The sequence below is a fragment of the Chanodichthys erythropterus genome, chromosome 12 (genome assembly GCF_024489055.1).
Source record: "Chanodichthys erythropterus isolate Z2021 chromosome 12, ASM2448905v1, whole genome shotgun sequence".
NCBI classification, from domain to species: domain Eukaryota; kingdom Metazoa; phylum Chordata; class Actinopteri; order Cypriniformes; family Xenocyprididae; genus Chanodichthys; species Chanodichthys erythropterus.
Window position 1 is genome coordinate 51,032,682 of NC_090232.1, and position 66,212 is coordinate 51,098,893.

The 66,212-nt window shown below is 39.4% G+C and overlaps 5 protein-coding genes across 5 annotated transcripts in view; all 5 read right to left on the reverse strand.

The window, feature by feature from the left end:
* The window catches only part of LOC137032449 (B-cell receptor CD22-like), a 12,698-nt gene extending 8,025 nt beyond the window's left edge, over positions 1–4,673 (reverse strand). Inside the window, exons 1-5 of the mRNA XM_067404212.1 lie at positions 4,513–4,673; positions 1,896–1,939; positions 1,187–1,534; positions 843–1,088; positions 298–552 (exon numbers count right to left, since the gene is read on the reverse strand). Coding sequence (XP_067260313.1) covers positions 298–552; positions 843–1,088; positions 1,187–1,534; positions 1,896–1,939; positions 4,513–4,673 — 1,054 coding nt within the window. The remainder of the gene's footprint in view (positions 1–297; positions 553–842; positions 1,089–1,186; positions 1,535–1,895; positions 1,940–4,512) is intronic.
* An 8,315-nt stretch (positions 4,674–12,988) lies between these two features.
* LOC137032450 (B-cell receptor CD22-like) lies at positions 12,989–23,011 on the reverse strand. Its single transcript, XM_067404213.1, has 8 exons — positions 22,918–23,011; positions 15,903–15,959; positions 15,196–15,555; positions 14,852–15,097; positions 14,145–14,399; positions 13,785–14,039; positions 13,427–13,681; positions 12,989–13,341 (listed from the first exon to the last, which is right to left on the reverse strand). The coding sequence occupies exons 1-8, from the start codon at positions 23,009–23,011 to the stop codon at positions 12,989–12,991; spliced, it is 1,875 nt and encodes a 624-aa protein (XP_067260314.1).
* Positions 23,012–23,323: 312 nt separating this feature from the next.
* On the reverse strand, positions 23,324–33,764 carry LOC137032843 (anthrax toxin receptor 2-like). Its single transcript, XM_067404810.1, has 10 exons — positions 33,481–33,764; positions 32,206–32,277; positions 31,728–31,799; positions 31,431–31,512; positions 29,912–30,016; positions 29,756–29,824; positions 29,566–29,646; positions 28,410–28,458; positions 27,077–27,217; positions 23,324–23,836 (listed from the first exon to the last, which is right to left on the reverse strand). Exons 1-10 carry the CDS (start codon positions 33,597–33,599, stop codon positions 23,796–23,798), a joined length of 831 nt encoding a protein of 276 aa, XP_067260911.1. The 5' UTR covers positions 33,600–33,764; the 3' UTR covers positions 23,324–23,795.
* Positions 33,765–35,812: 2,048 nt separating this feature from the next.
* LOC137032892 (B-cell receptor CD22-like) lies at positions 35,813–45,200 on the reverse strand. The gene is made up of 11 exons (XM_067404895.1): positions 45,172–45,200; positions 44,865–44,924; positions 44,271–44,612; positions 43,927–44,172; positions 43,119–43,373; positions 38,807–39,049; positions 38,633–38,723; positions 38,486–38,531; positions 37,312–37,389; positions 37,158–37,219; positions 35,813–36,922 (listed from the first exon to the last, which is right to left on the reverse strand). Exons 2-10 carry the CDS (start codon positions 44,920–44,922, stop codon positions 37,160–37,162), a joined length of 1,419 nt encoding a protein of 472 aa, XP_067260996.1. The 5' UTR covers positions 44,923–44,924; positions 45,172–45,200; the 3' UTR covers positions 35,813–36,922; positions 37,158–37,159.
* An 8,434-nt stretch (positions 45,201–53,634) lies between these two features.
* Positions 53,635–59,505, reverse strand: LOC137032653 (B-cell receptor CD22-like). Its single transcript, XM_067404508.1, has 10 exons — positions 59,475–59,505; positions 59,141–59,197; positions 58,401–58,757; positions 58,066–58,311; positions 56,864–57,115; positions 56,478–56,720; positions 56,315–56,405; positions 56,130–56,175; positions 54,242–54,492; positions 53,635–53,986 (listed from the first exon to the last, which is right to left on the reverse strand). The coding sequence occupies exons 2-10, from the start codon at positions 59,193–59,195 to the stop codon at positions 53,929–53,931; spliced, it is 1,599 nt and encodes a 532-aa protein (XP_067260609.1). The 5' UTR covers positions 59,196–59,197; positions 59,475–59,505; the 3' UTR covers positions 53,635–53,928.
* Positions 59,506–66,212: the final 6,707 nt, after the last annotated feature.

Sequence of the window (66,212 nt, forward strand, 5' to 3'; positions counted from 1 at the left end):
CCAGGAAACAAAATAGAAACACCATCAAACACAATTGTATAATACAGACAAGAACCAACAGAGACTGAGGAAGAACACAGGGAATATATACAAGTCAAACAAAGAGGCAATGAACAAGACACACCTGGGACCAATGAACTCAAATCAGGGAAACCATAGAAACAAACAAGTGGCGGGAAAACTGAGAATAAGGAACATGTGACAGAAAACATAAACACAGAACCCTGACAAAAGGTGACATCACAGAATATGTTTACGGGATTTCATGTCACAGTTACTAAACCAACATTAACTCACACATGACGTTTAAAGTCACAGCATCAGAGTATTTCTCTCCATGTTGATTTCTGGACTTGCACTTGTATTCTCCACTGTCATCAGAGCTGATCTTTGAGATCATGTACGTTTGTCCAATTTTCAAATATGTTCCTCCTCTAATCCAGCTGATTTCTGCAGGAGGGTTTGAATCACTGTTGCAGTTCAGAGTCACTGAATCTCCTTCCATAATTTCACCAGATGGACTGATGGAGATCACTGGATTCTCTGCAGGATCTACAGGAAAAAAATATTTGAAAGATTGGACATTAAAAATGTGAAGATGGTCATGGGTCACCTGATCATGGCTGCCACAGACATAAACAAAACATAAAATAGTCCAGGCCTGGTCCTCTCTCATGGCTTCTCCCTTTATGCTTCCGAAGCTGCTTCTTGAGAGATACAAGACTGGTGCTGCATGCATGTGACGCTCCTTAGCAAACACACCACCGGCCTCACGCAGTTCACTGATGGATCTTGCCCTGCCCTGCTTGTCATATACAAAAAGAATATAACTTTATACTTACATCTGACATTGAGATAAACATCAGGAGATCTGTAACTGTGTCCATATACACCACAGTTATATCTGCCTGTATCTTTTCTGTTGACTCTCCAGAGGTCGAGCTGGTTTTCAATAATTCCTGTAGTTACTAGCTGTGAGTTTCTGTACCAGATGAATGTTGCTCTGTCAGTCAGAGTGCAGCTGCTTTTACATGTCAGACGGACTGAATCTCCCTCTGTCACTCTCTCAGGAGACTCCACCTGAAGATCTGAACACAAAACACACATTATATCTAGTGCTGCTGTCATACACTGATTATTATTCAACATAATGCACAGAAGAAGAGAGAAACCTCATTAAAGTCACCTGTGACAGCAATAGTCACTCCTGGAACACCAAACGTAATTCCGATAGGTGTAATGAATCTGCAGTAGTACTCATTTTCATCGTTCAGTGTCACATGACTTAGTCCGATGGTGCAGCACAACTGGTAATAGCCACAAGAGTTAACCTTCTGACTGTACTTAGGATCCTCAGACAGATCTGGTGGATCTATGTTACATTTGCTATCTATTACATTTCTTTTGGTCCAAAACACTTTCGTAATCTGATATCCAGACGGGTAATCGCAGGTCATTGTCACTGTTGAGCCCTTTAGTGCACAGATGTATGAAGAACTATATCTCACATACCAACTATACTGGCCATGAGCTCCTGAAACACATCAAAGGGATAGTTCACCCAAAAAGTTCCTCATGTTGTCCTCAATATCGTTCATGCTGTCAATAACTTGTACGTTATTATTTTAATTTAACATGGCATGTTTAAGTGTGGGAGAGACAATTAAGAAAACTTTCCTATTTTTTTTTTTTTTTTAGTTTAGCTGTGACTAAAGTTTAGTTAATATTGCATTTTTTTAAAAAATCCCCCCCCCCCCCCCCCAAAAAAAAAAAAAAAGTGAAAAGTGATTCAACAGAGGTCCTCTGATTGGCAGACCCCCACTAAAGAAAGTCACAGTTAACAGGTTTATTTAATAAAAAAACTATATAACATTGTTAACTCTCCAATGACTCACTGTGAATCATGAGCAGAATCACCAGAGCAAGAGGAGGAGCCATTCTGATGCACATCACTATGAGAAAAAATAACATAACACACAGATCAAGAGAAAAACATAGTTTTTAGCTTTAAAACCATTTCCATAAATCAACATCTGTTCATTGTGGTTTGAGAATATTTCTCATTGTTCTCCACAACAGTATTAATCAGACTTTATTCACATATTAACCAGTGTAACTCTTACCGTGTTCTGGTCTGAGATCCGAGTCTGAGCTCCAGCAGGCGTTAAACTGATGAATTTCTCACAGTTACAGTTTATTTTAAAATGCTTATGACAAAAAGGTTTCTTCCCTTTTCTTGACTTCTACCCACACAAGCAGTGATGAAACAAACTATTCAGACAGAATTTTGAATGGTCAGAGAATTCAAATGTATTGACATACGGAAAGTGCACTAACACTTTGCGTAACACTTACTTAAATTTAGAGTAGATGAATGAAACTCCACTCTTTCTTTCTTTATACTTTTGAATCAACAACAAAACAATCTAAAATATTTCAAGACATTCATTAAATAAGAGTGAATGGTCACTTTGACAACAGACAAATGCACCATCCATAATGCATATATCTATCAATCATATCAAGGGCTCTTGAGTGTAGCAAATTAGCTCAAAATAAATATGAATAATTAATCATAACTAGTTATAATTAATAATTAATATTTTAATCAGTTAATAAAATTAACTGAATGTAATAAACTTAATATTACAATCAATTAACCTGTTGTTCAATGAACACACAGTGTTAATTGTTTATTAATTCTAAGAAATGTTCATTTCCAGGTTATGGGAAATAACAATCTTATTCTACTAAAAGCCTGTAGTCAGGACCGACATGAATAGGGACTCCCGTACATGAGCGCAAAACACGGACAACCTTACGTGTGACATGAACAAGACTTTATTAACTAGACTAAACACTTAAACTACTCTAACATTCACACACATACATGCATACAGTTTACCAAGAGAGAGAGAGAAAGCAGAGTACAGGAAGCAAGAAGTTACAGCATTGTTGGACATTCAGCAGATCAACAGCCTTGAGCAAACAATCAGTTTAGTTTTAACAGGCCCTTCTTTAAAAGGGGTAAGGATACTCAATGTATCCGATAATGAGACTAAATTTGATACTTGCATGTCTCTTCAAGTTGAATTAAAACTGTCCTGATGCAATTTGTGGAGGCTCCCGTTGAATCTTTGCTGATATTTTCTTGACGAAAGAGAACCGGCTGGATTCAGAGGATCTTTGGTGAATGGAAGGTCTAGGCCGAGGCCTGGCACAAGCTTGGGGTTCCTTAGAAGCTTCTAGCTTCTTAAAGCATCATCTTGACGTCAGCATTCATCAGTAAAAGAGAAGAAGAGGAGGAAGAGCAGGAAGAGAGGGGGTTCCTTGTGATCAGTGAATATAAGGGGTGAAGATGTCACACCCTCTTGAGGTGTCTGAGCCAATAAGGAGTTCCCCTTTCAGAGGGAAGTTTTACGAGTCTTTGTTCTGTAGCAAGATATTAGCATAAGACACTGGATTGGATGAATGAGAGAATAACCTTCTAGATTCTTATAATACTAATGTGTCACAGAGTTAGTAACATGTGACATAAATTACCAAATAGGAAATGAAAGTTGGAGTCCGTAGATACCAAGCATGCTGCCAATGTGATCTCAGTTAACTATACATTTGCAACTATGGAACATTAATACCAAAATAGTTCAAAAGAGAGAATTAATACATAGAATAAAGCCTATAAAAGGAAAGTCATGAGATGGGAAACTTGGATACATGTTTATACATTTCCCAAGTGGTTATATAGAGAATACATAGGATTAAGAGAGTTTATTTGTCCTTCTCAGGAAGAATGAGTCACTAGTCTCTCCAGAATTCTTCTGGATCATAAAAGTACCATATAACTGTAACAGGACACCTAGGTTGGCCTGTGTGCTAGCAACATTGGGATGCTGGTTACAGTTTTAGGGGGATGAGTTCAGAGAACTTTGATAGGGAGAGTGAGTTTATGGGTAATTCATTAAATACAATGAATAATTGTGTGGCTGATTGGTCCAGACGTTACATCCCCCCTTTCGGTCGTTGTTGTTCTTTCTATGGACACCAGCGAGCGACGTTGAAGGTGTAGAAAGATCAGACACACCACTGGCACACAAGGCTGGCAGGCTGTGATGGGCTCTGGTTGTATGTGTCTCCTGGAGTGGTGGTCGTTCCATTGCGGTTGATGTAGACAGTAGACAAGCTCAGGTCTCTGAGCTGGTGTTGTGTGAGTGGTCAGAAGCTTGTACTGCTGAGTACTCCTCAGGTAAGAACTGTTCAAGGAGCTATCTTACTAGCGTTAGAAGCTCCTGCAGGTCCGATGCAGGCGTGTCCAGTCGTCCTTGTGCTGCCTGCTGTTGGAGATCCTGCTGTGTCTGCAGGAAGAGGATGCTCCCATCCCTGGCTTCTCCCTGTGGTAGGTCTGGTACCTGGGTCTGTCTGAATTAATCCTTCTCCTTCTGCAGCTGCAGAGGATTTCAGGAAAATGGCTGATAAGGTGTCAAGCAGAAGGCTTTGGCCTCCCCTCTGTACCTCTGTGCTTGGCTGGGGGAGGTTCTTCTGCTGACTCCATGCGGTGAAGTGAGACGTTTCTCCTGCAATGGTTCTGTTTGCTGCAGGTAAGAGAGTCTCAGTTCTCTTTTCTTCTGTGTCTCTATTTTGTCAGGGTCCTTGCGTCTGTCCCAAGCCTCCATCTCTAGCTGGTCTATGTGGCTTTTAGCATGCATCAGCTCCTTGTGAGTCTCTGTGATCTGGAGTTTGAGGTTGTTCACCTCCTGTTTCAAAACAGCGAGGATGTGGGCCAGGAAGAAGTTGACTTCAGTCAGATCATTGTGATCACACCTCTGGTTTGAGTCGTCTGCCTTTACTTCTCTTCCATCTTTGTCCAGTTGCTTTTGGCTCTGGTGCCGTAATTGCTCAGCAGCACTGGTTAGGAGGGTGTTCCTCACGACACATAGCCAGTCCTTTTGGTCTGCCATCTGGGCAGTTAGGCTGAGCATCTGCAACATTTAGGCACGCTTGTGGTGAGAGTAAGGGCAAGAGACTACTGCAAGATCAAACAGAATTTAGGGCTAAAGGCACAGTGAGCAGCCAGGTGTATAAAATACAGCTAGCTTTAATAAATGACTTAAGATGGTTCTTGTGGTCAGATTATTTCTTAGTATTTCTTACTGATGGCTCACAACAGGCTTGACCTCCGAACAAATGGAAAAGAGAAAGAGAGAGGAAGAGGAGAGCTTTCCTATTAGATTGTGCTTATTAGTGGTGCTCAAAATTATGCCATAGCAATCATTCGGATTCCTTTGTAACTGGCTCATAAAATTGAAGCAACTGTTGTAAATAAACAAAATCAAGAAGAAGAGTATGTCTAGTTGCTTGTGGTTATATTGGGAAATTAAACCACACAAGACTAAACAGGAAAATGTAAATAAATCACATAGATGAAAGAAATACTAGTAAAAACAAATAGCTGACTGCTATTATAATTAAAATCAATAAAATATTTAAAGAAGTGATTAAAACAGCAGAATGACCTGGTATTGGGAATAGTCAATAGCACTAGTGATTAACAATTAGATTAGCTTTGGAAATCACTCTATAGTTGGTCACAGCTGCAGCGTGTTCAGGACCACACCATGTGTGTGTCCCTCCCAGAAGTTTAGTCAACGTGTTATTGAAATATCTCAATAAATCCTAGAATTCTTCTTTAGTTAAACACTTTACATGTAATTAAATTTAGATTTAATCACCCTAGTAACTGCAGATTTAGCTGAACAGTGTTCAGGGAGAAATGCACCTAAGTGCAGGTGAAATTAGCTGAGAAGAATTAAAGGTAAGGAAAGAAAGAAATCAGAAAACCAGGAATGTGGTTAAGGGAAATTGGTTTAGATCAGTTCACACTGCATACACACAAGCTATAGTTAAAGGCTTCACGTAAATGATGCTAACCACTAACTGTAGAAGCTATTAGTTAGCTTAGCCTGAGGTGCAGGGCTGCTAGGTGAGGTTAGCTTAGCCACCTAGCCTGGTTTGTTTACAATATGGCATCACAGGGTGATGAGTTAGCACTTCCTGTGACAAGTCGTTGTCATGGGAACCAATGCACATTTGGGCAATTCAAACAGTTTATAGAGACTGTCTGCTCATTTCAAACAAGTTACGTATAGAGTTAAAATGTGACGCTTATACTTTCAGATTTTCAAAAACTTGATATTACATTCAGTAAAATGCAAATATGTTTTGGCATTTGCAAATTTTACTCATGTAAACTCTTCTCTCTACTTTAAACAACGTCTTGTACTTGTTTAAAGGGTAATTACACAGTTTGCTGTAAGTCAAAGCTTGTTTAAGCATATATAGTTAAGTCCGTCTTGTGCATGAATACTGATATTCCTTTCAGCGAGTGAAACACAGTTTTGGTCAAAAGGTAGCTATGCTTGTAGGTGCAGGCAAAGTTTAGATGAATGACATCAATCTTAACTATAACAGGGGAGCATTACCCAAATCTACATTTATATAACACTGTACTGAGATTCATTCATCAGAAACAGGTTAAGCAATACTGCAATTGGTATTTCTCCAACCAAAGCAGAATAATCAATTCTGGTACAGTTTACATGCCGCTGAGCTGAGATTCCTTCATCAACACAGGCTTACGCTCTAATACTGAGATCAGGATTTCTTCGCTAAAATCAGATTAACTTTACACTGATACCATTTGAACATATGCTAAAATGTGTCAAGAGTAGACTCTTTCAGTTACAGTAGAGATGACAATTCAAGCCATCACTTTATCAGCATCTAACAAGCCAGCAATTAGTGACCAAAATGCGCATCGTCTGACATATTCTGACTGGAATTATCAAATGCACACTTTTAAGTTGACAGTGGTTTAAGCTCATAACATTTGTTTATTCATGCCCGCATTCTCCACCAAATAATATATAAACGAAATGTAGCGGTTATTAATCAATTTATGGATGAAATATGAATATAATAATTCATAAGGTTATGAATAAATTATGATTCATATATCGACCCAATGGGGAATTAAACATATATTGTGAATCAATTACAACGAATTATAATCAATTACATATATGATTAGTTCTGGTTTAATAATTATTTAGAGAAACTGCTCGTTTGTCCAGCAAACTAAGTCCCTCACAGAATATTATAAACGGAGTTATTCTCTGGCCATGAAAATAACTAAAGCATAAAGCGATCGAAAAAACGTTAAAGTGACTTGGGTTTTCCGCTGAAAGAACAAACAGAACAATCGAGCATGAATAACGTTTTAATATATGCAAACTACGAATACAGAGGTTCTAAATATATATACAAGAAAATACACACCTATGTACAAGAATAGAAGTAGAGAAGGAAAGAGAGAGAAGGCAAGTAGCAAACTCACAACCAGTCCTAAGCCAGCACGGAAATCAGTTTCATCATCTAAGATTGAGAAACGGCAGTATACTTGCATTGGTTGCGTGTGTCGAATTTCAGGTTAGCGCTGGTGCAGTTCGTTGGCTTCCTCCGTTCAGCGGGAAGGTTTGAACTGAGGACGAGAGTGAGTTTCGCTGGAAGATGGCGATCCCGAAGCTGAGCGCGGTGGCAGCGCGTGGTCACCGGAGGGGTCCGGGAAAAACGTGCACGAGATGCTCGTGAGACAATCGGGAGAGAGCACGGGAGAGAGGGCGTCCTTGCTTTTATGACAGATAAGCCGACACACCTCCTTGAGGTGGGGTAGCCAATAACATGGGTGCAAAGTTGGCGGGAAAGCTTTTCCTTTGCTTGGCCTCACGACTTAATCTGCATGAGTTATGACTATCAATTCAGATCTCCAAATGGAGTGTGTTCTTCACAGTATCATTAAACACATAGAAAAATGCATTTGTCAGCGGTGTGACATATCTCAGTAAATAGCTCGTGTCCGGAGCTTTACGGCGAGACCAAACTCGATAGGTCAGAAAGGCATAGGAGAGAAGTTATGGTTTACAGACAAAATTATATCGTTAAAATGCACACTAGCACAAATACACTCATTTAAACACTAGGAAACATGCATAGGCCCTAAAAATATATGAAATATATATTTCAGCATAGTGGTAGTTTACAAATACAGTTGAAAGTGTATGATTGTGTGTTTCTGTGTCTGTCTGTGTGTGTGTTTTTGTGTGTCCCTGTGTGTGTGGGGTGTTGGAATGTGGATCTGGTCAGTCTCTGGGGGGGTTTTACAACCCAGTCCAGCATGCTAAAAGCATTCTGAACATTCCAAAGTTTATTGATTATCCTGATACGTGTGCATACGCTACATGAGAAAACATAACCTTTTATTTTTAAAACAGTATCTCAGTGTTGTCCACACTGCTGAGAGTGGTATTTTGATAAATATGTAAATCTGATCATAGCAATGTTATGTTCCCTTTCGATACTTTCACTATGGGGGATAGCTCCTTTTTTCCTCCTTGCTGAAGCCTTTTTTCAATAGCGCAGTGTAACTGCACGTCTATTGGCTCAAAGGAATTAAACTCTTTGAAACAATGATGGCACGGCGTAGTCGCACGAGCCTATGGCGAAACAGTGCGCCAACGAGCCCACCAAAACGGGTGTGGCTTATAGCTATACAAGCAGGCATTTTGCCATGGGAATCAGTTCTCTCTCCTTCAGCAATGACTGCCCTTTGCTGGATTCCTGCTGAACTCCTTCGCCGCTGGAACGAGCTCTCTCTCCGCCATAGAAGAGGCTTCGCAGAGGACAGCTGAGATCGCTGCCACCTCGAGCGCCGCTCTCGATCCGCCTGCCGCAAGCTTCTGGTTTCGCTCTTAGCGAGTCTCCTGCCGCCATCCGGTGAGCTTTAAAAGCGCAAATTTCAGCTGTTTCACACTGCTTCTAAAAGAGCATATTCCAGCGGTCTATACCGCTCTAAAAGAGCGCACACAAGCGCCGTTTTCACAGTCGTGGCACCTGCAGAGCCCCTCTGCAGGATGATGACGGCCACGGTGAGTGTGTCGTATGTCTGGGCAAGCCACACGCAGAAGCCGCGCTCACAGAGACTTCATGTCCGCACTGCGAGTGTATGAGACTCGCCTTTTTGCGCTCGCGGATCATTTTCTTCAATGAAAGTGGTCCCGTCCCTCGCGCCTTCCCATCTTCTTCCTCCCACGAGCCGTCTAGGAAAAGACAGCGAGGTAGAGGGGCTCAGCGCCCCAATTTGGGAGAGCTTACGCCGGCCCATCGCCCGCCTGCCTCTCCCTCTCCTATGAGAGAGCCGTCCCCTGTCCTCTTCTCATGCCTGGAGCAGCATCCCTCGGCGGAAGTGAGCGACCTCGTCTCCTTCGGTGGTTCAGAGGACAAGCCGCTCGACGACTCCATGCCACTTGTGGCATCTGAAACGGAGGAATGGGTCGGCGACGAAGAGCCCGCCCCCCCTGCCGTCACTGGAGCCCATTGATTCCAGGCCTGGGATGGACACTGAGTTATTTTGCGTCCACTCAAAGGCCGTCGAGGAGCTCGACTTGGAATGGGCCACACCTGAGGAGGCGACTCGCAGCCGGCTGGATGAGTGGTATCTGCCGGGATGCCGCCAGACCTCCCGCCAGCGATCTGCACCCTTCTTCCCCGAGGTCCACATAGAGCTGACAAAGTCATTGGCACGCTCCTTACTCCGCCTACCTGCAAACATCTTCACCTGCGGCTCTCACCTCGGTTGACGGCTCACTTGAAAAGGGTTATGAGCAGATGCCGCTGCTGGACGAAGCCGTGGCAGTTCACCTCTGTCCTCCCGCGGCTGTGGGTTGAAAAAGCAAGAGGGCCCTTCCTTCCAAGCCCTGCCATATGACCTCTGCCATCGCTGGCCGAGCGTACTCCTCAGCTGGGCTTGCTGCATCAGCGCTTCACACTATGGCCATTCTCCAAGTGTTCCAGGCTAAACCCCTCTCTTCTCTGGACGAGTCTGGAATCAACACGCCAGCTTTCCGTGGCACTGACCTGGCCCTGCGCGCTACGAAAGCCACGGCTCAAGTCATCAGGAGATCCATGGCCAACCTAGTTGTGTTGGAGCACCATCTCTGGCTCAACCTAACAGAGATCAAAGAAGCAGACAAGATGGCCTTCCTGGATGCCCCAGTCTCGCCTTCCGGTCTCTTTGGGTCAGCTGTGGAAGGATTCACTGAGCGCTTCACCACCACGCAGAAATCGTCCCAAGCTATGCAACATTTCCTGCCCAAGCACTCCAGCTCTTCGTCTGCTGCAAGTCAGCCCAAGCCTGCACCGACCCAGCACCAGAGCTAACCTGTCCCTACTGCACCACAAGCAGCGCCACCTAAGGAGCAATGACAGCGGGCCCACCCTGCTAAGTGCTCCACGCTCCCGAGACGCCAGGGTCTCCGGCCCAAAATAGTGCTGGACCCGACGCCTCCAGCGTCTTCCTGATCAGAAGGGAAGAAAGAGAATGGAGTAAAGTCTCGCCGCGGCCGGACCACCCAAAAGCTCTCTCGCACAGTTCCCCTGCCAACTTGTTCAGTCCTGGGTGTTGGGGACCAATGGGTTATGTGTCCTGGGCCCACAGTTGCTGCACCCATGCAAAACGCTGTTCTAATGGCGAACTCAAAAAAGTTTTTATATTGTCAAAAAGAGAGCAAATGTCCTCTTCCTTTAACGTCAGTGCAAAGACCCCTGCACAGCGGTCTGTCACCAGACGCTATCCAGCCCCTTGCCACACAGGCCAAGGCCTGACAAGCCATCCCCGGTGTGTCAAAGTGGGTCATGGGGATCATAAATCACGGCTATTCACTGCAGTTGGCCCGAAGACCCCCACGCTTCACCGGCGTGGTTCCCACTTCAGTCAAACCGGACGACGCACATGTCCTCCGTGCAGAAGTGATGTCTCTGTTAAAGAAGGGAGCCATAGAAATCGTTCCCCCTGCAGAGAGTGAGTCGGGCTTCTATAGCCGCTACTTCATCAACCCCAAGAAAGATGGTGGTCTCAGACCCATCTTAGACCTCAGACTTCTAAACCGCTCTGTCATGAGACGGAAGTTCAGAATGATAATATTGAAACAGATCCTCGCACAGATACGTCCCGAGGACTGGTACTTCTTGCTGGATCTGAAATACGCCTACTTTCATATCCAGATAGCCCCATCACAGGCGATTCTTGAGATTCGCTTTTGAGGGTGTGGCTTATCAATACACGGTCCTTCCCTTCGGGCTGTCCCTAGCTCCCCACACTTTTACGAAGTGCATGGACTCGGCGCTTCTCCTTCTGAGACAGATGGGAAAACGAGTTCTGAACTATCTCCACGACTGGCTCATACTGGCCCAGTCTCATACAGAGCTAGAACACTACAGATCCATGCTCCTCAGCCAACTTCAGTGCCTGGGACTCAGGGTCAACTTTGCCAAGAGCCTGCTCCTCCCCAGCCAATGTATCACGTTCCTGGGCACAGATTTCGATTCAGTCCAAATAAGGGCTGTAGTCTCACCAGAGCGTGCTCTGATGATTCAGAAGTTCATGGCATCTGCCAGGAACAAAGCCTGTTACCCTCTGGGGATCTTCCAGAGGATGTTACACATTACATAATGTTACATACAACATAATGTTTACACATTCAGTAAGAGGAGAGTAGAATGAAATGAGATTTCTGTCCCTCCATTGGGAGCAACAAAACTTACACATTCAAGGTCCAGAGCAGTAGTAAAGACATCATTAAAGTAATCCATGTACCTCCAATAGTTTAACCTAATTTTATGAAGCAATGCGACTGCTTTCTTTGCACAAAAAACTGCAATCCAGTAAGGGGAGCACCACGGCACATGAGTGAGAGCAGAAGTTGTTCAGTGAACGCACTTTGAAACAATGGGCTGAAAATGGTCTGTTTATTTTTGATAATTTAATTTCTATTTAAAAAGGATAAAGATAAAATATGAGTCAAACAGACATTTTAATAAACAGTTAAATGTTAAAGATATATATAAAACTATTGTAGTCACACTACTGCATAAGGTTCTTTATAACAACACTAACTCACAGTGGAAAACTTGAGATCATACATGAATATATTACTTTCTTTTATAAAAAACAACGAGAAACATCACTCCACTGTAGAACAGAAGCTCAAGTCATCCACATGTAAAGTCACTCATTTTCATTGTTAGTTGTGATGTGGGTGTGTTTAGTGATGCAACAAAAGTTGAGTAAAGTTTAACTTGAGCTTCATCTTATCATGGTGTCTTGATATGTGTCTACAACAGAAATAAGACAAGAAACACTTATAAAAAAAAACAGAATTTGTTTACTGTTACTGGAATTACTTTTCTAGTCCTGCTTGTAACTGAATTAAAGTGTTGTTCAGTATCTACTGACTAGTAGTGAGGACATTTTCTTCTTTATTTTATAAATCGAGAAGCCCTGAGAATATCCAACTTACTGACAGATTCTCATTAAGAAGAGCCCGACTAGTGATCAGCAGGTCTGGGATGGACTGTCTATGTGAAACAAAAAGTTTATTATTTATAACTTTTGTAAGCACAAACTATTCTGCATGTGTAGTTTTTGATATTTCACTTACTGTGAGTGTGTTGTACTGGTCTGAAGATCTGGACTCAAGAGTTCTATATCTGTTTGTTCCGGGATTATCGTTCTACAGGGAAACAGCAAGTGAAATTAGATGGATGGATGGATGGATACACAGACATACACAAACAACTATGTGTGTAGGAAAGCTAATTTTGATACCTCTAACTGATTTTATTCCATGACTCCATGGTCTTTTGATTATCTCACCTCATACTCATGTATTGCAGGTCTTTTGTTCACCATTTTTCCTTGGCTATCAAAAAAGAATTGAATTTCATTGTTTCATATATAATTAATAATCAAATATATTTCTGCATTAGTTAAAGTAAATTATACTATATACTCTTTATCATTTTATTTACATTATAAATAATAATAATATGATAATGATGATGAAGAATAATCCTCCAGATGTCGCTGCGATCACAATCACATTCCTACCATCATCATGATGAACTGAAAGAGGAAGATCATCATGATTAACTCTCCAAACTGATGAATGATGTGAAGATACAGGAGTGTGTTAATAAAAGCTTCACCTGTGACAGTTACAGCGTCTGATCTCTGAGATCCATGTTGATTGTGAGCCTGACAGTAGAAGCGTCCACTCTGTAGTGCACTGAAACTCTGTCCAGATCCAACAGCTGAGCTTTCATTCTCCTTAAACCAGCTGAAGTTCAGAGCAGGAGGGTTTGAATCACTGCTGCAGATCAGAGTCACTGAATCTCCTGACACTATTTCACCAGATCCATTTATCAACACTGAGACGTTCCTGGGAGGATCTAAAACAGAAAACAAAATACATACACATCACAGACTTTGTTTATAGGATTTAACATCACAATTATTGAACCATCATTAACTCACACATGACATTTAAAGTCACAGCATCAGAGTATTTCTCTCCATGTTTATTTCTGGATCTGCACTTGTATTCTCCACTGTCATCAGAGCTGATCTTTGAGATGCTGTAGATTCTTCCAGATCCCTCAAACGTTCCTCCTTTAAACCAGCTGATTTCTGCAGGAGGGTTTGAATCACTGCTGCAGTTTAGAGTCACTGGATCTCCCTCCATTATTTCATCGGATGGACTGATGGATGCTGAGACGTTCCTGGGTGGGTCTAATAACAATTATCAGATTACTTACACTTTTTTAAAATGACTAATATGAACTGAAATGATCAAAACAGAGAATTAGCGTCCTATGTTTTATATTAAACTCACACATGACATTTAAAGTCACAGCATCAGAGTATTTCTCTCCATGTTTATTTCTGGATCTGCACTTGTATTCTCCACTGTCATCAGAGCTGATCTTTGAGATGCTGTAGATTCTTCCAGATCCTACAAACGTTCCTCCTTTAAACCAGCTGATTTCTGCAGGAGGGTTTGAATCACTGCTGCAGATCAGAGTCACTGAATCTCCTGACACTATTTCACCAGATGGACTGATGGACAGAAAGGCATACTTTGGTGGATCTGAAACAGAAAACAGATATAATAAATGTTATTACAATAAAGCTGACATCACATAAAATGTTTAAAGGACTTAATGTCATAGTTACTGAACCATCATTAACTCACGCATGATGTTTAAAGTCACAGCATCAGAGTATTTCTCTCCATGTTCATTGATGGATCTGCACTTGTATTCTCCACTGTCATCAGAGCTGATCTTTGAGATGTTGTAGATTCTTCCAGATCCTATAAACGTTCTTCCTTTAAACCAGTTGATTTCTGCAGGAGGGTTTGAATCACTGCTGCAGATCAGAGTCACTGAATCTCCTGACACTATTTCACCAGATGGACTGATGGAGATCACTGGATTTTCTGGAGGATCTACAGGAGAAATATTAAAAAAAAATAAATAAATAAATTAAAATCACCAGTTGATTACTAAAGGCCTTAAAAACTGCTTTGAAACTCTGAAGATGTTCATGATTAATTCACTCACACAAAGTGATTAAATTAATCCCAAATGTATTTAGAGGGTTTAGATCTAGAAAAGCAATCAATCAAGATCTTCCAGACCAGAGCACATTCTTCATGACCCTCACTTTATTGGCATGCAGGAGCCAAATAGGTATGGATACTATTCTAATCAAAATGCTTGTCTAAGGAGATTATACGAATGAGTGCAGATGTGATTGTGTGCAAATGTGACTCAAAGAGTAAACACCATTAAATTCAGAAAGAAAATAAGAAAATCCCACAAAATGTCGGCCATGTATTTCGTATCTCTGGAACCGTCAAAGAAAAAAGAACATTAAGTGAATAAAATACAGACTTACATCTGACATTGAGTTGAATATCAGGAGATCTGTAACTGTGTCCATATACACCACAGCTATATCTGCCTGTATCTTCTCTGCTGACTCTCCAGAGGTCGAGCTGGTTTCCAATAATTCCTGCAGTTAATGGCTGTGAGTTTCTGTACCAGATGAATGTTGCTCTGTCAGTCAGAGTGCAGCTGCTTTTACATGTCAGACGGACTGAATCTCCCTCTGTCACTCTCTCAGGAGACTCCACCTGAAGATCTGAACACAACACACACATTATATCTAGTGCTGCTGTCATACACTGATTATTATTCAACATAATGCACAGAAGAAGAGAGAAACCTCATGAAAGTCACCTGTGACAGTAAGAGTCACTCCTGGAAAACCAATCCAATTTCCTGCATGTACATTAGTGATGAATCTGCAATAGTACATGCTTGAATCCTTTAGTGTCACATGACTGATGGTGTAGGAGTACCACCATTTATATCCATAATAGTAAACACGCCGACAGTATTCATGGTAATTAGACACATCTAGAGGCTCTACATTATTTAATAAATTTGTTTTCATCCAGAAGACTCTCCTGATCTGATATCCAGTAGGGTATGTATAAGGGTATGTATAAGTGCAGCTCATTATCACTGTTGAGTCCTTTAGTGCACAGATGTGTGAAGGACTGTAACTCACACCCCAACCATAGTGGCCATAAACTCCTGAAACACACATCAAAGGAACAGTTCACCCAAAATGTTTCTCCCAAGTACCTCATGTTGTCCCAAACCTTTATGCAGTCATGAACATTACTGTTTTAATTTAACATGACACATTTTAGTGTGGGAGAGACATTTGGGTAAACTTTAGTTTTTTAAACTTGAGCTCTGTCTAAAGTTTACATAATATTCTATTTTTGATTAATACAAAAAACAAAAAAACAAAAAGAGGGGTCCACTTTTCAACAGAGGTCCACTGATTGGCAGAACCCCAGCTAAAGAAAGTCACAGTTAACAGGTTTATTTAATAAAAAAAACTATATAACATTGTTAACTCTCCAATGACTCACTGTGAATCATGAGCAGAATCACCAGAGCAAGAGGAGGAGCCATTCTGACGCACATCACTATGAGAAAAAATAATATAACATATATAATATAAATATAAATATAAAATAATATAATATAATAAATCAACATCTGTTCATTGTGGTTTGAGAATATTTCTCATTGTTCTCCACTACAATATTAATCTGACTATATTCACACATTAACCAGTGTAACTCTTACCGTGTTCTGGTGAGTCTGAGCTCCAGCAGGCGTTAAACTGATGAATTTCTCATTACTACACACTGTTTATTTTGGGGAAAAAAGTGTCTTCCTCTTTCTTGACTCCTGCCCACACAGGCAGAGGAACAAGTGATTTAACAATGCTCTGCCCAAATTTACGAATGGTCAGTGAATCAAAATTTAATTCTTTAATTTTAGGTTAAATCCCTGGTGTAAAACCCCCCTGTGAGCTCAGGCTGATTCACCGCAGCTGCAGTGACATCTAGTCTTTACTCTTGTATGTGTAGCAAGTAGTTAAATTGTAGTGACTACGTCACCCTGAAATAACAAATTAACCCAAATAAAGGCACCCAAGTAACTTAGAAAAGGGAAGAGGCGCGTTTCCGTGCAAAAAAAAAAAAAAAAAAGCTGTTAAAGTTAAAATAGTTGGTCAACAATCAACTAAAACCAGCCATCAACACAAGTGTCATTGGTTGAAGGGAACAAAAGGAAACAAAAAAAAAAAAAGAAAAGAAAAGGAAATTTAACAATGGTGCTGTTGACAAGAGGGCTAATTGTTACTACAGCATGAGTTCCTGCAGCAATCAGATTTTAACAGACATGAGCACTAAAAGTTAATCAATGATGACACACACACAGACATCAAGAAGTGGCGTATGAATCTCAACATTGGTGACAATCAAAAAAGTGCCATGCTGCAATGCATGCTGGGCATTTTGTACTATGCTGGTACCCGGCATGCATCCCACTTTTGATTGTAACCATTGTTGAGATTCATACACTGATTGTTGAAAATTTCTCTGATGAGGTAGATTACAGTAAATACATCTGAAAATAGGCTTTCCGATTCATATAACGTTTTTGTAACAAGGTTAGTAGATATGGGAAGAAGGAGGCGGGAACCGGCGAACATTCAACGTAACTTTAATTCAAAAATAAACAAACAACAAAACGCCGGCAGACCCTCGCGGACGTCTGCCGGCCACACAAACATAATAAAACATAAAATAAAGTCCAGGCCTGGTCCTCTCTCGTCCTCCACGGTAGTCGCTCCTCCTTTTATGCTCCCGGAGCTCCTCCGTGAGGGACTCAAGGCCGGTGCGCCTCCCAGGTGAAGCTCATTAACACTCGCGCCACCGGCCTCGCGCCGTTCCCTCACGGCTCTCGCCCGCCCTGGTCGCCACATACCCCCATCGCCCCTCGCAGGCCGGGGGGTACTCCCGAGACTGCGCTCTACTCCCCCCCGGGGCCTGTCTCGGCGGCCGCAGCACCTGGGGGTAAGGACAGACGAGACGAGAGAAAGGAGACGGAAGCAAGGGGAGCGACAGGACGAGAGAGGGGAGAGAGGAAAAAGAAAAAAAAAAAATTCTTGGTCCGGTTCCCCGACACACTGCCGCTTGGTCCTCAGCCTGCCGAGAGGCTCTTCTTCGCGGTGCCATGCGGTGGCACTGGACGCTCGGTGGACGGCCCGATCCTCGACCGACTCCTGGCGGCCGGCGATGGCTCCTCCGACTGAGGGCAGCCGGCAGCGAGTCCCCCGTTCCCTGCTCCTCCCCTTTATAGCGGACGGCAGCAGGCTCCGGCCCACGGCGAACGGCGGTGACTCCTCCGCTCCCTCTTGGACGACAGCCACCCCACCTCGTCCCAGGGGCACGGCCTCGAGCTCTCCGTCCCACCTGTCACTAGGCTCCAGTGCCACCGCCTCGGGCAGCCTCTCGCGGTCTTCACTCCCGCGCTGCCCGAACTCTGCAGCACCGCAATCCCCCTCAGCAGCGAGGGCTCTCCGACAGCATGTCCCTCCTTCCTCCCGGGTTTCGGCACCAATGTAACAAGGTTAGTAGATATGGGAAGAAGGAGGCGGGAACCGGCGAACATTCAACGTAACTTTAATTCAAAAATAAACAAACAACAAAACGCCGGCAGACCCTCGCGGACGTCTACCGGCCACACAAACATAATAAAACATAAAATAAAGTCCAGGCCTGGTCCTCTCTCGTCCTCCACGGTAGTCGCTCCTCCTTTTATGCTCCCGGAGCTCCTCCGTGAGGGACTCAAGGCCGGTGCGCCTCCCAGGTGAAGCTCATTAACACTCGCGCCACCGGCCTCGCGCCGTTCCCTCACGGCTCTCGCCCGCCCTGGTCGCCACAGTTTTCATTTACATTAGTTTAATAATTTTCGCCACAGAATTCTGGACTTACAGTCAGACTCGACAAATACAACGTTGTAGCTAAAAGGTAACTGCCAGCTTAACACGATTTGATCGATAACGTTAGCTTGTTGACTGCTTAAAAAAAATGCATGCTGATCTCTTCAAATTTGTCAGGAGCGTGGGAGTCATATTTTCACAGGTTTATAAACACAATGCATTTTTACAATATGTATGAAATCAGTGATTTTTAAATCAGTAAACCTTAAGTAATTAATTCAACTGTAAATTGTAAGTGTATTACAAACCTTCTTATTAAATTGTTTTAATAAGTTTTCTTTCTCAAAACGGGATTATTCTATTATCAGTCTATAAACTCAATTGACACACACCAGGGTTTGACATTAACAAGAGCGTGTGGTAAAAATGCCATCAAAATGAACCAAAATGTCCCCAAAATTCAAGCCATGAGGACAAAAAATAATCAGTTCCTGATTTGTATTTTTATAATGACAGTTAAGCAACATCATGAGTAAGAGTGCTAATTATATCCTAGAATATATTGCAAATTATACAACTTACATTTTAGGAACAGTAGTCAGTTTTTGTTCCTAAAACAAAGATAGTTCCAAAAAAGCCACATCAGAACCATTGTGCTTACAGTAAATTAAAATGTAAAATCAAAATAATGAAATTATCTGCAGCACATAATGTTTGTTACATAATATGATCAAAGACAATAATTAGGCCCACTACACACTAAGTCATCAGAATTTAATGCTTTGGTGCTGTTTTTGTTAAAATGTCTTCCTGGAGAGCATGCTCCCAAACAAATGATTGCGGGGCCTGTGCCCCAGTACTGATCAAACTCTAGAAACGCCCCTGCTAACAGACATAAGATGTCATCTGTCGTCACCAATATACAAGACGTAACCCTGCCCAGGAGGATTCCCTCTGAGTTAACACAGGGGATCAGAGCTTGAACGACGATAAGCCCTAGCAGCCAGAGAACTGTAAGGAAACTCACTTGCCAAGCTGAAAAAGAGTCAATAGCTGCAAAAATCTGCTGCCCTCCATGCTGACAGCACAACCTTGTAACACCTGAGGTGCTTGTTAAATTGACAAAAAAAGTAGGATTAAGGATAAATCTTGGATAGTGTGCAAGCCACCAGTTTTCTTTGGGAGGAGAAGGTAACAGCTCTCCATTTTCCATTTATCCTTTAAAATATGAATCAGCTTGTAAAACTTACTATTTACTCATGTAGTAGGGCAGTCTAGGTTCCGCCCTATTAAATGTGGTTGTCACCTGAATGACAGGGGCAACAGCCTATTGGCTGTTGTTCTGGGTATATTTAAAGCGTAGTCTGTCACCTGGGGGCGCATCGTGCAATCATCGTTGTGTGTGGGTGTGTGCGCGCACAGCTCTGCGGGAGGTTATGGTCAGGATTGGTACGACGTTGCTGTTAGGCACAGGCTGTCTTTCACTCCAGGTATGTAATTTCAATGTATTAACGTTTGTTATATTGTGACTCGTGGTAACGTGCTTTGATCATATTGCAGTTTGCGTATGCTTTGGAACGCCTGCATATTTGCAGTCCAATTACGGATAAAGCTGTGAGTAACTGAACCTATATATTTAGCGATCTACTTCTGGGTATGTATATCTAGTCCCTTGAGCATTATTGGGGTGGTGTCTTTGGCTAATTTTATTTATTTTGGTCTATTTTAGTGGGGTAACTGCTCGTGAGCATTTCGTCACGGTGGACTGCAGGGAAATTGCTCCTACGTCAACGAGAAGACTGCACTGTTTGTTCTGCTGCTATTTTTATGACTGCGTGACCATTGTATTCGATCCTTTATCGTTTGATTTCGTTTTGTTTTTGTTCCTTACGTTTATGCTGGTGGTTAAGGTGAAGGATGGCTAGCTTTAGCCGTCGCTAGAAGTGAGAGGTACCGTTAACGGGGCACTTTCAGCCTCACTAGTGTTTATATTGCCACCAGCAGCTGTTGGTTTTGTTTGTTTCTTTGTTTGTTTTGATTTGTACTCTTCCTAGGGACGGCGAAGCAAAAACGGGAATATCTCGTACCTGGAAGATTTATGTGTTTTGTTTGTTTGATTTGTGCTTGTACTGAAGCCTTTCTAGTTTTGTTGTTGTCCTATTTAATTGTTTTTTTGTGTTTTTCATGTGATTTATTTTGATGATCGATTGTTTGCTGTTTCTTTCAATTGTATTGTTTGTTCTTTTTGGTTTTGTTTGTTTGTTTTCTTTACCCGCTTACTGCTTCATGGCATGTCCAGGTTTATGAGCCTTTGGTGCTAACCTAGTGAATGTTTATAACTCCCTGTCTGATCCCGGTGGCCAGTAAACTGTCCATTGGTCTTCTTCATGGTTTGAACTTACTCCAATGCAAGTTGCGGGATTGAATGTGGGTTGGATTAATTGTGCTGTTATTTACCTTCTTTCTTTTTTGTTATTTCAGAAGCTGAAGGCCCCTCAGTGAGGGAAGCTAGCTGTTTTGGCCCTGCGGTGGTGGTGTTTCTCTCACAGAGTGTTTTGCCATTTGACAACTGCATTTCCCTCACTTAGTGTGTGGTGCGAGTGTGAGTGTTTGTGTGGAGCATATTTGGGTGCGTGGTGTGTCTTAGGATACTCACTGTCCAGCTAGCTCCCCACTGGTAAGCCTCAGCCTGAAAGTTTTTTTCTTTTTTTTGTTTCCTTTTCTTGTTTGGTCAACAGTTCTTTACATTTTAATAATTATTGGAAATAAAAACATTTTGTATTTATATCCACGTCTCTTGTGTTGAGTGGTAACGAACCTGTGTGTCCTATTCTGGGTATAAATTTCCCCGTTCATAGATACGGGGTGGCGTAGTCTACTTGCTTATTTGAGTTGTGCACTAGTGTCACTTCTTGCCATTTACGGCCTCGCCACACTCAGTAAAACACTAAAAGTGTGTCTAAAACCAAACCATAAAACAACAACACTATATATATATATATATAATTTTTTTTTTTTTTTCTAAACAATCATCCCTAATCACCAATTACTTTTTCTTCACTCATTTTTTATTTATGTCTAGTAGGTCATTAGCTTCTTTCATCCTATGAATCACATCCTCATTGGGTTGTACTTTACTTTAAAAAAAAAAAAAAGGGCAGCTTCTGTCGACATTAGGTCTGTTGTAGGTCTCTGACTTACTTAAACCTCGTTTTACAAGGTTTAATACCTTGTAGTATCTCTTTATTGATCCTTGATCCTTATAGTGTTTGCACTGAAAAAATAAAATACAAATTTGTCATATTTGTCACTACCGACACCAAAGGAGGCCATAAAACAAACAAACCAACAAAAAACATTCATAATGTGGGCGACTACAAAGTTTGAATGTTTAAACAAGCATAACAGTGTAAACATAGCAGTCTGAACATTATTTAAAACAGGGGTAGCTAATCTTCTTCTCGGAGAGCTACCACCCTGCAGAGTCAAGTGCCAATCTCAATCAAACACTCCTGAACCAGATATTTAAACAGGTTTGTTGAAGCAGGGTTGGAGCTGAAGTCTGCTGGAAGGTCTCCAGGAGAAGGTTTGGCTACCCAAACTTGCTCCTGGAGACGCTTTAAAACAACTACATTTGTGTTACATAGAAGACTGATTACCATTTTGAATGATAAGTAAATGATGGCTATAATCACTTTTTGGGTGACATTCTTCTCAAGTAAATAATAAATTGTATAAAAGACAGTATCATGATTAAAATCATATCCACCTTATTTATACGCTCCATGACGCTTTGTCATGATCACCAGTGAGAGTGCCCTTTCAGCCACTAGAGGGCACTCCATCCCGGACTCTCATTTCCACCTGTTACATGGACTACATATCCCAATACACACTTCCCGCACTAATCATCTTGTTTTGTATCATGTCATTAGTGTCTGTCTATTTATAGTGAGCTGTTTCTGTCCTTGGTTGTGGTTCGTTGTTTATGTTACGTGTTCTTCTGATTCTCGTGTTTGGTTTTCTTTGTGTTATTTTGTACCTGTTTGTTTGGACTGTCTTCATGGATTTTGACCCTTGCCTGTTCTTTGGATTACATCTTTGGATTACCCTTTAATAAATGCTTCTGCCGCAACTGGATCTACCTTCTTGTTTCTGTGTGAACCGTGACACGCTTTGCACGAATTATGGGTGTAACAATCAGTGAAAGGCTCACTCTATGAACTCAATAATACGTTGTTTGTTTGTCTTTTTAAACTGGGTACAATGAGATGACATTATTCTACTCACTCTTCAACCATCAAACATTAAAAGGACATTTAAAAGTGTAAAAGCATCATCAATGTACTTTCAAAAGACCATAAATAACCCCAAGGATAAATATCACTGTAGTAATATAGGTGTCATGAATGAGGTTCCCTCAACTCATCCTCCGGGCCACTGGAGGGAGCCATCACCAGAATTCTGACTGTCACCATTCGGACTCCGTTTCCCATAGGCCCTCATTCCTGGGACTGATTACACATGCACCTGCACCATATCACACACACACTTTTTAAGAGACGCTCACGCTCTCATACCTTGCGAAGTCTTGATTTGCCTAGGTGATAATTTCTGAGCGTTTATTCTGTGGACTTATTCCCTGTTACTGCCTGGACTGTTTATCTTTGCCTGATCCGTTGCCGCCTGCCCTGATCTCTTCCTGGACTCTGACTCTGTTTGCTTGCCGCCTGCCACGACCATTGCCTGTGACCTGACTCTGTTATCTGCTGCCAGCCCTGACCTCTAGCCTGTCCCTGACCACAGTATTGTCTTTGCCCTGCTGCATTATTGTATTTTTAATAAAAGCTGCAAACGGATCCACTCTCTACCGACCCTTCATTACAATAGACCTATATCTAACATTCGTTGCCTTAATCAAAAATGTTAATTAACTTCAGTATTGTGTGATACTATTTCAAAGTGATTTCTGACATTTTGACAGGTAATAAATTGTAATTACCTGTGAAAACAAACATGGAAAGAGACATGAGGCATTGAGGAGAAAAACATTTCAGTCAAGAACAGACCACAAATGTGCAGTAAATGTTGTCCTTTTTCATACTATTACATCAGAATGCAAAGGGAAAAAAGAGAATAACCATGAGGAAACAAATGCCTCAACTGAAAAGAGCTCTTGCCATAGATAATTCTTGTTATAACATCAGGTTAAAATAACAAGCATTACGTTAGTCTCATAATGTCTGAAAATACAACATGAAGGAAAATTGACAGATCATTCAGTCAAACTGACAGAAGCTTTATTCATATGACAACCTTATGATTTGAAATGATTTGTTTCAGTCATTTTAAATGGAAGATCCCAAATCGGAAGTGCCTCCCATAATTCAACACACAGTAGCCTCGTGGGAATAAGGTGGAATAGACACAACAATTTCTTTGATTTCTTCTTGTTTCTTTTCCCTCCGTGTTTCTCCTTATTTTGGCTCAGAATCTGAAGATTCAGAAGCATCTTTGTAGATGCAGTCTATGAAGGTATCCTTTCTGAGGTACTCTTCAGAATAAGAGCTGTGACAGACAACAATTACAAATTTACTGATAACATGAAAGTAAATAACGGTTAAACAAAATATGGATTAAACAGTAACAAAGTGCTGCAAATAGCACAGAACACAAGGGAAATGTTTCAAGGGAACCCTAACAAGAGACGAACCTGGCTGGGACATGCTTATTGATCAACGTCTACTCCACAGTTGTGTTGTGGATGACATGAAACATGAGGTTTTTTTTTTTGTTTGTTTTATCAAATGATTACTTACTCTTTTGGATATTATTAATCTGATGAAATACCATAATATTCCTATTGTGGTCTGTGCTATTTGCAGCATGTTTCTTGTTTTAGTTGCATTGGGAGCATTTGCAGCACAGGTCAAACTGATTGTTTTTTTTTTTTCTTAATTCACTGGTGTTTTTTAATTCGTGTTGAATCAGTATCTGAGCTCGTCAGTCATTTGGGCCATCTGATCATTCTGATTGGGTGTACAGCTACTGCAAACCGCTGGTACAGAAAGGCAGTTCTTCTTACGCAGGTGCAGAACGGACGTGCTCCTTGGCCGTCGGCTGTCATGCGTCGGTTTGGTGTGCCAAGACAAGTTTGAACCTATACTGCCGACGTGAGCCAACCCCGCAGTCTGCTTTCGTCACCACTAGTTCGTTGGCATCGGCTTGGTGTGTTCCAGGCTTCAGAGGTCACTCTTCTGCCAGACTTCGACTCATGTACGGCCGTTATCAGAAGCCAGTGATTATAGTTTATAAAAGTTATAAATGTTTTTTGTTTTGTTTTTTTACACATAAACATGTGGCTTCACTTGGGGCAGTATGGATTACTTTTATGATGGATGGATGCAATTTTTAAGGCTTCAAAATCTCATGCAGAGCTTGAAATGAACTTTTTTTTTTTTTACCTGGTAGCACTGGTGGCCCCAGCTTCAAAAAGTTAGGAGCACCAGAAACAATTTAGGAGCGCCACAACTAAAACGTTTATTCAGTACATTATATTATGTTTAAATGTTAGCTCAAAATTAAGGTTTATGTGCAAATAAATTGGTCATTCAATTGTTTTAATAAAAAAAGTTTCTTTTCTGGAAAAGATAGGATTTTTTTTAGTGGTGTAAATATAATTTATTCTGAAGAAATATTCTCATCAGTGTTCTATCAGCTTTGACATATTTAAAACTAAATATTTTATTTGTATTATCTACCCCAAGGGCATTTTTTTAACCTTTTATAAAGGGCATTTTTCCCTAATCCCTAATTACCTAAGTATAGGAAGACCTTCGTTCCGACAGCCATTGATATTTTAAATAGGATTGTAAGATGAGGAGTTGTTGTTGTAAAGTTTTAAATTAATGTTTGTGTGTTATGTTTTTGTTGAGCCTTGTCTGAAGACAATTTCCTACCCCTGTGGGGCTAGACAACAAAAAGCTTTTGAATTGAATTGAAATGAATTGAATCTTATTAAATGCTCGCTTCGTCTTTCATTTTAAATTCTTACATTTGATCAATAAATACAATTAGAATAATAAGACACTATAGGGTGATACTTTTAAACATGAAACTAAATCACCAGTAGGTGGCATCAAGTGTCCATTTTAGTTAAGTCATTCATTCAAATGATTTGTTCAAATGGCTGATTCATTCAAGAAATGAGTCAGTTGTCTAGGTCTATGAATGTGTCATTGAATCTTCATTCAAAATGCTGAATCATAATGAAAACATGATTCTGTCATTATTCAAGATTCACAGTGTTTCTGTAAAATGAGCAATGTTTGAAACTATTTTCGCAAACAAAAACAGTCAATATTAATATTGTGTAAAACAAAACAAAACAAACAACACATTAAGAATATTAATTATTACACTTCTTATAAACTTTTGAATGATTTTGTATTGTGGACTATATGTAAACATCTTTTATGTAAGGTATCTTATCCAGGACAGTACTACATAAACAATAACATGCATTTTAAATGATCCCTTTTATTTTGTTAAAATAATTAATATTTTGCAGATTCTGCAAGGTGTGGGTAAAGTTTTGACTGCAACTGTACATTCATGTACATTAAGTAGAATTCACAGTTATCCAAAGAAACGGTAAACTTACTACACAGAAAATTCCTTGGAGTGACCTAAAGTTAAGTGGCTTCATGAAGCATACAATAGTAGTGATTAATTGACCCTTCGCTAAGCCACGCCCGAAAACCGCCACAGGCCAATCGTGGTTTAGCAACCGTTACTAGGCGCGGGAGGTCTGTCAAGCTTTCGAGCGAGGGAACATGCCGAAGCATTGTGCTTCTGGATTGTGTTAACCTGATATCCGGTATCCTAAAAGTTTGAACGGGGTGGTTGAATTTTTTTTCCCTTCCTGAAACCTAAAACCCAAGGGGAGAAGTGCCGGTGTTCTGACAATTTGTGCTACCCTGTCAGATTTTGCTACCTCCCATTGAAACAGTGGGTGGGTAACGTTAGCGAAATCTGACAAAATCTGAAAAATGCTAACGTTACCTATCAGATTGTGCTTCCAGCGTGATGGTTTATGGCTTTATTAACATTTACACCTACCCAACATTAAACCTACCCTTACAATAATGAAAAAACAGTAATTTTGTGTTATTTATTATGACAACACTGATATTGATGTATGCATATGCAGTAACCCCGGGCAGGACAATCTGATGGCTAGGTTAGCTAGCTAGCTAACTCAGCACATCATTGTTTGGAAATAATGACGGTTCTTTGTTCATAATTCATATATTTGGATGTGAAATAAAATGATTAAAGGCAAGACAGAGTTACGTTAGCCTGGCGTGCTAAAAATATAAGCGGGAGAATGTTTTCATTGCAAAGTGGCAAGGCTAACGTCTTGTTTATTCCACAAGACTTATGGTTATTATTAGGTTATTTTCACAAATTTCACTTAACCTGCTGTGGATGAACAAAGCTTTTACTCAATAAATTGTGTGTTTCCCATTTGAATGGTGAGCATATGAGGTGGCTGCTGCTCGCGCTGGGAGCTTTAGCTGTTGCATATTATGTCGTGGATATCCCTCGAATGCATACTGCAGTCCCTTTTGTCTTGCTCTCTCTGTTCGCCAAAAATGACTAATTATCTCCTTGAAAATGTCTGACACCGGTGCATACATAATGTAAATGACTTGACAGACGTGAAAGCTTGACAGGCGTAGCAACAGTAACTAAGGAGGGCGGGGCTTAGCGAAGGGTCCATTGCTCACTTGTAGGGTAACTTACCATCTTTAAGTCTTTCTCTGAGATAATTTCTCTCATCCGTCAGACTGTTCACCTTATCCTCCAGGTGAACAATCTTCTGTTTTTGAATTTCGATAGTTTGCTTCGCATTCTGTAATTGGATGAGTAGGGTAGATGCTCCTTCTAATAGTGAAGGCAAAGAAAAATGTTAGTATTTAAGAACAATCAATTTTACAATCAGTGTTAGTGTGAACCTTCATCAAAAATCACATGAAAGAATATATAAAGCTAAAGTTAAAGCTTTTAGAGCAAGGGCGTGTGATGTCAAAGGGTTTGTTTTCTCCGTTGGCCAATGAAATAGCATACAGTAATAGAAGAATTTCTTTACTTTTTGAACACACGCTTGTTTTGAAATGGAGTAAGACGAATTTGAATTTGAAAGGACTGTTGAGCCCATAATAAGTCCAATAATGTATGTTTCAGGGACACAGAATGAATCTGCTGAAATATCCCTGTTATAATAAGACAATGTAGGCTCATTTGGCTATATGTTCTTTTTATTTATGGAGACATCTAAGCAAGCTTTGTTCAAAATAGCCTGGCAGAACTTCTGTATTGTTTACATGATGGATGAACGCTCTCATCTTTTTCTGTTACCATTTTTTTCCCACTACGTTGGGCCACGTGTCTATTTTTTTAAATGCATCAACTCAGAATGCCATGTTGGTTTGACTGACTGTGTTAAATGAGAAAATAAAGAATTTTGTCTACCTAATGTAGATTTAATGTGGGTAAAGCTTGCTGTCAGTAGGTGGCAATGCTTTCTCTTAACGATGTCCGAGTGGAAACACTGGAGCATCCTGTTTACAGCAGGTAAATTAAATGTATTTGCGACATAAAATAAGTTACACACCACTGCTGCTGAACGAGCCAGTGCAATGCAAATATGTCTGTAAGGTTTGACATAATAAAATGCCACATGAACAATATCCATGAAGCATTGTTTGTTTACATCACGTTGCGCACTGCATAATGAAAACAATGTTTGGGATACCATGATCAAAACTTTGTGATGTTGGATATTCATTCAAATTAGGGTGAAAAAAAATAATTAAAATGTCTCTGTCACTATCTTCCCTTGTCAGTCATCTACTATATCTTTTTACCTCAAACACAACACACCCAGTGACATCACACTCTGCTGTAATGCAAGATGGCAAAGCCCTTGCTCCAAAAGCTTTAACAAAACTATTTTTTTGGCAGAAATAAAAGAAATCAGTTTCCTAAATAATGTAAAGCTTCATTTCCATTTTATTCAAATTAATTTAAATCACACAAAAATAAACAGTAAAAATGAAATGCTTGAAATGCTTACGGTTCACACTGACGTCGGATAGGCTCTCTGTGCATGATTGCTTGAGGATCTGTATGATAAAATCAGCACTGCTGAATCACTATATCAGCTATCACAGTGTCCGGGTCTTTAGCATTCAGTCATTATTTTGTTTTTTGGCACACAAAAAGTATTGTCGTTGCTTTATAACATTAAGGTTTAACCAATGTACTCTCATGAACTGATTTAAATACATCTTTAGTAGCTTTCTGGGCATCTGGAAGTGTTAATTTTCTTGATGTCAATGCAGGCCTCACTGAGCCAACGGATTTCATCAAAAATATCTTAATTTGTGTTTTGAAGATGAACAAAGATCTTATGGGTGTGGAGCGACATGAAGGTGAGTAATGAATGACATCATTTTCATTTTTGGGTGAACTAACCCTTTAAGCGAAAGAGTTCAGAGGCTGTTGACACTGAATGGCTTTTCTGAGGTAAATACTACAGTACATGACATATTGTTTACAAGCTGCTTTATCTATGTCTTTCCGCCATTGAAACACAGATTAAGCGATCACAGGAGATATTATATGTTTCAGTAAATTGTACTGTATCTTTCAACATACCTTCAGATGTTCATTCATGTTTATTCTGTAATAAGTAATAAGTTACACACCACTGCTGCTGAATGAGCCAGTGTAATGCAAATATGTCTGAAAGGTTTGACATAATAAAATGTCACATTAACAATATAGCATGAAGCATTGTTTGTTTACATCACGTTGCGCACTGCATAATGAAAACAATGTTTGGGATACCGTGATCAAAACTTTATGATGTTGACACAATGATGTCAGATATCGCTTGAGCAATCACACGTCTCAGTAAGTTGTACTGTATCTTTCAACGTACCTTCAGATGTTCATTCATGTTTATTCTTTAATACTAGTTTAATACTGTAAAACTAATATTAAAGAGGGAGAGATGATCGCGTATACTCGCGCTGTCACTTGAACGCTGCTTGTGGCGTCTATACGGAGGTCTGTCGCGCCACATTTAAAAGTGTCAAAACAGCATTTCCTTCCTGGAAATCGTAGAAACCTAAATTTATTTAGCACTCTTTAAGAACCCCTGGACTAAAGCACAGAGGCATGTATCACATCTTTTGGGATGGGTGCCCCTGGCATGGAGAACTTACCGAGTTAATGATGCCTTTGAGAGCTTCAAATCCACATCTGACTGGGAACACTTGCTCCTTGGTACCAGCCACATCAGCGAGCTGTTGGCAGGCAAATAGAAAGATAATAATAACAGGAGATCATTTTAAGTGTTAACTGCATACATGTGAAATACACACTATTATAAAATCTGCTGGTTACCAATATTACCTGTTCTTCATCAAAGTCCTTTACGCCAACACAGTACACACGAGCCCCATACTTCCTTGCAATATGAGCCTAAATATACAACATGCAGTCATAAGAACATTATCATTTTTTGCCATAAAAGTATAAAAATATGTAAAGTGTTAGATACCAGCTCACCTCATCTATACTGAGTTGATGGATATATTTCTCAAGCTTTCCATCAGTCAACACCACAATGATACTAGAGGAATTTTTAAGCTGTTCTTTAATTTGTTGAGATGCCTGGAAAGAAGGAAGAGTCATTAGAAATGTATCTATTTTCTCAAAAACTGCAGTGATAAGAATGCACAGTATATATAAAAATATATAATTTATCTATCATTGTAATAAAGACTTCTCCAGACACATCCAGGACACTGAATGTGGTGTGTTTATTTTGAAAGGTGTAATTATGCCTTATTATGTTCATAAGGGGAATGTCATGATCTTTACTGGGAGTGCCCTTGTCTGCCTCTAGAGGGCACTCCAACCCGGACTCTTGTTTCACTGTTTTGGACTTCATTACCCATAACTCACCTCCTGGACTCATTATCCCATGTCATTGCACCCAGACATTTTGTGTTTCCTCATTAGTGTCTGTCTATTTATACTCAGTTGTTTCTGTCCTTGTGTGTTACGTGCACTTTGTATCTCCGGCTTTCTGTTTTTGTGGACTGTTACTTGGATTTTGACCCTTGCCTGTTGTCTGATTAAGACTTTGGATTATCCTACAATAAACAAGTAGGCCTGTTGCAGTAATCAATATATTGACTTATTGCGCAATATGTACATGTACATGTACAATGTACATGACCTCAATCATTTTTGGTGACGCAATATATCGCCCATTATGTTTACATGATAATGAATGTCACCAACATTTTGCTAATCATGCTGTCATGTCATCTGCAGTTCCTACACAGAGCAGTCATCGACAGGTTAAAAAAAATAGTTATTTGAAGCATTATAGTGTTTTCCTGACAACTACAGACAGTTTGGAAGAACAAGTCTGAATGCTCTCAATTTCAAAGCCACAATCCACTATTCCGGTGCAAATATAAATGTCTTCATTCATACGGACATCTGACTGCTAAGTAGGGTTTGTGTTTTCAGCAGTTGTGCACCCTTACTTTATTGAGATCAGGGAAAAATCTGTGAATGGAAAATCTCTATTGCCTTTTGTGCATTTGCAGTTTTTTTTTTTTTTTTTTGACTTGTTACACTTTTTTAGAAAATATTTACCATTTGTTCAAGTTTTTTATTTAGGATTTTACATTTGTTGATCCTTTATTTCCATGATCTAAAGAATTAAATGGTTGTTGTCATTTGAAAGTGTGTAGGCCTACTTGCATTATTATGCTGTTATATTATGATTATATACTAGCGGCATAAAATGGTCTTAAAATACCAATATTATCGTTTATCGCAATTATTTCTGGAACAATATATCGCACAACAAAAAGTAGTTATCGTGACAGGCCTAAGTACAAGACTAAAGTACAGGAAATACATGCAGACTTGAGTGTTGATACACTCCTTTGTCCTCCTCACAACGTGAAAAAAGCTTTTATATAAGTTTTATATAAATTCATTTTAAAAATTCACATTCCATTCCACTGTTCATGTAAAGTAAAAATAATAAATGAATAAATATTACCAGTTTTAATCCTTCATGCATGTAGGTTTCTCCTGCTGGTCGGACCTCATTTAAAATCCTCAGGCCATCTTTAATTTTTCCCCTGATAATGAAAAGCAAGGAATATTCTGATCAGTGTATTCCACTAAATGTTATGCATACAATATTATGTAATTGTCATGTCATTGAACCCTCTCTTCATATGAAGGAAACCTTTACACCATAAATATTTACTTGTCGTTAATGTACTACACAACACAAACACTAGCTGTCTTAGACTAGGGACTGCAAATACTTCACACAAGCATGATTTCATACCTGTCTCCAGTGAGCGGTAACACAATCTCTGCTCTGGATGAAAACACTATGAAGGACACTCGCATATTTGGACTGGAATGAAAAAAAAAAAAATATGGGAAAAATGATAGCACGCTGTAGATGAGTGACAAATGGAAAATCAAGTACAGCTGATAATTCTAGTTATACACATAGACTGTGAGCCAGGCCTTCTCGCCAACATCACTGCCTGACCTCACAAATGCGTTCTGGAAGAAAGGTCACAAATGTTCATAAACGCACTTCTTAACCTTGTGGAAAGCCTTTTTTTAATACATTTTATTATGTTTTGTTTTTTCTCCCGAATGTTGGGCCATCTAGGAACCGGATGAGTAGCTGTTGTGTAGCCTTATGGATGACTTCCTTTGATGTGGAGGATTGGCCATTATTGTACAGCTGACTTGTTTGGTAGCATTATTCACACAGACTCAATATCAGAAAAGAAAGAAAGAATATTTACCTCACAAATCTCTCTGTAAGACTTTTGACAAAGTCACTGATCTGACTCCAGTTGCTCGAAATACTTCCAGATCTGTAATGAAGCACATGAAAAACAATGTCAGCACTAAAAAAAAAAAAAAAAAACGTAACTCTTGAGTCTGTCTTTACACAACACACTGAGTCAGCTACTTCATTACAACTGCTGACCACTTCAGTTCCCAGCAACACTCAGTCCTGAAAACACTGCATCATCCAAGATGATATAGGTGCTTAAAGGGTTAGTTCCCCAAAAATGAAAATAAGGTCATTTATTACTCATCTTCATGTTGTTCCACACCCATAAGACCTTCGTTCATCTTCAGAACACAAATTAAGGTATTTTTGATGAAATCTGATGGCTCAGTGTTGCCTGCATCGCCAGCAATGTCACTGAACCTCTCAAGATCCAGAAAGGTACTAAAAACACTAAATCAGTTCATGTGAGTACAGTGGTTCTACCTTAATATTATAAAGCACAGAGAATACTTTTTGTGTGCTAAAAAAAACTAAATAACGACTTTTCAACAATATCTAGTGATGGCTGTTTTCAAAACACTGATTTGAAGCTTTACGAATCTTTTGTTTTGAATCGGTGATTCGGATTGCGTATCAAACTGCTGATAACACAACTGATCTGAAACAAAAGATTTGTAATATTATATATTTTTTTATAATTTTAATATTAAACTTGCATGAACTGTTTTAAATATGTACCTTTCTGGATCTTTAGAAGTTCGTTGACCTTACTGGCCTCACTGAGCCATCGGATTTCATCAAAAATATCTTAATTTGTGTACGACATGAGGGTAAATGACATAATTTTCATTTTTGGGTGAAAGGTTTTCTAATTTTAGCATTGTTGAAAACAGTTGTTCTGCTTAATATTTTGTGCAACCTTTGGATTAATAGAAAGTACAAAATAATATACATAAAATCAATGTACTTCATCCTTGCTAAATAGAAGTAAAAAAAATAAATAAAAATATCTTACTGACTCACCCCCAAGATTTTGAATGGTAGAGTCATTTAAAAATAGAAATTGTTAAGTGTTTATTGACAAGGCTGGTTATTAACAAAGGTTGGCTGGTTATTGATAAAGCCATAGTTATTAACCATTGCTGATAGCCTCAAAATGGACAAATACAAAGTGGAAGTGGACTTCTGCGACATTAACCTCAATATAATGATGTCTATAATGAGAAAAGTGTGTAAAATGTGCTCTCGAAGTAATAGCTACAATTGTCCGAGTACTTACCGGTCTAAAACAAAGTAAAGGTCGTAGGCGCCGTGACAAGATGGGCTTTCTGCTTTAAAAGATGAAAAACAGAAACAGAAGAAAAGCGTCGCCGTGGTCCAGAGAGTTTTCTTTGTCATGATGAGTTACGCGTCCGTGGGATTAAAAAATAATTAAATCTTAAGAATGCTTCTAAAACTGACTTGAATGTCGCTCTCTTATATGAAGTGACATCAAATCAGTGTCAAGTTCAGAACAGCAGCGCTGCTTCCCCCGGTCTGATCCGTTTTACGCCACCCTGGCTGGTGTCACCTTCTGAGAGTATGACAGGAAAAAGGGGGAGTAGGCAAATTGTTCAAAAAGTTGCTTGCGAGTTCGGGTCGTTCACCTAGTTTTTGGTGCGCATGCGCGTCCGCCCAGATGTTGCCAACTTAGCAATTTATTAGCTAGATTTAGCAACTTTATTTCAAAAAGCACCAGGCAACAAATTCAGCTATTTTTAAAATTTAGTTGGCAACTTTTAGCAATTTTTGAAAAGTGACTCAAACAATAATAATAGTAAAAAAACAAAACATATTTTAATCTAAATTACACAATTGAACAGCTGGCCAGCCAAGCAGCACATCTGTCAGGTGAGAGCTGAAGAAATATGTCTAACAGTACAAATCATATATGAATTAAGTAGATAGTTGCAGTTGTTCAGTAATAATTGTTCATTTATGATAAAGTATGTTATCAGCTTGTACCTATAATTGTTGTTCAGTAAGGTATAGTGTAAGAAAAAAACGTTGCTGAAAAACTGTAAAGATACTGGTAATTCATTATCAGAGTCAGAGTCATTGAACCAAGGAAACCTTTACACAATAAATATTTACTTGTCATTAATGTACGACACAACACAAACACTAGCTTTCTAAGGACTGAAAATACTTCACACAAGCATGATTGCGTACCTGTCTCCAGTGAGCGGTAACACAATCTCTGCTCTTGATGAAAACACCATGGAAAAAATATATGATATTACAAAAAAATATGGGAAAATGGAAAATCAAGTACAGCTGATAATTCTAGTTATACACATAGACTGTGAGCCAGGCCTTCTCGCCAACATCACTGCCTGACCTCACAAATGCGCTTCTGGAAGAAAGGTCAAAAATGTTCAAAAAGTTGCTTGTGATTTTGGGTTGTTCACCTAGTTTTTGGTGCGCATCCGCCGCATCCACCCAAGCGCAATTTTATTGCTAGACTTTTCAGACTACCCTAGCACCTTCATTTTCTAAAAGCACCTAGCAACAAATTCAGCTATTTATAAAATTTATTTGCCAACTTTTAGCAATTTTTGAAAAGTGACTCAAACAATAAAAAAAAAAAATAATAATAATAATAATAATAATAATCTAAATTACACCACTGAACAGCTAGGTACTGGTAATTTTCTGCCAGGACATTAAAGTTATATGTAACCCTAAAACACAAAATGCAATGCATAATTTAAAACACAGGTGAAACACCAGTGAAAAAATCTAACCTTTAATTCCTTCATATTAACATAGGCTACATTTTGCCCTATTTTTACTTAAAACTATAATTGTTCAAAATGTGTAGTTTCCTGACGATAGGAAAATGTGCAACTGTTTAATAATTCAATGTTGTATTTAAAAATAAAAATATCTGATCATAAAGATATTTATATTATATTTACAAATAAAATATGTTTAGATTATTTAGATATATTTTTATGAACAAATATAAATTAACAGATTTTTTTTTATGTGTATTTTACGCAATAATGCAGGTTTGCGTCATGGTTATGCAATGGCATCACGCCATCATTTAGCAACTTTCAGCAACAAATCGACCCGCCTTTAGCAACTTCCCCTGAAAATGAGTTGGCAACACTGTCAAAATGTCATTTGGCTCGAGCGTACACACCCAGCAGCTGTGATCCTCAAACAGGATGTATATTGAATATAAAAGGACTATAAAGGAATAATACTCTTACTGCATGTTCAATCATATGTTAGTGTTTTGTTAGTGAATCATAGTGTCATGACTTTACTTTGACATTACTAACTCATTATAACTAACCATATCCTAACATCAACTCATGCCTTGTTAATGCATTATTTTGTCATGACTTTACTTGAGAGGGACAATTCACTGTATACTTACTAAATTCAGCACATGATTTTATTTTAAACTTAACATCAAATACACATAAACGAACACAACTAGTATTCAGGCCAGTAAAGTGATGTCGTGTGGCTTTTCAAGAAATCAGAGAGAAGAGGTAGAGTATCATCACTGTTACGGTTAGTTAAAACCAAGGAGGATGCAGGAACAAACATCAGCAGCAATAGGTTTATTCGTCAAAACTCAACATGAGAACAGAACAACTACACCATCAAACAAACATTAAGAACAGACAAAGGAGTGCAGGGAAGTGAGTCCATATAAAGGGAGTGCTGACGATGAAGAGCAGGTGTGGGGGATCCGTAATCAGGAGAGTGATGAGGAAGTGAGTGCAGGTGTGGAACAGGGAGGATTATGGGTAATGGAGTCCGGGAGTGACGGGAACTGTGACAATCACGGCCTGCGTCTGGATATGGAGACTGAGCTGTACTGATCCCAGCAAACTGTCTGACCATGATCCCAGTTTGGTTGTTTCTTTAGGAACGGTTCCACAAATGTTCTTCGTGGGTTTTGAATTTTTATTTTTTAATTAGCTGCACATAAGTCACAGTAGGGTGAGTTTGAAGGGAAAGAGAACAACACATAATATATAAAGAGTACTTCTTATTTCTTCTTAAAGAGGCTGTTTGATTTGGTTTAGCCATAAATATTAATGCATTAACTATCAAACTAACATGTAGTTAAGGTTGCTGTTATTTATGTGTGAATCCATATGACTCCTGTCAAAGTTAAAGGGATAGTTCAACCAGAAATAAACATTTTTTCATTAATTAATTACTCACCCCATCAAGAGTCCTCATGACACTCAAAGCCAGGGGCAAATCAGGTCTACTTTAGGATCCCAAGTGATCCAGTTGGCTCAAATTAATTTTAATAAGTACTCTCATTAGTGCCTGATTCCTATAAAAGCATGTTATGATAAATGCTGTTTGACCTATTTTGTAATGACCTATTTTATACTTAGCTTATTTACTAGCATAGCATACAGCCTGATGGCTGATGTTAGTTCTTATTGGTTCACAGTCAGGTGTGAACTGGTGATCATATCCGTTTTCTCTATTTCCTGTGGTGGATTGTTTGTAGAAAGAGCGAGTAGCAGGGACCTACTTTCTGTTGACTGTATTGCATCGATTTCTGCTGTATCGTGTTTCCATCAAATATAATCTAATGTAAGCTAAGTTCAGCAGTAGTTCTTTTGATGATGACCAACAGCGAATGAGTCATGAAGGACTATCCCACTATCTTGCCCATATGTTGCGACTGGACGCTGCTACAACAGAAATAAGACAAGGGAAACATTTACACAAACATTAAAAAACACATACAATATATCTACAGTACAATGGCAAAATAATTATTTCAAGTTTTTATAATTTGATTACTGACAGCTAAATTACTGTCTGTTGTAACTGGAAGAAAATACTGTTTAAGATTTATTGACTGGTAGATTAAGGATATTTTCTTCTTTACTGATTATAAAGAGAAGATCACATTGAGGAACTCACACTCATGGATTCTCATATTCAATAGAGCCTGACTGGTGAAGAGCAGGTCTGGGATGGACAGTCTATGTGAAAGACATACTGACTATTAGACAGATTACCTGACTATAGAAAGCACAAACTCTATCACATGTATATTTTTTGATATTTTACTTACTGTGAGTGTGTTGTACACATCAGAAGATCTCGACTTCAGGTCAAGAGCTGCATATGTTCCTGTCCTTGGAGAATCATTCTACAGGGAAACGAGAGAAGGACTTGCACTACAAAACACATTTTTCAATTCTTTTCAACAATCTCTATATGGGCCAATTTCAAAACACTGCTTCAGAATTGAATCAGTGAATCAGAGCACCAAAGTCACATGATTTCAGCAGTTTGATAGGAGATCAGAATCACTAATTTGAAACAAAAGATTTGTTAAGTTTAAAAGTTTCAGGTGTTTTGAAATTGGACCATATAGATATTGTTGAAAAGTCGTTATTTGTTTTTTTGGTGCACAAAATGTATTCTTATCACTTTATAATATTAAGATAGAACCACTGTAGTCACATGAACTGATTTAAATATGTTTTTAGTAGCTTTCTGGGCTTTGAAAAAGAAAAAAGGAAATTAACTTGCTTGCAATGCAGGCCATCGGATTTTATCAAAAATATCTTAATTTGTGTTCTGAAGATGAACAAAGGTCTTACGGGTGTGAGACAAGAGAGTGAGTAATAAATTACATTAATTTCATTTTTTTTGGTGAACTAACCCTTAATAGTTACAATAACAGTAAGTGTCCCTAGCAACACATATACAAAAGTGTCAATCTAAAGCAACTCTGGACCTCAAAATCCACTTTTTCCTGCAGAGTTTAGCTCCAACCCTAATGAAACACACCTCCCTGCAACTCTGTAGTAATGCTGAAGGCACTAGCCGCATCTGAAAACCTAGGCAGCTAACTGTTGCCTCGCTGCCCTATCAGGTAATGACTTAGCAGGCAGCATTTACTCACATGGGTACCTCATGAAACTGATTTCAGACGGATTAATGATGCAGCATAACGGTTAATTAAACGATCAAGAACAAAACAGAGAGAGCTTTGGTGACAACAAAGTGAGTATTTAATTACTACAATACTAATTCCTCACTAGAAATGTTGGATCTGAACTCTGCAGGACAGTGGATCTTGAGGTCCAGAGTTGAGAACCCCTGATCTAAAGTGTAATTATTCCATGGTCTCTTTCTTCTCACATTTTGACTGCAGCAGTAAAAAACATGAGTGTGATAATACATATACATGTAGAAAGAAGCTCTAACTGATTTATTGAATTATTTGATCATCTCACCTCATACTCGTGTATTACAGATCTTCTGTTTTTCCTTTTCTTCTGACTGATAAAGGGAAGCACAAACAAGCCATTTCTTTTTAATAATGTCCTATTATATTCATTCAAAAGCACATTATATACCTACTCTTTATTGATTGATTTTACATTATAAATATGATGATGATGATGATGATGATGAATAATCCTCCTGATGTCGCTGCGATCACAATCACATTCATACCAGCACCATGATGAACTGAAAGAGGAAGATCATCATGATTAACTCTCCAAACTGATGAATGATGTGAAGATACAGGAGTGTGTTAATAAAAGCTTCACCTGTGACAGTTACAGCGTCTGATCTCTGAGATCCATGTTGATTGTGAGCCTGACAGTACAAGCGTCCACTCTGTAGTGCACTGAAACTCTGTCCAGATCCAACAGCTGAGCTTTCATTCTCCTTAAACCAGCTGAAGTTCAGAGCAGGAGGGTTTGAATCACTGCTGCAGATCAGAGTCACTGAATCTCCTGACACTGTTTCACCAGATCCGTTTATCAACACTGAGACGTTCCTGGGAGGGTCTAAAACAGAATAACGTACTCGGTTACTAACGTAACCTTGGTTCCCTGAGATACGGAACGAGTACTGCGTATGGGGAAAGGTCTCCTTTTTCCCTGTTACTGAAGCCTTTTTCAATAACGCAGTGTAACTGCATCGTCATTGGTTCACTCATAGACAAGTTGTTGAACCAATGACGGCGCGGCATAGCCACGCGTCATATGGCGACAAAGCCCGCGAATATTCCCGCCGAAATGGGCGGGGTAGCTATATAAGCAGGCGCTTCGACATAGGATTTCAGGTCATTCGACTGAAGCGACGACACTGAAGCCGCAGCCTCGTGGCACGGCATGTAACGCAGTACTCGTTCCATATCTCAGGGAACTGAAGCGCTGAGAGGGAAATGACCTGTGCTCTGAATGGAGTCGAGAGCACCTTAGGGACGTAGCCATGCCTAGGTTTCAAAACGACCTTGAAGTCCTTGGGCCCGAACTCAAGGCATGCAGGGCTCAAGTCACCAACATGCTTAACCGATGCTAGTGCACGTAGCAGAGCGGTTTTGAGCATCAGGGGTCTGAAGTCAGCTGAACACAGTGGATCAAAGGGAGGCCCTTTGAGAGCTCTGAGGACCAAAGAGAGATCCCAGGTGGGAACGGTGAGAGGATGAGGTGGATTCAATCGCCTAGAACCTCTCAAGAAACGCACCACAAGGTTGTTTCGTCCCACTGACTGGCCAGCGATAGGAGCGTGAAACGCTGCGATGGCTGCTACGTAAACTTTGAGCCTTGAAGGGGTGCGACCCAGTTCTAGACGCTCCTGGAGGAAAGACAGTATCGGAGATACATCACACTCCACTGGGTCTATGTTGTGTTTAGAACACCAACTAACAAAGACTGACCATTTCTGGGCGTAGAGGCGTCTCGTGGACGGAGCTCTCGCCTGAGAGATGGTATTTAGCACGTCCCCGGGGAGGTTAGCAGGCTCCCATTGAGGGACCAGAAGTGCAGAGCCCAGAGTTCTGGCTGGGGATGTCAAATTGACCTGTTCGCCTGAGAGAGGAGGTCCCGTCTCAGGAGGATCGGCCACGGAGCTTTCGTGGAAACCCTGAACAGCTCTGAGGACCAACTTGGCTCTTCTACCAGGAGGACTTTGTGCTTGTCTTCCCTGATTCGTTTGATGATCTGCGAGATCAGAGCGATCGGGGGAAAAACGTAAAGGAGGGTGCTGAGCCAGACGTGAGTCAGCGCATCGTCCTCCTTTGAGAAATAAATTGGGCAGTGAGAGTTGTCTTCTGAGGCGAAGAGGTCTACCTCTGTCTTCTTGAAGTACTCCCAGATTGTGAGAACCGTCTGGGGGTCGAGCATCCACTCGTCTGAGGGGACATTGCTCCGAGATAGCATATCTGCTCCCAAGTTTGTTCTCCCGGGTATGCGAGTCACTCTGAGTGACTGAAACCTCGGTAATGCCCATTCCAGAAGACGCTTCGCCAGAGCGCATAAGCGGCTGGTCGAAAGACCGCCCCGGTGATTTATGTATGACACCACTGTCATGCTGTCTGACTGGACTTAAGATGTGGCATCCCGTCAGGTGTGCCTAAACACGTGAAGGGCTCGAATCACTGCCAACATCTCGAGGCAGTTGATGTGCAGATGGCTTTTTCGTGAGACCACGAGCCGAAGGCCGGTCTGCCCTTTCAAAGAGCGCCCCAACCTGTGTTGGATGCATCTGATGAGAGCACCGTCCTTCTGGACAACGCCTGTAGGGGTACACCTTGACTGAACCATACAGGGTTCATCCAGGGTTTCAGAGCTGTCAAACAGGCCTGATTGACCCTGAGACACAGGCAGCCGTGCCGCCAGGCATGAGGAGGGACCCGGAACTTCAACCAGTATTGCAAAGGCCGCATCCGTAAGAAGGCCGAGCTGCAGAACCGGGAAGGCGGAAGCCATCAGCCCTAGCATCCTCTGGAAGTACTTCAGAGGGAGATAGGCTCTGTTCCTGACCAATGCCGCGAGCTGCTGAATGGCCAGAGCGTGCTCTGGCGATACTACAGCCGTCATATGGGCTGAGTCGAAGACTGCACCCAGGAACATTACACGTTGGCTGGGGAGCAGTGAGCTCTTAGCAAAGTTTACCCTGAGACCCAGGCACTCCATGTGGCTGAGTAGCACGGATCTGTGATGCTCCAGCTCAGCTCGTGACTGGGCTAGGATGAGCCAGCTGTCGAGATAATTGAGAACCCGGATTCCCAACTGTCTCAGTGGGGAAAGCGCCACGTTCATGCACTTGATAAAAGTGCGAGCAGCTAGGGACAGCCCGAATTGAAGGACCGTATATCAAGAATCACCTGTGATGGAGGGCTATTTGGATGTGAAAGTATGCATCTTTCAGGTCCAGCAAGCAGAACCAGTCCCCGGGGCAACCTGCACGAGGATCTGCTTCAGCGTTAACATCTTGAACTTCCATCGCATGAGGGAAAGGTTCAGGAGTCTGAGGTCTAAGATGGGTCTGGGACCGCCATCACTCTAGGGAATGAGGAACTAATGGCTGTAATCGCTCTTTGAGGGAGAGACCATTTCTATAGGCCCCTTCTCTAACAGAGACATCACTTCGGCTTGGAGGACGTGAGCGTCCCCGCCAAAAAGCGGGGGTCTGCGAGCAAACTGGAGCGAGTAGCCTGAGATATTATCCCCAGAACCCACTTGACAAGGGGTTGAATGGCACCGGGTGGCAGGCCGCTGGGATGGGGCCTGCACACTGGCTAGTTTTTAGAAATGCTGACACATCCTCATGAACGTGGTTTGCAGGGTTAAACCGGCAAATGACACGCTGAGAAACTCAGCAAACAGATATATGCTCCTTGGAAAAAATATGCATCATGTGTCCCACCTGAGTTAAGGGAGAGCATCAAGATATATTCAGCCGAGCGGTGTCGGAAGTGAGACCGCTTTTCCTCAATGAACATGGCTTGCAGGGCAGAGCCAGCAAGTCACTTGAACAGAGTTCCAGCATAATGAGCATGTTAGGTCCACCAAGCACAAATGAGCGTTGAGCTCGCTTTAAGTGAGCGCATACATCCTCATGAACGTGGCTTGCAGGGGCAGGGCCGGCAAATGACACGCAGAGAGACTGGAATAAATAAGCTACATCGACTGATATACTGAATATATAAACAACATAGGTCTCACCTGAGATGGGTGAGAGTGCCGTTATATTTCTCATAGAACGCGGTTTGCAGGGCAGAACAGGCAAGCAACGCACTGAAAAATTCAGCAAACTCGGCAGAAATACACTATCAACTAAAATATATAACATATGTCTCGCCCGAGACAGGGGGAGAGCGACATGTTATATTTCTCAATGAATGCGGCTTGCGGGCCGGAACCGGCAATGAACGCATAGAGAAACTCAGCGCAAACAGCAAAATCAATATAAAAACATGTTTCTAGCCCGAGTTATATTTCTCAATAAACGCGGCTCGCGGGCAGAACCGGCGAACAACGCGTAGAGAAGACTCAGCGATCAGCGAAGCGCGATATGAAGTCGTCGCTGAAGGAGAGAGAACTGAAATCCAATGACGATGCAGTTACACTGCGTTATTGAAAAAGGCTTCAGTAACAGGGAAAAAGGAGACCTTTCCCCATACGCAGTACGAGTGAAGTATCGAAAGGGAACATATATAATCATTAACAATTACAATAAATTTTAAATGTAACGTTACAGTCACTGAACCATCATTAACTCACACATGACATTTAAAGTCACAGCATCAGAGTATTTCTCTCCATGTTTATTTCTGGATTTGCACTTATATTCTCCACTGTCATCAGAGCTGATCTTTGAGATGCTGTAGATTCTTCCAGATCCTACAAACGTTCCTCCTTTAAACCAGCTGATTTCTGCAGGAGGGTTTGAATCACTGCTGCAGATCAGAGTCACTGAATCTCCTGACACTATTTCACCAGATCCGTTTATCAACACTGAGAAGCTCCTGTGAGGATCTAAAACAGAAAACAAAACTCATATATAACTATTAACAAGTACAATAAATTTGCAATGTAATGTCACAGTTACTGAATCATATTAACTCACACATGACGTTTAAAGTCACAGCATCAGAGTATTTCTCTCCATGATCATTGATGGATATGCACGTGTATTCTCCACTGTCATCAGAGCTGATCTTTGAGATGCTGAAGATTCTTCCAGATCCTACAAACGTTCTTCCTTTATACCAATAGATTTCTGCAGGAGGGTTTGAATCACTGCTGCAGATCAGAGTCACTGAATCTCCTGACACTATTTCACCAGATGGACTGATGGAGATCACAGGATTCACTGGAGGATCTACAGGAGAAACATGAAATATCAAGACTCCACATGAAAAATAATAGTGGCCTTCTTAGATTATATTTATTATATAATGTTTATTATACATGTTAATTATTCATATTCTGATTATCATTTTATAATGATAATTTATATAACTTATATGGTATTTAAATAGTGTGTTTTATTCTTGATTCTAATTTTTAAAAGTACTCTGGATTTGTCACAAGAGTAAATTTGTTGTGTCACATAATGACCGTATATAATTTTTTTTTTTTTTTTTTTTTTTTTTTTTGCCCTGATGAAGGCCTGAGTGTCGAAACCTAGCACACAGACCTTCAAAGATTTTCCACAAAATGGCAAAAAAAAAAAAACTCAAAATCTAATACTTTCACCCATCATTCACCCCACCAATGTGCTTTATTTCTGTTGTTACTTGCAGATGGAGGGTCCAGAATTTTGCATAAAAACATGAATGCCATTTGGAGTTTAAAAGCATAAATGTGAAGCTTGTTATTTCATAGAAGCATTGGAGGGACAAATAAACTCAAACTTCAAAGAATATACTTACATCTGATATTGAGATAAACAGCAGGAGAGATATAACTGTGTCCATCTACACCACAGCTATATCTGCCTGTATCTTCTCTGCTGACTCTCCAGAGGTCGAGCTGGTTTCCAATAATTCCTGTAGTTAATGGCTGTGAGTTTCTGTACCAGATGAATGTTGCTCTGTCAGTCAGAGTGCAGCTGCTTTTACATGTCAGACCGACTGAATCTCCCTCTGTCACTCTCTCAGGAGACTCCACCTGAAGATCTGAACACAACACACACATTATATCTAGTGCTGCTGTCATACACTGATTATTATTCAACATAATGCACAGAAGAAGAGAGAAACCTCATGAAAGTCACCTGTGACAGCAAGAGTCACTCCTGGTTTACCAATCCATTTGTATTTATCAGTGATGAATCTGAAATAGTACATGTGTGAATCCTTCAGTGTCACATGACTCAGTCTGATGGTGCAGTTCTGCTGTTTATCTCCCAGATACTGAAGCCTCTGACTGTATTCAGGGTCTTTAGACAGATCTGGAGGATCTACATCCTCTTTTACAGCACCTTTGGTCCAGAGCACATTCGTGATCTGATATCTAGTAGGGTATGTATAAGTGCAGTTCATTATCACTGATGAGTTCTTTAGTACACAGATGTGTGAAGTACTGTAACTCACACCCCAATCAGCACTAGAAACCCCTGAAACACAGATTAAAGGAATGGTTCACATAAACATTATTCTTCCATAACTGACCTGACATGTTAATCTTTTTTTTTTTTTTTTTTAGCTTTACTGACATTCACTGAAATTTGAGAAAAAAAAAAAAAAAAAGGTTTTGACAGAGTGTTCAGTAACACTGATGATTTGTAAGACAGCCCAAATTAACAATTTCCTTTAAGAAATGACTAACAAACAAACCAAAAAATAATTATCCAGCAGGAGCGACTCACCATGAATCATGAGTAGAAACACCAGAGGAAGAGGAGGAGCCTTTATTATCAGTGGCATCACTGCAATAATAATAATAATAATTCCTTACATTTATATAGTGCTTTTTAAAACATGCATACAAGAACAATAATACAGTATAACACGCACATCATGAGAGAAAAAAACAACCTTTAGATTTAAAAATATGTAAAATACTTTAATATATTGAAAGTATGAAGCATATTCAATGTCCTATTGAATAGGTCAGAGGTTTCTACAACAGTATTAATCAGACTATATTCACATATTAACCAGAGTAACTCTTACCGTGTTCTGGTGAGTCTCTCCAGCAGACGATAAACTGATGAAATTCTCTTAACATGGTTTATTTTAAAATGCTTGCACAAACAGAAAATGTTTCTTCCTCTTTCTTGACTCCTGCCCACACAAGCAACTTTTCATCATGATCCTGTGAAAAAAAAAAAAAAAAAAAAAAGGATAAAAAATGTAAAGGTGCCCTCGAATGAAAAATTGAATTTATCTTGGCATAGTTAAATAACAAGAGTTCAGTACATGGAAATGACATACAGTGAGTCTCAAACTCCATTGTTTCCTCCTTCTTATGTAAATCTCATTTGTTTAAAAGACCTCCAAAGAACAGGCGAATCTCAACATAACACCGACTGTTATGTAACAGTCGGGATCATTAATATGTACGCCCCCAATATTTGCATATGCCAGCCCATGTTCCCAACATTATGAAAGGCATTACACAAGGGCAGCCAGTATTAACGTCTGGATCTGCACAGCTGAATCATCAGACTAGGTAAGAAAGCAAGAACAACAATGAAAAATGGCAGATGGAGCAATAATAACTGACATGATCCATGATAGCATGATATTTTTAGTGATATTTGTAAACTGTCTTTCTAAATGTTTCGTTAGCATGTTGCTAATGTACTGTTAAATGTGATTAAAGTTACCATCGTTTCTTACTGTATTCACGGAGACAAGAGCCGTCGCTATTTTCATTTTTAAACACTTGCAGTCTGTATAATTCATAAACACAACTTCATTCTTTGTAAATCTCTCCAACAGTGTAGCATTAGCCGTTAGCCACGGAGCACAGCCTCAAATTCATTCAGAATCAAATGTAAACAATATAACAGTATCCATGGGTTTCATGTGACGTCACTGTATTTTATCGCCGCCATATTTGTGTCCGGTCACAGCTGCGTGCTCTGTTAAAGTCTATGGTGACAGCAGCTACAACTACCAGAGGAAGGCCAACAAAACGCTCTCAGAAGGTTCACAACAAGTTTACAATATGTCTGGGATATGTGGTGCTGTTAGCCGTTTTAACAGTCGTCAGAACTACACATTTATTTGATCCCAAAGGAGTTAGATCGGCGGAATTATTGGCTTCATTCAAAAAGGACCACACCACTGGCAGCCAAACAGCAATGCACAACATTAATAACTGCTGGGACTGTCATTTATAACATTATAATTGTATACAATATTGTGAATTCTAGTTGCTGTGTTTCGGCGTGTTATTACAGGATGAACAAATTCACGACACAAGCTGACTACATTACTTAGTTCAAGTACATGCGTGCATGATTTTGTGCAAATATAAGTTGTAATTTTATGTCTATCTTGTATAAATATATATATGAATTACCCTATATAGGATGTGTTCTTTTGAGTTAATTAAAGGGTTAGTTCACCCAAAAATGAAAATTCTGTCATTTATTACTCACCCTCATGCCTTTCCACACCCCTAAGACCTTCGTTAATCTTCAGAACACAAATTAAGATATCCGTGAGGCCTTCGGGAGTAATGTCACTTCCTCTGTCAAGATCCATAAATAGGCTACTAAAAATACATCTAAATCAGTTCATGTGCGTACAGTCGTTTAATATTAATATTAGAAGCGACGATAATATTTTTGGTGCGCCAAAAAAACAAAAAAAAAACAAAATAACGACTTATTTAGTGATGGCCGATTTCAAAACACTGCTTCAGGAAGCATCAGAGCACAGTGAATCTGTGTGTCGAATCTGCAGTTCGGAGCGCCAAAGTTACGTGACTTCAGCCGTTTGGCGGGTTTGAACCGCGATCCGATTCATGATTCGATACACTGATTCATAACGCTTCGATGCTTCCTGAAGCAGTGTTTTGAAATCAGTCATCACTAATTAAGTCGTTATTTTGTTTTTTTGGCGCACCAAAAATATTCTCGTCGGTTTATAATATTATATTAATATTGAACCACTGTACTCACATGAACCGATTTAGATATGTTTTTAGTACCTTTATGGATCTTAAGAGAGGAAGTGACATTACTCCCTATGGAGGCCTCACGGAGCCATCGGATTTGAACTAAAATATCTTAATTTGTGTTCCGAAGATTAATGAAGGTCTTACGGGTGTGGAATGGCATGAGGGTAAGTAATAAATGACAGAATTTTCATTTTTGGGTGAACTAACCCTTTAACCTTCTAGCAAAGTGCTTCATTTTACGGGTGTTCACCAGTGATGCGCGGGTCAATGTATAAACAACCCACACCCGACCAACGCTTTCAACTAACCCGTCCGCAACTCGGACCACAAAAAAAAAAAAGAAGAAAATATTGTACCCGACCCGCTTCCTGACCCGCATTTTTTTAAAAGCAGTAAATGCTCATTGTAGAGTCATTGGGACATAGACGTAAGAACCCCCCATCAGCCTCCCTGGCCAATAATATCCGGCCTGTGGAGGAGAGAAATATTTCAGGACCTGACGTGGTGCCCTCAGAGGTGCAGCGGCGAGAGCAGGCAGTTCTTGAGGCGGCCCATCATTTTCCATTTCAGCTGTCAGATGCATATTATTGATGAATGCGATGTTTATGTTTCGACCCTGCTTAAAGAATTAGCCTAATCAGCAGGTCAACTGAGAGAAGGCCCACTTTTGGAAAAGTGTGAAAGCCCTTAGGAGCGCAAACCGTTCTTTTTCTGAATGTTGTAGTGTTATGTAATAAAGGCTTGATTTATTCATTTATTTCGTTTCATTTTCTTAACAATTAAGATGCTGCATGTGTTTATCCAGTCTAATCGAAGTGTGCGTCTCTCCCCCGACTTTCCCAACAAAAATCCCGCCCCCTCTTAGAAAATGCATAAAACTGACATTACTGAGCTATATGCGTTTAAAAGTAACGTAGCCTATTAAAATTGTACAATTTCATTGCTCAGTTCAACGTGTTGGGAAATCGGGCATTTTGTCCCGCGTCAGCATTTATTCAAAAGTTAATAACGCTCAACATTCAAAAGGTAGCTAAATAAGGATTTCTCACTTGTATTAGTAGGCTTGGCTATTTCGCCCAATTGAAGCTCTCACAAGCACAAAATGCAGGGATAGAATATGTTAATAAAGTATTTATTAACGCATTTTAGACGAACAAAAACAGGTAGGCTAAGCCAAAGACTACAATATCCATAAATAAATGTTCACAAAAACCCATGAAAGTAAAACTGAAACCTTTATTAAGTAAAACTGAAAATTACAAAAGTTTAATTGGCATCTTTATTTCAAACGACCCGACCGACCGCGACCCGAATATCATTAAAAATATTTTTGGATGACTCGTAACCGCGGGTGACCGCGGATGACCGCAGGCACCCGCTCATTTTGGATCGACCCGCGCATCACTGGTAGACGCGCTCTCCCCATAATAACACTCTGAAACAACAACATAGAGAATTCACAACGCTTTATTACAATAGTGTTCTCGTTATAATGTTATTTAAATGACAGTCCCAGCAGTTATTAATGTTGTGCATTGCTGTTTGGCTGCCAGTGGTGTGGTCCCTTCTGAATGAAGCCAATAATTCCGCCGATCTAACTCCTTTGGGATCAAATAAATTTGTAGTTCTGACGACTGTTGAAACGGCTAACAGCACCACATATCCCAGACATATTGTAAACTTGTTGTGAACCTTCTGAGAGTGTTTTGTTGGCCTTCCTCTGGTAGTTGTAGCTGCTGTCACTATAGAGTGCCTCAGGGATGACGCATTTTTGTAGGCAAAACCCGGAAGCGAGTTAGCATTTTAGGACTTCCGGTTCCAACGCCGTAAAGTCTATGAGTTTTTTGAATGGGTTTTTGCTAAATCGCCTGAAATAAGGTCTGTGGTTAACAAAGCCTCTAAATACTTTCACGTTTTGATCATAAAACATACCAGTTATAACCCACTTGTGATTTTTTTTTTTACTTTTACTGTATCTTAAAATCGGCGGTTGCTAACAAATTGCTAAAAGGGACTACTTCCTTTGGCGGGGACTTTAGGCGTTATCATGACAAACAGGACATTTGGACAGCATTTCTCATGAAAAAGTGGATAAGTATTCATACACAGCGCAGATCATAATCGGCGAGCATGTTTTTAAATAGAGTTGTTTTCTAAATAAAGTTTGAGGAAGCTTGGTGGTGACGACGTTGATCCGCGACCATGTTGTGCTGTAGTCCGTTTATAGCCTACTGTTAGCCTTTTATATCTGACCACTTTATTTAGGCTTCAAAATCTATAAATGTTGTGTTAACTTGTAAAGATTATCTGGATAGACAAAACGTCTAAGTCTCATAACCCTTTGTTAAACACAGAGCTTATTTTCTGCGATTTTCCAAAAGTCTATGGGAAAAATGAATAGGCTTTCAGTTGAGGGAACCCGTGCGCCGCTAACTTCCGGGTTGGCCTACAAAAACGCGTCATCCCTGGGGCACTCTATAGACTTAAACAGAGCGCGCAGCTGTGACCGGACACAAATATGGCGGCGGGAATAGCGGAAGTGACATCTTTGAAACCCATGGAAACAATACTCACATAATCTGACGCATGCATGCCGATTGCTGGGCGAACACTTTGTAAAGATCCATTTGAGGGTTATATCCACAAGTTTCCTACGCCCCATGAGGCCTTGCATCAAACGTGGGAGCGTCTTCCGGTTCGAAGTAAACAAGCTGGACGTGACACTCATTTATTCAACATTTGACAGTCATTCAAGATTTAACGATCCAAACTTGTGAACGTTTGTATTTTACTTATAGTTTTAAGAATCCAGCAACAATATTTGAACAATGTTTTACAAGAAAAAAAGTTAAAGTAATAGTAATTTATTAATTTATGTCAGGAGTGCACATCAATCATGCTAAATCTAACTGATATTTGTTTTGACATAAAAAGAAAACACAGACCTATTCAGTTGGGCCTGCTTCCATTTATTTACGATCACGAGAATGCACAAAACAACTCCACTAGTTACAGGATAATAATATCTATATCTATAATAGGAGTTATGAGTTATACGAGTTAACCGGCGTGTGTGGATCTGTGAAAGATATGCATTTGTCAGGAATCAACAGGCACAGGGAAGAGACAGATAAAACATTAAACCAAATAAATACACGATTATAATCACATAAGAATTGTCTTCGTTCCTCAAGCAGTCTCTGATATTTTCCATAAACGTGTGTATTTATTATCGCAATGGTTAACATAAGTAGCCTTTAGCATCGCATATATGACAGTGGAAACGCGACTGGCTCTGGCACGCACGACACGTTAGGAGTCAATAATATCACATCATAAAGCTTTGGTGCATCAGTGACAGGTGAAGTACAGACAGTGGTTTGTTCATGTATTGCAGGGTCAGGATGCTCTAGTCATGCAGCAGCACTTTTGTGGAAGGTCAGTAAAGTAAAGAGCAATTAAGGGCACAAAAACTGTTTATTGTATTGTGATATTATTAACTAATAATGTAGTAAACTGAGATGTTGTCCCTGAGGACCGTAACGACATCTCTCCTAAAGATTTGCAACTTTGCAAAGTAAACAATGATCCAAAAAACACTTAGCCTCTTCGCTAATTAGCACACAAAATACCATTGGTATGCTACTTCCGCCGCCTCACCGGAAGTTTTACCCACGTTCTCTTTTACAGTAGCGGCCCGCGGAAACAGGTGGATAGAGAATACGAATCTGACGTCACGCCGCGTTGAGTTCTGGGTAACTTCTTTGTTTATACGCCATATTGACAGGATCACGCAGCCTTTCCGTCATTGAGTTTAGTGCAGTAATTTGTTTTTTGTCATGATTGTGAAAAATTTCACCATTGTATGTCATTAATGCTGCATCGATAATGGCGATAGTAACTGGACAACGAACAACGTTTTTTGCCTTTTCTACGTGTAAAAACACCAAGGGAAGCAGGTCGAGGAGATGATGAGAAGACGCCGGATGGCAAATCTTTTAGTAATGGCACTGATTAAACCCACTGCATATCACTCAATAAAAGAATCACATTGCTAAGTGTTTTTTGACATTTTTGGTTTAATAATTAACATTACCTTTTGCGAGTCCGCTCCGCTCCGCTCGTGAATTAGTAGAACTTGAACGGGGACATTCAAATGCTTTTAAGAATGAAGAAATGCTTAATGCACCGAGACAAACACAAAATTCTGCACATATCTGTTAAAGCATACTGTGTGGAGAACGCGCTGCGTTCATATTCAGGGCTCGTCTGCACATCTTTTAATATAATGTCATCAAAATACATTAAGGCAGCGTTTTTAAAATGTGCCCTTGCAAGGACTCCCTACTAAACTGTTGACAAGCTCCTAGGGTTTTGATTTTGTTTGTCATTTGTTGAAATAAATATAAAAATACAGTGTGTTTGTGTCCGTCTGTCCGCTGACTGACCCATAATCTCTGATTCTCTGGGATCGTGGAAAGGAATATTTACAATGACAACAGTTGTAGGCCTACTCAATATGCTCGTTTAAGCATCATTTAAACGTTTCCAACAAATAAATGAATCGACTTTTCTCAGCGTGTTGAACACATACTTTTATTTGGATATTCATATGATGGCTGAAGCAGCAGCGAGCGTCCAGCGTGCGACACGGTAAACAGATGAACATTGTAAACTAAATTCTACAAAACTTGAAAGTGAAAGTGAAAAAATAAAAATAAATAAAATTATCATGCGATGCTATAAATAGCTTCTGTTCCCTGCAAACGATACCATTAAAAATGTGAATGTTCCACTTAATGGCAGAAACAAAACAAAAGGTAAGCAAGTATCTGTATTCATTTCAGTGCAAGTAGTAGGGGGCGATCCTGTCAAAATGGCGGCGCCGCCCCGGCATGCAACGCGGCATGACGTTGGTTCGTATTCTCTATTAGCTGTGTAAACTTTGTTTAGGCACTGTATAAGGCAAGCGCGAGCTCTTTGGGCGGAGAGCGTCAGCATTTAAAGGGGCCGCACAGCATAAATCGGCTCATATTTATTGATGCCTCAAAATAGGCAGTTAAAAAAATTAATTAAAAAAAATCTATGGGGTATTTTGAGCTGAAACTTCAGACACATTCAGGGGACACCTTAGACTTATATTACATCTTGTGAAAAAAACGTTCGATGGCACCTTTAATGTGAATCATGCACACATATTTATTAACATATTGGACGTATTTAGTTTCACTAAGGCTTGCACATGTTACAGTGTTTCTCAACTGCTTACACACAAAATCCTTGATGCTCAAACAACAGAACCACACACCAAATCTGCAAAACAACATGAATTCTCGGCCTTCGACTCAGTTTTCAATTTCATAAAACATTCTCTATGTCACACACAAAAACCTAACAGAAATTATCTTAATTTCCTTTTTCAAACACAACCATAGTTTCTGTCCAACTACACATGGTTGATGTATTTCTTTTCTTTCGTACTGTGTAATACTATATTACCAACCACAAATACTTGCAGTAAATAAATAGTTTGGTTTCAGTCTTTTGTGTTTACCGTGAGTTTTTCAACATCTCTCTGCCAATTACTTTCAATCTTGTACAGAAATGAACACAGGAGCTTATGAAAGAAGAACTTTAGGTTTTGAATAACTGTGTATATGATATATCCAAAAACAACATTATGGCAAAGGTGTTTGTGTTTGAGATGTGTCCGTGATATTCTGAATGCAGTGCTTCATTTTGCAAAAGATGTGAGGCATTTTGCATTTTGTGTGTGCAATTCTTAGGTTTGTGTGTAAAGTTTTGAAAAAAAAAAAAAAAAAAAAGAGGCAAAGTTTTGAAAATGTGTGTAAGCAGTTGAAGAAAACTAAGATTGAAGGGATGTTCAGGGATATATAAAAATCAAACTGGGTTTTTAAAAACATAAAATCTTTCTTCCCGGAAACATTTTCTGAAGAATTACTGAGAAAGACACTCAATAGAGGAACTTGTATTGAGTAAGACTGGATGTCATCATTTTGACCACAGACAGACAAGTTATATTTTGAAATTCTTGAGAGTTTTTTTTTTTTTTTTTTGCCTATAGTTTACTAGTGAAAAGAATAGCATCATGAAGTGGTGGGCAGTAGAGGTGGGTGGGACAGGAAATTACCTCATCCAGCATCAGTTCACCCACACATAAGCACCAGCCCATAATGAAGAACACATGTACGACACACAGTGTCTCAATATACGTCACTGATCAAAATTAATTCTCAGATAATGTTGCTTAATACAAAGCCCCTAAAAGAACGTGATTGATAAAGAATGATATAGGAAAATTATATTTCAAATCTTTTGCATCTGCTAACAAACATTTCCCGGGGAAGAGAGAACGCAAAAGCATTAAAGCAAAAGCACTTGTCCCTTTAGGGGCTCTGTAAAACGTTAGTATTTTCATTAAACCAACATTTTTTAACACACTCACACAGAAATAACTACTCTCAAGCTTGAATTTGGTCAAAATGATATGGATTTTTTTTTATTTGGTCACAGAAAACATTGAAGTCAAAAGTTCAAATCGAATTACCAGCCAGTGACATCACAAACGTTTTTTAGTCTCATCAAAAACTGTTGTGGGTTCTTGACTCTTTCCTTTGTATTCTTCATCTCGTAAAAGATCATATTCACTGCATTCCTGTCATTATTTACCTGAATGATGAATAATAAATAACTGATTATGCTACATTGACAGCCCTACTTCCAGAACATTAATTATCATTTGTTTAGGCCTTTGTCTTCATGATGGTCTCTGTTACTCATTTGACACGGCTGTAGATCACAGAAGCGTCGTCCACAGTTTCAACATTTGATCGCCTAAAGAACATAAAATTAAATAAAGGAAAATAGAAACAATGATCAGAGTGCATGACGATACAGTCATTTTAAAAGTAAAGACATCTTGTATATCACATTACTTAAACCTCAGTGGGACACAAAGTTAAGAAAAATGTCCAGATTTAAAGAACTATAAATTCTCCTTACATCACAATCATAAAAGTAACATGCGGATGAGTGGATGACAAATGTTTTATTTTGGGTGAAGTGTCTCTTTAAGCTGGTTCTTCTCACCTCACAGCAGATTCAGGCTGGTGAATCCTGATATTGCCGTACTGGCTTTCGTTCTCCTCTGATCTCTTGGTCTGGTTGTTTTTGTGATGTTGTACAGTTGCGTACTGGATCTCCTCAGTATCTCTGCGATCAGGAGCGTTTCTGTCTCTTCTGGGTTTGCTGGAAGTAACAGTGGCGTACTGAGCGTCATCACGATCAGCTGATTCAGAAACATGAACGTCTCTCCCTGTTATGTTAGAGTACAGACTGTCCTGTAATGGAAGAAAATTAATTATCTATTATTGACATTTTGGGTCAGTTCACACAGTGTTTATTCATTTTCAGTGTGCTACATTTTCACTGTTTTCTGTTGTTATGTAATATGCATAAGAATACAACCTGTCTCGTTGTTTGACATATTTAGCTAATGGTCAGTTATATGTGTATTTTCTTTATAATACAATGAATATAATATTTGCATCGTTTATAGTATTCATAAAACTGAGGAGAACACATGAAACAGGCCTTTTAAAGGGGCGTTCCCAGTCCGAATGACCTCATGTGAGGAGGTCAATAATTTTGATAAACTTTTGATATTTGTACTGTAACTTATAAAGTAATCGTAGAACAATTATACTGCTAGACAAACTAATTGTAATCAATAAATTGATTTTTATTTTTATAACAACATCCGCCATTGATTTATAATGCTGAGCCCAAATAAACCCTGGAGAAGTCTTCTGTCTGACTGTGAGTATATTAAAGTGCTTATAATTTAGGTCAGATTTGACTGATTTACCTAACCTGAGAATACAGGAGTCAAATTAAGTCTGATTTACGCTTTCGCCTGGCTCCGTGAGTCTCCGCTGACTGCGCGCGCTCCTCCCCAAAAGGACGAGGCGTTTATACATGACGCGCTCATAGTTGTACTATTCTTCGAAAAGACAGGGGGTGACTCAGTAATTGTTCTCTAAACCATCAGGGAGCAGCGGTGAGAACATGTAAGGTAGACACGTGACATAAGGGGTGCTTCTCAATTCTTATTTGTGCATCCACGTTTCCTTTCCTTGCTTCCTTTCCTTGCGTCTTAGCTCCACCCTTTCAGGATGTGAGGGAAGGACACAAGGAAAAGACGTGAGGATGGAGTAATTTAATCAAGTGAAATTATATATCCTCGCTCCCTTTAGCGTCACTTCAAAGCGTCAACAGCAGCGCTCAAGGGATCTACCTATATGTTGTTAAAGTTTGGTTATTTAAAAAATATATAATAAATATTAATAAAGCAAGATGCCGCATTGAAATATGTGAGATGCAAAGTTTATTTAGACTGCATGCATTAAAGCGTGCATTTAAATTATTGTGACAGATATGAAGGGGGAGGAGAATGTACAGTATAAGTGCATCAAGTTTCTCAACAAGAAAGACTTCCGCAAAAACACCTCTGTATCCTCGCTCATAACTCCTCAGGAAGCCTCCTCACTCCTCGATCCTCGCCTCCTCGTGGTGCAATTAGAGAACTGAGATATCCTTCAAGATGGCTGAGCTCGATCGGTTTCCGGGTCATAGGATGGAGGACGGAGGAGTGAGGAAACGAGGAGTGATATTGAGAAGCACCCAGAGGCTTCACCGCCGAAGCCGTGATGATGTCATTTTTGCCACGTGCAGTCAAGCAAACTTGTAGACATGTCAAACATAAATCAGACTTTATGCACTGTAAAATATATAAACACATGCTAGATGCATGTGTTTGACTGTTGCACTCATGACAAAACCTTCTATAAATGCTCAAACTTGAAGACATTAGTGGAGCGATACAGTGGAATGAAAAACATTTATTATTGTTTAATATGTACTGTATGGATGGTCCTGTTTAACGAGATTATTCACATGTTGAGTCTGGATGATTTACCTGTTTCACTGTGAGGTCTTCAGTTTTAGCATCTCTTCGTTTTCTCCTGTAATAACATACAATAAACTTTAACTGCATTTTAAAAACTAACTACTTATCACATGACATGAGGCATTTCTACCAGCACTATTCTGAAAGTGAATTACTGTACATGCACACACTCACTGTAATTGAGAATGACTCACATTATAAACAGAATGATGATGATGATGATGAAGAATCCTAAACATGCCACTGTGATCCCCAACCAGACATGCCAACCAAGACCATGATGCACTGAAAGATGAAGAATTTGAGTTCAGATTAAAGCTACACAACTCTCTTGAGCTTATAAAATAAGATCTTCACCTGTGACAGTTACAGCGTCTGATCTCTGAGATCCATGTTGATTGTGAGCCTGACAGTAGAAGCGTCCACTCTGTAGTGCACTGAAACTCTGTCCAGATCCAACAGCTGAGCTTTCATTCTCCTTAAACCAGCTGAAGTTCAGAGCAGGAGGGTTTGAATCACTGCTGCAGATCAGAGTCACTGAATCTCCTGACACTATTTCACCAGATCCATTTATCAACACTGAGACGTTCCTGGGAGGATCTAATAGCAATTATCAGATTATTTATTTAAACTTTTTTTAAATTATTAATGTGAAATAAAATTATTTAACAAAAAACAAAACCAAAAAAAAAAAAAAAGACAGAGAGAGAGAATTAAAATCTTATGTTTTATAATAAACTCACACATGACGTTTAAAGTCACAGCAGAGTATTTCGCTCCATGTTCATAGGTGGATCTGCACTTGTATTCTCCACTGTCATCAGAGCTGATCTTTGAGATAATGTATGTTTTTCCAAATTTCAGATATGTTCCTCCTTTATACCAGTAGATTCCTGCAGGAGGGTTTGAATCACTGCTGCAGATCAGAGTCACTGAATCTCCCTCCTTTATTTCACCAGATGGACTGATGGAGATCACTGGATTCTCTGGAGGATCTACAGGAGAAATATGTAATATCAAGACTCCACATGAAAAATAAGAATGTGAATAATATGTACATGGTATATGGCATTTTTCTATTAATGTTCAAGCTTTTGTATGCTGATACTGTTTTCTTGGCCTTTTTAGATTACATTTCTTATATTGTTGTGTTAATTATTCATATTCTATTTATAATTTAATTTCGTATTTAATTAATGTGTTTTATTCTTGATTCTAATTTTTAAAAGTACTCTGGATTTACCACAAGAGTAATTTTGTTATGTGTCACACAATGACAGTATATAAAGCGTTTGAACTTGAACATGCATGTTCATTCAGAGTCAAAATATGAATATTACATATATAAATGTGACTAGTTGGATTTTGCACACATGGTCTGACTCTAGAATCGCTTCACACTCAAGTAAATTCAAATTTACATTCAAGCATCATTAATCTCACCAATGTACTTTTATTTCAGTTTTTACAAAATTTAGCATAAACAATGTGAATTCTTGGATCCAACATGAGTGGGGACACAAAAGTGAAGCTTGTTATTTCATAGAATCATTTTAAATCATCCTTCTGTTAAAGTGTATGCATTATTTGAGCTTTAAGGTGTTTAAAATCACATATAATGTATTTCCAAATGTAGGTTAGGGAGGAGCCTAAACATTCAGTCCTGTCAATCATCATTATGATGAACATATATAAGCAGCAGTAACTGCGTAATCCCAGTGACAATCCTTCCAGCATCCCTCATCCTCCCCATCTCCTCCTCTATTTCTCTTATTCTCCCTCTATGTTCTATCCTCTTGTGAATTCACATCTTGTGCTGTACTGTTGAAACAGTATTTTACTGCTGTTTTTAATGATCAGAACAGTTTACTTTCACTTTTAAACAAAAGGAGGTACAATTTAACTCTATTGGCTTTAGAAATAAAACTTCAAAGAATATACTTACATCTGACATTGAGATAAACAGCAGGAGAGATATAACTGTGTCCATATACACCACAGCTATATCTGCTTGTATCTTCTCTGCTGACTCTCCCGAGGTCGAGCTGGTTTCCAATAATTCCTGCAGTTAATGGCTGTGAGTTTCTGTACCAGATGAATGTTGCTCTGTCAGTCAGAGTGCAGCTGCTTTTACATGTCAGACGGACTGAATCTCCCTCTGTCACTCTCTCAGGAGACTCCACCTGAAGATCTGAACACAACACACACATTATATCTAGTGCTGCTGTCATACACTGATTATTATTCAACATAATGCACAGAAGAAGAGAGAAACCTCACCAAAGTCACCTGTGACAGTAAGAGTCACTCCTGAATGACCAATCCATTTACCATCATCTTTATCAGTGATGAATCTGAAATAGTACATGTGTGAATCCTTCAGTGTCACATGACTCAGTCTGATGGTGCAGTTCTTCTGTTTATCTCCCAGATACTGAAGCCTCTGACTGTATTCAGGGTCTTTAGACAGATCTAGAAACTCTCCATCCTCTTTTACATCACCTTTGGTCCAGAACACTCTCCTGATCTCATATCCAGTAGGGTATGTATAAGTGCAGTTCATTATCACTGATGAGTCCTTTAGTGCACAGATGTGTGAAGGACTGTAACTCACACTCCAATCAGCACTAGAAACCCCTGAAACACAACATTGACAAGAAAATAATGAAAATGTCCATCTATGAAAACTTTCTTTTATAAAACTGGTGTTTATGTAAATGAAGAACTACACTTATCATGTGTAAAATCTACAGACAGACAGAAGATGATTAAATACCAGAAACAGAAGAGTAAACACTAAACATGAAAAACAGTCTGAACTAAATGTCAGAAGTTTCAGCAGGTAGCATTATGTATAAGTTTTGTTTGGATACAACAACCAAAATTCAGTACATTTTTAGTAGATATTTTACTGCTGATCTTTTTTCCCCAGGGCTAACAGCAGGACTAACTTGATCAGTCACAATCTCTGTTTCTAATATTGAGTTATTATCAGTCACACATTTTCAGGAGAGACTCACCTGGAATCATGAGCAGAAACAGCAGAAGAAGAGAAGGAGCCGGTCTCTGTGACATCACTGCAGAAAACTAAATCATTTACACAACAGCACAACATGTCAGCTTTAGCTTCAAAAACACAATAACTTCAGTCTATTGTACTGTAAACACTGTAAAAATCACGACTGTTAGCAGTTTTCCACCGTTGAAACTCATTTAAAGGCAACATTAGGCACACATGAGCTCTGGATGTTCAGAGATTATTATGAAAGAAAATGTTTCTCACTTCAAGTTTCTTCTGTGAATGGAGATTCATTAGTTATTCAATATTCATCACTGAACAAGTGTAACTCTTACCGTGTTGTAGTTTCAGACACAGCAAACAGACTCCAGGAGAGTGAACTGAAAATGTGAGCTGAAAACTTTCTTCTGCTGTTTTTGCTTTTTTTTCCTTCCTCTTTTTGAAGTCTATTTTAGTGACCTGCCCCATGCCGAGACAGGAACAACCCAAATGAAACTACTTGCAAAGAATGAAATCTTTCAAGATGATAAAAAAGTGTAAATGCATGACTGCAGATCTTTCATAATAATATTCAAATGAAGCTCTCCGCGTAAAGAGACTCTTCCTGTCACCATGATCAGTATTCATGAGGTTTCTGAATAGTTAGTGTTTGAAGAGGCGTGTCTGCTGTAAGAGATGCACTGCTATGATTGGCTGAAATAAGTAGAGCTGCCCTTGACTAAAGATTTTTCTGATCAACTAGTAGTTGTTCATTTTAAGTGATTACTCAACTAATCACACTTTATATACTTTACTTTTTATAATAATGAGCCTTTAATTGCCTACATAGCCTATCAGTGCTCAAACACATACATACATGGCAGTATAACATGAAGGCACCAGTGCGATCACAAATGTGGTTCCCTTTGGTCTAACTCAAAATGTTATCTAAGTTTTAGAAAGAGTCACACCAAAGAACCTGAACTGATCTTAGATGGAATAAGTATATTTAACAAATAAAATTTTTTATAATAAGCATATTTGACAAATTCATCAGAATAAAACATGCCCCTAAAGTCAAATTTTACAGGGCATCTTTTATTGAGTTTATAGACTAGAAAGAAGCCTGGCTGTTGCCACATAAGTATTTCCTCGTTCAGCTCCCACAGCACTCGGTCCTGCTCTGCTTCATACTACAGTAATGTTAATAATCACATCGATGAACATGATTTCTTCCTGAGTCCTATCCCGATTATTTTCCACCGGCTGTGAAGTGAAGATCACATGTCCCATGATTGTGTGCTCAAACTTGGTGTCATCAAGCTACCTCTAGCGGACAGAAAAACATACATTTTGCACCTTTAATATATGGGGCAGGAATATGCAATTTAATTCCCATATGTAAAATAATCAGGCAACAGTATGATGAATGGATGGATGGATGGATGGAGTAACCTTGAGGATGGCCAGACTTTACCTCCACTGTCCTGAAGAGGGAGGTTTTTTTCACTGTGTTTGGGTTTATCCATGTGCATTAGGGAAGTGTAACTCAAACACACAATATCTATCCAGTATTTAGTGTGAGAACAGGTAGTGGGAGTCGAGGTTGAAGAGAACCGTCACCTCCATCAGTTTCTCAAGTACTATATCTGTCCTCACACTAAATCAGAGAGAACTGCACTTTTTACTCTTCAATATCACTGATAAACAACAATTCAGCATGATAACTCTGAATCGGTCTCTGTCAGCAGTGCTTGGTCTTTCAGCGCTGTGGCTGATGGAGAACTCACTGGCTCTTACCGTCACTGGATCTGTGGGAAGCAACATCTCAGTCGCCTGCAGATATCCTGAAACGTACCAGAATAACAGCAAGTTCTTCTGCCAGATGAGCGACTCGTTTGCTCAGAGAGATCCTCAGTGTGTTCAGACGACCCGGAGAGAGACGAGGTCTGAACGAGGGAGACTGGCAAATTAAATTATTTTTCTCACACCTTGCGATTGTGGTTCAAAAATATTTTGGGAGCCATTTAACACTTATGTTGTATTTGGGTTTCTGAGAGCCCAGCTATAAAACATGATTAAACGCAATTAAGTGACGTGCATTCAGTTTCTGTCTGGTGGTGATGTTACAGTTCACTGAATCACAAATAAGTGCACACACACAAATTAAAAGGTTGTGTAAATGTAAAGTCAGATTACATTTTGTGATTAGTTCATGCTTTCAATAATCATTAGTTCATGCTGGATAAAGTATTAATTTATGGATTAGTACATGATTATTCATGTACCCTTATTGTAAAGTGTTACTTAATTTATCGCTAGAAATGTCATAAAAAGTGGAAAATGTTGGTCAAAAATGTACATTTTACACACAAACTGGTCACCAACCTCAAATTTCAGATTCCATCTTTATTTTTTAGCTCAACTGCCATGGAATGCAACACTCAGGATTGTGGGATATTAAAGGCAGGAAGGGATACATCTGTGCTGCCTTCAAAACTTGTTACCTTCCTATCTCTGTATCCTGCCTGCAGAAGCAGCATTTTTCAGTTTTTGGATGCAGCTCTTGATTATCTTGTTCAAGTGTGTTTGATTAGGGTTGGAGCTAAGTTCTGTAATCACTCCATGGTCTCTTTCTTCACACATTTTGACTACAGCAGTAAAAAACATGAATGTGATAATACATGTACATGTAGAAAGAAGCTTTAATTGATTTATTGAATTATTTGAACATCTCAACTTATACTGGTGAATTGCTGATCTTCTGTTTTTCCTTTTCTTCTGACTGTTAAAAGGAATCACAAAAAAGCAATTTATTTGAACCTTATCCTTTTGTATAAATTTAGCACATTATATTTCTACTCTTTATTGACTGATTTTATTTACATTATAAATATGATGACGCTGATGAATAATCCTCCAGATGACGCTGCGATCACATTCACATTCCTAGCAGCACCATGATGAACTGAAAGAGGAAGATCATCATGATTAACCCACTAAGCAAAGTTATGTCCAGATGACGTCTTTTCAATGTCTTTGTCACACACACACACACACAAAAAAACCTCAGTCACGCATCTATCCATAGGCAGTAAACCACACGTTCACACCTTTAGACAACTTAGCATCTGTAATTCACACATTTTAGGATTGTGAGGGAAACCAGATTTGAAGGAAAAATATGGAGTCAAATTAATGCCTTAAAGTTTTGCACAAAAACAAAGTTTTGCAAAACAAAAAAAAGAATTGAGCAATAAAAAAAAAATGTTTTGCAAACAAAAATAAAGAATTACAAAGGAAAAATAAAGTATTGAGCAGAAAAAAATAAGTTTTGCAAACAAAAATAATAAATTGCAAAATAAAATAAAGTAGTGCAAAAATAAAAATATAATCAATTACAAAAATCAATGACAGCTGTAATCCTATTTTATCTTTGCCACATATTTTTCATGCTCAAACCTACTAAATCATTTGCAACGCTCATTTTATTCTGCGTTTCAGTCAAGCGTGCGCTCACGATACCGGCTTTCGTTTGCGCTGCACTGTTCTGTGCGGATCTCTTTATGGCACTGGTTTGACGTGGGGGTGGAGTCAAGAAACGGGGGCACGCCCCCGCGAAACACGTCATCGGCAGGAGACGCAGATTGGAACAGATCAGATCAAGCATTGAGACAGAGCGCATTTATTATAATCTGAAAACCATGCCCACCGGGGGAAAAACAATCCAACCGGGGGAAAAATCAATCCAACCGTCGCCATTGACTTTGTAATGCATGAGGCTGCCTCCTTGTCTTTTCTGACTCATTACAAAAAACAGAACAATGCCTAAAAGCTGCTGTGTGACAAGGTGTACAGCTAACAAGCTAAAAAACCCAGAAATACGTTTTTATAAGCTGTCGACCCCAAAAAACGAATGTTTAAGGACACAAAAGTGGATACAGGCAGTGAGACAGAGCACAACAGGTCATATTACTATAAGAAATGCATTGGAGGGGGTCGTAATCGGCGACAACATGTGCTAAACAAACCAACAAAAACAAACCAGGCGTGTCCCCGTTTCTTGACTCCACCCCCACGTCAAACCAGTGCCATAAAGAGATCCACACAGAAAAGTGCAGCGCAAAAGAAAGCCGGTATCGTGAGCGCACGCTTGACTGAAACGCAGAATAAAATGAGCGTTGCAAATGATTTAGTAGGTTTGAGCATGAAAAATATGTGGCAAAGATAAAATAGGATTACAGCTGTCATTGATTTTTGTAATTGATTATATTTTTATTTTTGCAGTACTTTATTTTATTTTGCAATTTATTATTTTTGTTTGCAAAACTTATTTTTTTCCGCTCAATACTTTATTTTTCCTTTGCAATTCTTTATTTTTGTTTGCAAAACTTTATTTTTGTGCAAAACTTTAAGGCATTAATTTGACTCCATAGTAAAACTTTCTCAGCTGAGAATCGACCTTCTTGTTGTGAGGAGACAGTGTTTCCCACTGAGACACTTGTGCTGCCCTTAAACACAGACATAAAATACACATGGAGAATATTTAGAATTGAAAAATATCCTTTTTTTTTCATGTTTACATGTAAAATTAAATAAAATAAAATAAAAACATTCACAGGTACAAAACGCTGGACAGATGCTGCAATGTACAACATACACAGCAAAGTCCTCAGTGAGCACTGTTCAGTGTTCATATGAGTCCAATCTACACAATGTTAAAGGTGCTGAAAATTGAATTTACCTCGGCATAGTTAAATAATAAGAGTTCTATACATGTAAATGACATACAGTGAGTCTCAAACATCATTGTTTCCTTCTTTATATGTAAATATTGTGCGTGAAAAACACCACGGGAAAAAGGGTGAAATGCCAACATAACACTGACTGTTATAGTCGGGATCATTATTATTTACGTTCTAAAAATGTACATGTTCAAGGCAAGGCAGTATTAATGTCGTGGAGCTGCACAGCCGAATCATCAATTATCATTCTGCAGGTATTGTGAAGCCATCAAGCAAGGACAATAGCGAAAATAGCAGATGGATCCATAACTGTTCATGAGCCATGATATATTTAGTGATATCTGTGAATTGTCTTTCTAAATGTTAGCATGTTGCTAATGTACTGTTAAATGTGGTTAAAGTTACCATTGTTTCTTTTTGTATTCACGAAGACCAGAGCCATGTCGTTATTTGCAGTTTTAACCCGAAAACGCTTGCAGTCTGTAAAATTCATAAACGCATCTTCATTCTTATTGAGTCTCTCCAACAGTGTGTAGCTTTAGCCCTGTTAGCCGTGCAACATATCAAACTCATTCAGAATCAAATGTTAACAAACATCCACAAAATACATGCCATACTTACATGATCTGATATGCTGCATTGCGAACAGTTTGTAAAGATCCATTTTGAGAGTTATATTTGCTGTGTGAACAACTTCTGCATTATTTATGCAATGTTTAAAGGGGTGGTTCAGTGGTTTTTTTCTAGGCTTGATTGTGTTTTTGGGGCACAGTATAACATATCTTAATGCTTCGTTTTTTTGAAAACGCTGTATTTTTCATATATTTTATCTTTATTCTACACCTCTGTTTCCACTGTCATATGAACGGCTCGTTTGACTTCCTGGGTCTATGAAGCCACTCCCTCCGACATACGCAGTGTGCTCAGATTGGTTGGCAGGTTGGTAGCTGGTCCAGTCTATCGTGATTTGCTGAAGCGTCCGGAAACGCCACGCCCCTTACCATTCGTTGTTACGCGCTTAGGTGGAAATGTAAATAATAGCGCCTATATTGCTGTATCAAATTGAGCCCGAATCAGGGCCGGCCCGAGGCATAAGCGAACTAAGCGGCTGCTTGGGGCCCCCTGGCCAATAGGGGGCCCCCCAATCGTGTTTTTTTTTTTTTTTTTTTTACAATTAAATAACTTAAACAAGTGATATAAATGAATGAATTAATGAATGAATACGAATTAATAAATAAATAATTCGAGACAAGAAAATTCTGATTTGCCGACAACTGCTGCCGTGTCTGCTAGCGTTTGAGTCATGCGCAATTGCGCATAGACACCTCGCGTGCATTGACAATTCGCGCCGGTGCGCAAGTGCACGTCACTGTAATAAATGTTATAAATGATAAGCCATGTCACAAAAAAGGATGTATCCCTCTGGTGCCGAAAAAAGAAAGAAGAAAAAGACAGAGGAGGAGAAAAAAGAGCAAGATAAAGGTATGTTTGCATAATTATTTACAGGATGTTTTGTGCAGCAGCACAAATTGTGCTCATGTCACTTGAGGTAGCAGCTAGTCATGACTCATGATCTTATATAAGCCATCACCAGAGCTAACGTTAAATCGCATTATTAATATACATTTATCTAGGTGTATTTCACGTATTGATTATAGATATCAGTTTAAGTTGAAAGGGATGCCATATTTCTTTATTTCTTTATTATTTATTTATTAATATGGTGGCGAGTGATGTAGCAGTGCTATCCTCGGTAACACTTTAGAATAATGGTCCATCATTAATAAGTAACTATGCAGGAAGTAATGCAGGACTAATGAGTAGATCTACATTAACACTTGAGCTACTACTATTAAGTAATATAGAAACAAGCTTAACTAATCAGTAAGTAATATCAAATTTAGGACAAAGATAGTTCCTTATTAGCTAATCAATAATTAGAGAATGACATTGGCATCAATAATAACTAATAGGTAACTATGAGAAATTATAAAGAATTACTAATTAATTACTAATCACAACATTAAAGTGTTTGAGATGTGAGCAATTGTCTTTTTTTACTCTCAGTGTGATCATAAAATGCATCATTAATTACTCAAGTGTTATCTAGTCACTATGCAGGAACTACTAGTGATCAGGACCATTATTTTAAAGTGAAAAACATGTTTTTCACTTTAAAATAATGGTGCAGACCACTAGTAGTTAATCTCAACATCGTCATAAAATGCATCGCTAATTAATCAAGTACCTAGTCATTTTCTTCAAGAACTACTAGTGATCAGTAGTAGTTCCTGCATAGTGACTAGCTAACACTTGAGTAATTAATGATGCATTTTATGATTATATTCA

Coding starts and splice junctions, on each gene's coding strand:
- LOC137032653 (XM_067404508.1), bottom strand. CDS start 59,195: ATGTCACAGAGACCGGCTCCTTCTCTTCTTCTGCTGTTTCTGCTCATG. Junction 56,406..56,477: donor AGACGCTGTAACTGTCACAG/GTGAAGATCTTA, acceptor TTCATCTTTCAG/TGCATCATGGTCTTGGTTGG. Junction 54,493..56,129: donor AAGACCTCACAGTGAAACAG/GTAAATCATCCA, acceptor CTTCCATTACAG/GACAGTCTGTACTCTAACAT.
- LOC137032450 (XM_067404213.1), bottom strand. CDS start 23,011: ATGGTCGTGGCAGGCGGCAAGCAAACAGAGTCAGAGTCCAGGAAGAGA. Junction 14,400..14,851: donor TATTCAACTCAATGTCAGAT/GTAAGTCTGTAT, acceptor TTTCTCCTGTAG/ATCCTCCAGAAAATCCAGTG. Junction 13,342..13,426: donor TGTGACTTTAAATGTCATGT/GTGAGTTAATGA, acceptor TTTCTGTTTTAG/ATCCTCCCAGGAACGTCTCA.
- LOC137032843 (XM_067404810.1), bottom strand. CDS start 33,599: ATGACAAAGAAAACTCTCTGGACCACGGCGACGCTTTTCTTCTGTTTC. Junction 32,278..33,480: donor CTTTACTTTGTTTTAGACCG/GTAAGTACTCGG, acceptor GCTTCATTACAG/ATCTGGAAGTATTTCGAGCA. Junction 23,837..27,076: donor CAGAGAAAGACTTAAAGATG/GTAAGTTACCCT, acceptor TGTCTGTCACAG/CTCTTATTCTGAAGAGTACC.
- LOC137032892 (XM_067404895.1), bottom strand. CDS start 44,922: ATGCCACTGATAATAAAGGCTCCTCCTCTTCCTCTGGTGTTTCTACTC. Junction 44,173..44,270: donor AGTGACTCTTGCTGTCACAG/GTGACTTTCATG, acceptor TGTTGTGTTCAG/ATCTTCAGGTGGAGTCTCCT. Junction 37,390..38,485: donor CTGTAATACACGAGTATGAG/GTGAGATGATCA, acceptor GTTTCCCTGTAG/AATGATTCTCCAAGGACAGG.